The sequence below is a fragment of the Nesoenas mayeri genome (genome assembly GCF_963082525.1).
Source record: "Nesoenas mayeri genome assembly, chromosome: Z".
NCBI lineage: Eukaryota > Metazoa > Chordata > Aves > Columbiformes > Columbidae > Nesoenas > Nesoenas mayeri.
Genome location: NC_137542.1, coordinates 27,396,835 through 27,463,703, shown reverse-complemented (window position 1 = coordinate 27,463,703; position 66,869 = coordinate 27,396,835). Strand labels below are relative to the sequence as shown.

The 66,869-nt window shown below is 41.3% G+C and overlaps 3 protein-coding genes across 3 annotated transcripts; 2 read left to right on the top strand and 1 right to left on the bottom strand.

The window, feature by feature from the left end:
* Nucleotides 1-6,610: 6,610 nt before the first annotated feature.
* HABP4 (hyaluronan binding protein 4) lies at nt 6,611-31,337 on the bottom strand (the record flags this gene model as incomplete). The annotated part of the gene is made up of 7 exons (XM_080362407.1): nt 6,611-6,667; nt 8,381-8,563; nt 10,087-10,255; nt 18,347-18,430; nt 20,446-20,607; nt 21,409-21,556; nt 31,055-31,337. 7 exons carry the CDS (start codon nt 31,335-31,337, stop codon nt 6,611-6,613), a joined length of 1,086 nt encoding a protein of 361 aa, XP_080218533.1.
* Nucleotides 31,338-37,942: 6,605 nt separating this feature from the next.
* On the top strand, nt 37,943-42,064 carry ZNF367 (zinc finger protein 367; the record flags this gene model as incomplete). The annotated part of the gene is made up of 5 exons (XM_080362363.1): nt 37,943-38,287; nt 38,774-38,924; nt 40,624-40,743; nt 41,159-41,297; nt 41,827-42,064. The coding sequence occupies 5 exons, from the start codon at nt 37,943-37,945 to the stop codon at nt 42,062-42,064; spliced, it is 993 nt and encodes a 330-aa protein (XP_080218489.1).
* A 2,957-nt stretch (nt 42,065-45,021) lies between these two features.
* Nucleotides 45,022-64,969, top strand: SLC35D2 (solute carrier family 35 member D2). The gene is made up of 12 exons (XM_080362096.1): nt 45,022-45,236; nt 47,544-47,577; nt 49,175-49,261; nt 52,008-52,075; nt 53,862-53,933; nt 55,813-55,881; nt 56,896-56,998; nt 58,704-58,796; nt 61,226-61,293; nt 62,047-62,125; nt 63,954-64,036; nt 64,630-64,969. The coding sequence occupies exons 1-12, from the start codon at nt 45,097-45,099 to the stop codon at nt 64,739-64,741; spliced, it is 1,008 nt and encodes a 335-aa protein (XP_080218222.1). The 5' UTR covers nt 45,022-45,096; the 3' UTR covers nt 64,742-64,969.
* The last annotated feature ends 1,900 nt before the right edge of the window (nt 64,970-66,869 follow it).

Here is a 66,869-nt window from a genome sequence, read left to right as displayed (position 1 = left end):
TTTCAGGGGTCTCACTTCAGAAAACAATAGCAATCATATTTGAATTGTTAAGATACTGCTACCTGGTACAAACATGGTTAAGATAGAACAATGAGGTTCTACTTGATTGGTTTTCTTCCTCTATGATCATGTAGTACTCATTTTTGGAAACAGGCATAATATTAAATACTATATACTTTGATACATACCATGAAAGTGAAGGCTTCTCAAAAAGTAAAATCTGAATTTTCAGTAACACTTATTTTTGCATAAGAGTTGATGGTGCTCTGGTTTAGTCTTTTTTTTTTTTTTAAATCCAAACACAACAGCAGAAAATGCTGATCAATCACCCTTGCTTTATCCACATTTTAAAAAATGCAGAATTTTCATACCCCAAGCAGAGCATGTTTGACAAGCAAGGAAATGCTTCAAAGAGATGTTTTTATGTGTAGAAAGGCTCATCTTACAACAGATGAACACAGATTTCTCCGAACTTTCATGGATGTTTAAAAAACACATTTTCCTGACAAACTAGTTGCCTGCTGAAGAGTGAATGATGGGTTTTTGCCTGGGAAAGCTTTGGTTTGTGTACGTGATGTCCAGAGAAAAACACAGTTTAGCCCTATCATACCATCAGCAATTTAAGGAGTTCTGGCACTGGGCAGCGGAGGGCAGAGGACTGAAAAATCCTACAGTGGCAAAGGTCAAATACATGGAGAAGTTAGTGCACTGCAAGAATAATATGCTTATAGCACTTCTGAATAACTCTGATTTGACTCTATTTATCCTGCTTTGCATTACAGTTTCTACATAGCCTATGGGGGAAGTAGACTAAAACTGAAGGCTGGTGTTAAATGGGATGCTTCAACCCTAACTCCTTAAGAGTTTGTTGGAGATGTTTACTTTTTCTTGCTTTTATGTTTTTTGGGGGTTGGTTTCACGTGGGTGTGACTGACCAGCATGCCCCTAAAACAGAATAAGGCTGAGGTGGGCAAGGGTGATGTGCTTGTGAAGCTCAGGACACAAGGAAGGTGGCTGTTGTAAAGACAATTACTATATCAACACAAAGGGGACCAGGATGGGGCAGCTTCTGTTTTAGATAACCACCATCCACAGTTGAGCAGATGAACTGGTGGTGTCAATGCTTCTCCCCAGGTTCCTTAGAGAGAGTGGATGTCTCCCTGAGTGGGCCAGACCAGCATTGGGGGAGTTAATATATAGACTGTAAGGCCCAGACAAGTACCAAAACAATTTCTAAGAGAGCAACAGGCTTGAGCTGGCATTGACCTTCCTATTCCTTCCCAGTGACTGGGGACACCCTGTGTGGTGACAGGGAGGATATCACAGAGACCAGTAATGGGATTCATACTGGAACTGTGATGGAACTGCTGTATTTTGCAAAGTGCAACTCACATGTGTTGTGTTTTCAGTGTACTTTATATCATTCTAAATAAGAAATGCCACGTGACATCAACCATCTTCAAGTAAACTGGGTATTAATCATGACACCCTCCATCCATGAGGCATCTCCAAGAACCTGGTCCAAGTGCCAGAGTGTGACAAGGGAGTCTGGGGTACAGTCTCTAAGAAGTCTGTCCTTCAAACAGCTCTGCTCCTGGTCTGTGTCCTCCTTGTCAAACTCAGTCCCAGCCCACAATGCTGCCAGGGAATCCATGGCTACAGCGGTCAGCCCGAGCAGCAGCTGCTCTCTCCCACCCCGCAGGAGGGCAGGCAGCGGCCCTGCTGCACACCAGCACACAGACCACTTCAGTGTCGCAAGCGTCTCCCACTACCAGCTCTCCCAGCTACACCCGTTGCTGCAGACCAGTGAAAGCAGGATAAAGTAGTAAATCCCAAACTCCTTGTGCCCTGCCAGGACAGAGGAAAGCTGACAGGAGATTACCCTTGGCAGCAGCAAGAAAATCCAAAGTGATTGCTGCTGACAGCAGGACGATTTGCACTGTGGAGGCCCATTCTCACCTGTGAGCTTGCTTTTACCTCCATCAGTGCTTTCATGCCATTCTCTAAAGATGACAGGGCAGTTCCTTGGTTTTCTACCCAGTAGAAGGGCTCACCCTCCTATTACCCCTCCTTCAAAGCCAGCTTCTCTCTAGACAAGCTTGTTCTTCTTCTCAAGTTTGAGTTCTGCTATTACCAAATCCATCTTTCATTGTTCTTCCCAAAATGTCATGTTCCTCAGACTGAACCTCTACTCTGTTCTCACAACAGGTGACATTTGTCCTAGTGTCATGCTTCTACGTGCTTTTTGTCCATCTCTTCCACACCAACATCATCACTGTTTTTAAGTGAATTATTATTTAACGTTGGTTTGTTGGGGTTCCTTCCCTTCCTCCCACTGATCAGATCTTTTCCAGCCTATGGTCATCTTTCACTTCAGTGGGAGCTTCATTGAAACGGTTACTCGGTTTTACTTTTCCCTCAATAGCTTCCAAAGTCCGGAGCCTTTGCTACAGACAGGAAAACCTCTGAAAACAGCATTCTATCTATAAGTACCAGAAATACAACCAAACCATTAGCAGGCACAGAATTCCTGGGTTATAGTGTGTCTTTTGTCTTGCCAGAAGAGAATAAATCCGTACCTTGTTGTTGCTACTTTTACCTTTCAGAAATGCTACCCTGCTAATTCAATTATATTATGCAAAACACAGTATCTTTCATTCAAATGGAAACTGCTGTACAAATCTAGACAGAGGAACTACCATTGCTAAAAGCAGAAAGCAGCTTATTGATTCCTGTTAACTAGGTGTAAAATATCATGGCAACAACAAAACACACAATACAGATATTCACACTGGCTACCCAAACAGGGAGAGCAAAAACTTTATTAAGTGCTAGTTTGTCTGAAACATAACACTGCCGTTAAATGTGATGCACTGTCTAAAGCTGCTCTGAAGATGCAGCTCTCTGCAATTTTTGTTGCATCACAGCAAAGGCATTTTTTTTCCAAATAAAGCCCAGCTGAAGATTTAATGGATTTCACATTAAATTCTAAGTAATAGGCCCAAAGTGTTAACAGCTTCTACTTCTTCCAAGGACCAGAGGTTTTCACCCTCCAAACAAACTGTTCAGTACTTCCCCAGCAAGCTACTGAAAAAGCTCTAATTCCATGCCTGTTATTCAGTGACTGAAATGTACTTTCTCTGTAAAGATAACCCTGTTACACATCGAATTTTTGACCCAGTGACAATGAATCAGTGTTACAAACATATACATGCAGTGCTGTAAGTAATGTATATAGATACATATTTTTATGTGGATGTGTATGTATACAGGCACATGTGGCTGAGACAACTCTGAAGGAAAAAAGAATGGCTTGAACATTATGTAAGAATAACTTTAATGACATAGGTGTACTGGGGCTACAGATTTTGGGTCTGGGCCCAAAGGCTGCACATACCCCCAGACTTATTTTCACACAAAAAAGTGTAACCAGAGCTGAAAGCTCATCTCCCATGGGCTCAATTGCTTAATATTCCTATTTATCAACTGAAGTTTTTTTAACAGGGCTTTTTACTTCTGAGTCTTTTTATTATTTAGTATTCTTATGCTAACCCCATAAATTCGTCTCCTCTTTCCATTAAAGGCACTTTCATATTAATATACTCTTACTAATCCTATACCATGGTACTACATATGATTCAAGCGGACCCACACAGCATCAACGCTGTTGTGGAGAGAGGTGAATTCCTTCCTTTGCAAATATACTGTGATTTACACTAATCTAAAACTCAAAGCTGAAATGCAGTAGTTTTTCCTAGGCCACTCACTACATTAATCCTAACAGCAGAGTGACCTTTTAGAAGTGCATTAAGGAGTAAGGCAACTAAGATCTGCAACACAATTTAATATCTTCCTAAGATGCATGCCATGTTTTACTAGTGTTTTTTGTATATATTTACACTGGCTACCACTTGCTCTACATGAAGGAGTAAAGCTAAACCAGCAGTGACTGTTTGCAGCAGACGTGGTTAACAGATGCAACTATTTTGGGACCTTAGATATGACAGATGACTGAGATTTAAAAAGTTCTCTTTTCACAGCTAGGCAAAGGAATCATATCACTGTCACCACCTACAATTAATTCCTTCTCTATACTTAGATACTACCTACTAGAGAAACTCTTAAGCCATACTCAAGTCTCACACAAAAGTTTAACACCTAGCTGCTCTATGACACTTTTGGTTTAATGAGCAGTAACCAGTTACACTAAACCTCAAAGTTTTGGGGGCTTTGGTTGGTTGGTTGTGTTTATTGTCATTGTTATTAAGCAGTCCTAAAATCAGCCTTTAAAAAAAAAAAAAACCAAACAAAACAAAACACAAAAACAAACACACAAAAACCAAACAAACAAAAAACAAAAAACCCCCACACAACATTTTTTTTAACAATCTGCTGACCAAACGCTGATTATTCAGATACACTTTAACAAGTCCTTTAAAGCATTCCCCAGAGAAGCCACTTGTAATTCTGTTTTGAAAAACAGATCAAAGTTAGAAGTGTAAGCAGGAACCAGACTGAAAAATAAAACAATCCTTTCAGCCTTCCCAGAGAACAGTCAAAACTGAACCATCTGCATTTTACCAAATTCAGTCCAGCAGAATAACAAGGTTTCAGATTTTTAGTAGAAAAATGAAGGGTTCCTTTTAAGCATTTAACTGCTAAAGGTGCTGGTAAAAGAGGCGGCTACACCTCAGAAAAGACAATGGAAAACAGAGGTGAGCCTTGCGATGTAGGTCCTCACACCTATACATACACTCACCCCCGCAAAAAACCAAAAATTCAATTCTTCTCTGTCCAAGGGGATAAGGGGAACAGGAAGGGAAGAACAAGACCACCCACAGACAAAATAATTTATGTTCCCATAATGAAATTGTCATTTTTTTGGCAGAAATACTCAGACACCTATTAAAATAGCAGCAGCAATTAAATCTTAAACTGCAGCGATTCCAAGTAGTAGCTTGCTCCAACAAGATGAAAGAGTCATATACATTATTTCATTGAGATCAGTTACTCAAAAAGCAGCAGCATGGGTTCCTCTAACACCTGCACTTTGCTTCTGTACATTCTTTTTTACTACAGGTTGTCAGAGTATCTCTATGCAACTAAAACAAAGTCCCTCTAGAATCCAAAAATCTCTCATTATAGCAAATTGTCATATAAGTAATTCAACAACATAAGTCCTTTGGGCAGCACTACTTCACAGACCATCTGTTTGGAGCACATAGAAAAGAGTCAGTAGCCTTCCTAGGATGATATATCCTACTTGTGTAAAGCCTTACCACTGAGAAAAGAGTTATGTTAAGGTTCTGCATACTCTTGGAGCTTAATCCAAAGCAAAAGTGTTATTTTTTTCTTCAAGTGTCGTAACACTATTCACTTGCAGAGGAGACTGCTTAGAAGTGATATAAAACAAAGTGAGGCAGAGAACAGGAAAAAAAAAGTTCCTATTTATCTGGTTTCTCAGTAAATTGAAAGAATCAGTTCAAGTTGAACAGGCATTTGAAAACTCCTTTGAGGCCAATAGCTACTTTGAAAATGTCCAGTGTAGTTGTCTTCTCATTTCCTTTCCTTATTGCTTCTGGCACCATCTCATTTCTCTCAGATCCACAAAAACGGCTCTGAGTGACCCTAACTTCCTCCCTGTCAAAGGGGAATCTGGCTCAAGTGAGGAAATATGTCAAAACTGCAATGAAAGGACATCCCACCTCATCCCCAGTGTCTCACAAACTTCTTGGTAAGGCACGAAACATTTTAGTCTGTAGTTACTCCTGCTGAAATCAAAGCATAAGGAGTTGAGTTCTGCCTTTAGCTCAAAATTTTTACTTCACCTGCAACATCCCCAAAATAGTTGTAGATTATATCTTGTTACTGAAGCAAGACTTTTAGTCAGTTATCAGTTAAAAGCATCTGTGCTGCCTTAATTTTAAAGATCACTGTTTTGGGTGAGTAAGGTCTGCTGGTTAGTTTCAGGGTTTTTTTGGTTTGAGTGGTGTTTGGGGGAGACGGTGCTTGGGTTGTGTTTTCTTTTTTAATTTGTTTGGCTTTTTCTCCAGACTACATCCAAATAGCAAAGGCTTCAATCTGTGATTCTGACCTGTCAGAATAATGCTTCAAACCCAGACTCATGAGCACTTTCCTTTATTTGCCAAACTCCAAAGAACCGCAACTTGTGACTGTGTGAAATTTACACCCCACTCAAGGAAACAGGGAAAGCAGCTTTCAAATTTATAGTGAAATAAGAGTCCCAATTGCAAACTACAATGTACAGTTTACATTTCACCACGGTGTCATGGAGAACTTAATATAATCTCTATATACACATTCTAAACACCGTACTCTTGAACTTCATTTGAAAACTTGTAGTGAAGTACTGTAGGCCTTCACACAGTTTTCACGAATGGAGGCAGACACAGGAACCTTTGGCAGGATCCCAGCCCACCAGTATCCCCAGAACCCAACTCCACTAGCACAGTGCCACAACCATTCCACACCAAACACCCAAACAGCTTTTCCAGTAGCAACAGACTTTTTTTATCCACACCAGCATAAAACTGGTCTCCTCACAGCTACACTAAAGCTACTTTGAAATACCACCCTTCATCAAGGTTCTTCAAGCTAAGGCTGGAAAATCCTCGGGATCATCAGGATTTGGAGCAACAAGGTGCACCTATAAAGAAAGAAAGAAAGGAAGCTTTGTAAAAATGAATGCATTTCAAAAGCATCTGACAGCTATGTACATGTATTTTACCCTGAAAAGGGGTCTTCTATTCAAGTTAAATGCTTTGTATCCATCACTATCACAGAAACGTGTCCTGGTTTTGTCAAAAACAAGACCAGTTTCTCTTTTAGTGAATTTTCTTTCCAGCTAAGTTCTTTTAAGTAACTGCACTTTTCTGAAGTTGGCTATATGTTTTTGTAAACAGACATAGCAATGGAATGCAAGGTCACTGATAAGAATGCATGTCACGTATTTGCAAGGAGGAATGAACAGAACAGGTGACTAAAACTGATCAACTAAGTATTCCATCCCATCCACATCATACATCATATAAAGGTGGGAGATCATGAGGGTCTTGCTCTCTTTGACTATGGCCAACATCTGGGGAGGACCCTGCCTGCTGTCCCTGTGATCTGAGGCCTACTGACAGACTGAATCCAGTTCCAGCTTGCTGCAGAATCCAACCCAGGACTTCGAGGTGCCTGCTCTGCTGCTGCCGGTGCTGAGCTGCTGGGGAATTTCAAGACTGGTTTTGTATATTTTGTATTATTTTCTCTATTTTATTAATAGTATCAGTAAAACATTTTTAACACTTTTCCAACTTGCAAGTCCTCTCTCTCTTTGCCCTCCTATTGCCTTTCCTTAGTAGGGACGGGAGACTGAGGTGGGGGGAAAGGGGAAGGGTGTTCATAAAACATCTGCTGCGGTTTATTGTCGCCCTGCAATTAAACTGTGACAAAATGCTATGCATTTATCTCAGAAGTTATGACTCCTATAATTTCTTCAGTGTGAATATATTTATAATGCTGATCTACTGCCTGGAAAGGACCTGAGCATCCCAAGTTCTGCAGCCCTGAAATGAAGAGAACAAGTAAAGCAATCTCACCCAAAATACTGGCATTTTTAGAAGCAGCATTACTATCTTTTTACATCCTAAGGCTACTGCATGTATTGGATTGTAGTATAAAACTCTATGCTCCGTTATTATAAAGTGCCTTTTTCATTCAGATGAAACAAAGTAATCAAATAACTTCTGTATCATACAGTAAGTTCACAACCTTGAAGTATTTCACTCATACGAGTAAGGCAGAATTAAACTGAGGCCTTCAGTTAGTATGAAGAAAAAAATGTCATTTTTCAGTGCATTTTTTTTAAGAGAAAAAGGTCAGTGGAAGTTTTCTTAATGGTTGAATTGAAGACCTGTATCATTCTGTAGGATGCTGTTGGATTCTGTCTTAATCTGTAGGATCCCAGATTCACTTACCTCACTCCCAGTAATCAAAATGCCATTACCGTACTACGCTGAAATTTTTGTAAGGGATACAAGCCTTTAGTAATTTTAATTATTTTCAAATTCATATAAAGGCTCATTGCAGAAACAAATCTTTGCTGTATCTTTTCCTCTAGTTACCATCAAAGCAACAAGACCTTTTGAAATTTATGTGTTAAGAGTTGTGAGCCTGAACTGATACCTAATTTTAAGTAACCTGATATGGGTCAAGAACCCAAAATAACCAGACCAACATACTATGAGGCAGGAATTAGAAACAAGCCTGTCACTACAGTAATCAATAATTCCACACAAAAAGAGGTGGGACACACATATAACAACTACAAAAAAAACCTTCCTAAGCGAACAATAAAGACCACAAAAATCATTACCACTACTTCTGGTTGAGGTCCTGTCTCCTCAACAATTCTGCCACGACCACGACCACCTCGTGCTCCTCTTAATCCACGGCCAGGGCGAGGAAGACTCCCAAAATTAATATCCAGCTGAGATGTTATGTCATTCACTGGTCTTCGAAAGATATGAGAATCATCTTCAAAGTTCTCTTTTTGCAGCTAAAAAGAAGATCTGGTTAAAGCCTATAGCTTCCATGTACAGCCTTCTCCCCTCCCCAGTACATATACACACGCATACTTTTATAACAGACTAAGCAGCAGATAAATCAAGATGACATCCAGAGTCGAAGGCAGGCCTTAACTTGCACAGGGTTTTAACAGAGGTGAGGCAATTGCATCTTCCCAGATGCCTGGGATAGTTTTTGTTGGCTCAGAGTCCTGGCAACAAATTCTTCCGTACCAGGTCTGTAACACTGAAGAGCTTTTTCAGAAATAATATAATCTACAATGTTTTCTAAGGGACTAGAGAATCACACAACCTACTTACTTCTGCAATTATCTTCAACTAATTGTCAAAAGGCCATAGCAAAGCACAGTATTTGGCTGCTACCTGATCTGTTAGTCTATTTGTCTGCAGCTGTGAGACTGCTGTTGTTTTAACTCTGTGTATTCCTAGTAGTTAGTGGATGTAAGACTATTTCCCACCATAATTTTAATGTGCACTGTAGTAATGTTAACACATATGTAAACTCATCTCATACAGTGATGAATCACTTACTTTACACAATGTCTAACAAAGAGGTTTGACTTGTCTATGTTATGCAGTTCTTGTACCTCTTATTTTATGTTCATTTTGACAAAGTCTTTTGATACTGCCAGCCAAGAAACTTTACAGGTGAAAAGAACAGCAACTTGCATGCACACTTCACACACTTGCATACTTTCTTTAGAGCTTGTGAAAGATATTCTCCTCATCCCTACCACCATCTCCCTCAGAGACGGAAGATGGGATAATGACAACTGTGAGCACCAAAAGCCAGGCTAAAAAGGATGCAGGCCACTTCAGTATTAGTGTCTCTCCCTGGAAGCACTCAATGTCCTAAACTGATTAAGACTTAAACAGCTGTGAGTTTTGATGTTTATATTATAACTAGACAAAGGATAATATGTGCATTCATACATGCAGAACAAGCTCTCCAGAGTTATTTCTAAGAAGTGGGACTCTAAAACAGGGTGGGGGGGAATCATATATTCTAAGTACACAATAAAAGCGGGGATCCAGCACATGTGAGAAATAGGACAGTTAGTATCCACACTAACAGATACCAAAACCTGAGTTTAATATATATGTACAAGTGTATACCAGCAAGTAAGCTAGATGGGATTCAAAGTTAGGATAAGAAGTGTTCAGTAAACCAAGTCTCTCTAGCAGCATTACCAGAGATCTACACAGGTGGCAGCAACAAGGCTTTATATTGCTAAGACTGAGCCGTAATGTAGAATAACTTAATAGATTGCGTATTTACACACAAAACAGGAGTGATGAGCCGAGAGAAGAAAATGAACAGACAGTAAGTTTAAAGCAAGTTTGGGGGCAGCATATATGTCATTACAGTAACAAAGCTTAGATACAAACTTCTAGTCTGTTTGGGTTATACTAAAACTAGCAGAAAAAGAACAGAGACAGTTTCCTAACTCTGGGCATAAAGCAGAGTTTACAGAATTCCTGAGGCAATGCTTACATCATCACTATATTTTGACTTGTGAATCACCACTGCTTTGGAAGGAACAGTGGATTCTGGCTTCCGGATGTTGAATTCAGGCTTTGGTCGATTCTGTTGCTGAAGAGTTTTCCACTCATCTAACGTCATTTCTTGAACTACTTCTTCCATTGGCTCTCCTTCAGCAACTCTAAAGGTTTATAGTTGTAAAGTAAAAAGCATTAGCTTACAACATGCCAGGATGAACAAGAACACTAATCTCTAAAGTAAGGATACTAAACAAAACATATGGAATGTTTCTCACCAAATTACTATCCTCAGTTTCACTTACTCCCCGCAGTAACTTGATGTCTGAGTTATACATTAATGTAAGTTGGAAAACATACTTATGGCCTGTTTGAAATTAGTCATATGAACAAATGCTGTCTCCAGCCTTCTGTAGTACGTTCTGGTATTTATCCAGTCTCATTGCAAGTTCAGGCACTTTGGATTCTAGACAAAACCAGTCTGTCTTTTGATCTGGCATATTGTCAGGCATAATGTTTAACAGTGAGTCTACTCCTGGAAAATACAGCCATAGTAAGAAAAAAAAAAGCATGCCAAGCAGCACTTTTAAAACATCACAGTTGTATGGTTTTATTGACTCATACTGAAGGATGACAATACAAGACATATTCATGTTTCAGCACAGCCTTCAGTCATCCAAAAGACAAGATGATCACACCATGGGATCTTCTATGTAACTATTAACATTTCATTTGTTACTTTGACAAGATGCTGCTTTGATTTCTTTTGTCAGATGCAGTAGCACACAAGGACACAGTATCACCTGGCAAAACCAGATAAAACCTACTCCAGTTTCAATTTGCCACAAAGTGCAATAATGATCATATTTTCAAGAAAAACATATGGAATACATCAGAATATGCCTTGCATATTTTTGAGCTAGAAGGATATAAGTCCAGGGCTTTATGTCTGTATTCGTAAGACAAGATACGTAAGACAAAACCAAAGATTCTTCACTCTTCTCTGCTTGGCTACTCTGCTGCCACTTTTCTGATGCTGACCAAGACTGACTTGCCCAGGACCAGCAGCTATTAGAGTACACTACAGGTGTACCTTTTCATTAAGAGCAGAATGCTAAGGAAAAGCTGCACTGATTACCACCAGACACTTGAGAAACCATTTCTCTCTTCACCCAAACAAAACCCTTACACACCGCAATAGCGTTCAAAGCTGGTTGAGTATTTCCCTGACATGAAAACTCTTTCATTAGATTCCTTCTGGTGAGAAAACTATAGATTAGTTTTTCCTCACTCAATGGCAGCACCAAGTCTTCTATCAAATGCTGATGATTTTTCCGACATAAACATACAGTTGGTTAGATGCAAGTTGGAAATTTATCATGGAAAGACTCAAATGACAGCCAGTGAACTGTGCTTTTTGGGTTTTTTTAAGTTGTGCAACAACCCTATCAGAACACACATATTTGTTGGGAGTGTTCTGTGCATTCAGAAGTATCCTATATAGGAACAGGCCTGCTTCCTCTTCCAACTTGATATTGCAGAGAATCAATCTATTTCTTGGCAGTCAAAATTGTACAATATTTTCCTGAAGCACCCAGCATGTGACACATAGAAGCAGAATCAAACAGTAAGATAGGCCTTAATTTTGATTTAGGATGAACACAGTTTTAAATGCGCTTTGTAGAAAAAGTAAATTAAAAATATGCAAAAGTCCCGTGCTTTATGCCTACCCTCTGACATGCCTTCATGCCCTGGTATTTTGAAAATTCCCGTTAGAGTAACCAAAAGTTAAAAGTCCGGTAAGCAGCTTGTAGCTCCATACTGATGGCCATAATGCTGAAACTATATTAGAAGGACTGTTAAGAAAAAAATTAACTGGTTTACTGAGTTAAATAAAAAGGATACTGGTGAAAGATGCAGCTACCTCTGGAAAAACACCAACAGATACTGTTCCATGTGTAAGAGCATTAAGAACCAATTGCACCCCAAACTTTTCTGTTTGCTGTCCTCAAGAGTTAGAAGCCAGAAAATTTTTTATCAATTATTTGAAGCTTCAGTTTTGTGAACAGATGTTGGAAAAACAAAACTAGCTGCAAGCACTCTGAGGAAGAAAAAAAGAGGAAGTAAACTAACAAAAAGGGGCTCTATTAAATTGGTTTAATTTCTTCCTAAGCCGCTGTCTCAGGACACAATCAAACTCCTCTCTTCGTAATTTTTCACCCCATTAGGCAGATGCTGTTTCAGTCCTTGGCAAGAGCCTTAGAAAGATACAGAACTGGTTGCAACAGTTACTTGAGAAGTAGGTGTCAATCTTTAAATCTGCAAATGAAAAAAAGCATTTGAGCTGAGTCTTAAGGCCAGGTCTGTGCAGTTATCCACAGTGTGATACATAAGACATTTACTGCATTTCCTGCGGCACAAAGCTTGCAAAAGGAAAGGGCAATAGCACAGGTGTTCAAGAATACTGAAAGAATGACCAGTCATGCGAGATGCTGAACAGACCAAGTAAGTGATTTGAAAACAAACCACCAAAGCAAACATCTCCTGGAAGTCCAGAGGACAAGAAGAAATACGTACTCTCAGGCAAAAAGCATTAGCCACCCAAACACCAGAAGAACCACTAAGGAAGGCAGCTCGAAGGAGGGACCTCAAACCGAGCAAGAGTATTCGAGGTAACCCAGCCAAGCTGAACTTTAAATAAATAGCCTTGTCCCTTCTGCAACAGTGTACTTTTATAAGGAGATACATCAACAGTTTTGTTCCGGGCACATGTCACTGCTACTAGGGCAAAACAAGGTCTCAGCTGAGTAATGTCTTCTACGTAGAAACAGAGATAAAGGCCAGAATACAACTGCAAGACAGCTATGAAATCTAAAATATGTTATCTACACAGGAAGTCTTTAAGGAGATGCTGAGGAGGAAACATACATAATGCTAAAAAAATAATTTTTCATATCCACAATGTTAAAGCAAGACAGTCAGAAGAAAAAGAACATAGTAGTTTCTACTTTCAAAGTAGAAAGACCATCAAGGGTTATTGAAATCTCTATCAGTAGGACATTAAGATCAACTACAGAGGTATGAGAGGTTGCACAGGTATCACAGAATCATAAAATGCTAGGGATTGGAAGGGACCTCAAAAGATCATCTAGTCCAATCCCCCTGCTGGAGCAGGAACACCCAGATGAGGTTATACAGGAATGTGTCCAGGCGGGTTTTGAATGTCTCCAGAGAAGGAGACTCCACAACATCCCTGGGCAGCCTGTTCCAGTGCTCTGGCACCCTCACCATGAAGAAGTTTCTTCTCAAGTTTAAGTGGAACCTCTTGTGTTCCACTTTAAACCCATTACCCCTTGTCCTACCATTGGTCGTCACCGAGAAGAGCCTGGCTCCATCCTCGTGACACTCACCCTTTGTATATTTATAAACACTAATAAGGTCATCCCTCAGTCTCCTCCAAACTAAAGAGACCCAGCTCCCTCAGCCTCTCCTCATCAGGGAGATGCTCCACTCCCTTCATCATCTTTGTTGCCGTGCTCTGGACCCTTTCCAGCAGTTCCCTGTCCTTCTTGAACTGAGGGGCCCAGAACTGGACACAATGTTCCAGGTGTGGTCTCACCAGGGTCGAGTAGAGAGGAAGGAGAACCTCTCTCGACGTACTAACCACCCCCCTTCTAATAAACCCCAGGATGCCATTGGCCCTCTTGGCCACAGGGGCACAGTGCTGGCTCATGGTCATGGTATGGTTAGTGACACCTTGAGTCAGCAAGACCACTTTCAGATCTAAATTTTTATGATCATAAGAAAACATGAGGACATTTCACTAAACAGCAACTTGATCTCTCAAAAAAGCAAACACAGGTATTGCTTTCAAAAGTACACATCTATCAAAAACAACCACATGCCTGTGCTAGAGGAAATTCTGGTGGATTTACACTGCAAAAGTTTGTTTTCTCAATTGGAAAGTACAGGTTGATTTTTAATCCAAAAGATGGTTTCAACTGCTAGGTTATTAGTAGTACAAATTTATTTTGGGATGCCAAGACTCCCAAGGGGAAATACCTCTCATTAGTGAAGCAGAGCAACATGCGCATCACATTTCAGACCGAGACTTGATTGTAGCAGGTTATTTTGTGCATCAAGCCTGCATGAAAGTGCACACTCTGCATTACTTTCTACCTTTTAACCTTACAAATTTTAGTAACTGCTTAGTGCCTATTTTCATTCATCAGGTTAATAAGCTCCTTAGCACACCAACAATCATGCTTACAAAATATTGCTAGACACCTAAGTGTGGCCTCTGGACAGGATAAACTGAATTCACAGTGCAAGTACATACCAGAACACCAAGTGGAAGCCCTCAGTAATGGTTCCTACTGCTTCCATGTTTTCAGCAGATCACCATAACCTTCTAGCTACACCTTGCTTAATGTGCATACCTTTCTTGCAGGAACAGCTCTACAAGAACACATCAATATGCACAAGAAACGCAAACGGAAAAGAATGACATTCAGCTCAGTTTTTTTACTGATCATTTTCACATCAATAAAAATAATGATAGTGGGTCTTTTTCAGATAGCTTGTTGTATTATTCAGCTGTACAACGCAAATTTTTATTCAGCCTTTATAAAGAAACCAATTACATTAATCTTTCCTACTAAACATCATTTACAGGAGCATTAACACCACTTACAGCAAAATTCAAAGTTAAACATGAGAATACCAAGCAAACAACTGTACAGGTTAACTATAGAAGAAAAGCACTCAACCCAATACTTAGAAAGATCTGGTCTGGTCTATGGATAGCTTTAAGTCACTACTCAAAAAAACAGGGAGAGGGGCAAATAGCTCAGCAAACGTGAAGACAAATTTTGAAAGCTTCCTATTAAATGACCAGAAGAATACAAAGCTCCACCAAAAAGGAAGAAAGTCTTGTGTGAATAAATGGAAGAAAACCCCAAATAATAAACACTAACTCTGTAAATACCTTTGATAGGAATTGAATAGACTAGTGTCACACTGGTTAAAAAGAAAAATCTATTAATTTGAATTACCAGTCAACATAAGCGTGTTACATTGTTCAGACTATGAAGACAAGTTCAACAGCAAGCAGCTGTGAGGAAAGCTTATACTGCTGTACTAGCTGTGTATTTTATACTTACTACATGCAGCAAAAAAACCCAGCTACTAGTATGCGGTTTGGGATGCTACTAGGACATATTGTTGGTGCACTCAAAGAAATTTGAAGATATGGAAAGAAATAACGTGATTTATATTATAGAAGTATTAAAGAAACTCTTGTCCTGCAATACTTTGCAAATGGAAGCTCAAGAACAACAACGTCCTGAAGCCAAGCAGCCCACAGAAGTCCATGCAGAGTTGCATTGAAATTAGCCAGTACCACAACAGAAAGCTATACATTATCTCCCCACAGACAGATTACTACCGGTTTCCAGGAATACTTTTCCTCTTCTTTTAAATGGAAACAGTTCAAACAGGAAAGAGAATGGGAGAAGAAACAAACTGAAGCTTTCCATCTCTCCTTACAAGCACACAACTGCAACAAAGCAGTAGAAAAGAAATTGATTCCTTGGAGCTGCCACATTTAAGAGTCAAAATGAGAACAATCCTAACAGTACCTTAAGCAAACACACACCCCTACACCGTCAGTATTGAGGCTGTGGTGAAAGCAGAAAGTAGACTTGCTAGAAGCTTTTGCTGCTTTATGCTACCTGCCAGAAGACAGCAACTCCAGAGAGCATGAGCAACCTAAGCATATGTCACGGTTTAACCAAAGCTAGCAATCATAACCACGACAGCCACTCACTCCTCCCACTCCCCAAATAGGGGGAGAATCAAAAGGGAAGGGAGAAACTCGTGGACTGAGACAAATACAGTTTAATAAAATAGTAATACCAATATACCACTACTACTACTGGTATCTATAAAACTGAAAATATAAAAGATGCTCAACACATTCCTCAAGAGCTCCGTCCATGTCAAGCAGCCGGTGTCAGTAAGAGAGAGCACCCAGGTCCTGAACAGCTGATCCTGGGCAGAGAGGGTGAAAAGGCCACAAAGGCAGAAAGGCCCAGAAGCCACTGCAAAACGGCAGGATGGCAAACCACTGAACTAAAGGAAAGTCCCAAATGGAAATTCACCGAAATGGAGCACAACCAGACGGGTCTCCATCTCCTCAGACATAATAAAAACAACTCTCTTTAAATAGAAAGCACAACACCAATGGCATGGAATACTCTCACTGATCAGCCTGGGTGTTAGTCAAGCTCTGCCCCATCCATGCCCACCTTCCCCGCTGCCTCGCACCTCCAGACAGAGAGCCCAGCAAGGCCTCGATCTCCCAGACAATAAGCCTTTATTCCAACTCAAAGATACCGTAAAGCTACTCTAAGAAAAATATTAGTTCTGTCCCAGCGTGTTATCTTCTTGTTCTCAAGCTAAATCCAAACAATGACCATGCTAGCTATGTAAAAGAATAGTTTCTAACTACATGAAGAAAATTAACTCACTTTTAGTCAAAACAGCACAGCATACAAGGCCTTCAAATAAAACCTAAAGCATGAAAACCAGACCGCACCAGCTTTGCTTTCAATTATTAAAAAAAACAAGAAAAAAAATCCACACTTTTAAGGTCTATGCCATACAACCCTCTCTGATTACCTAGGCTCTATTTGCACAATGCTTTCTCTTCTGTTTTAAAATGAAGTACAGTCCCCAAATTGACACTACCCTCAGAGGTAAGTAGAATAAGGTACATGTAATTCGTGTTTTGCATACAGATTTGTGAGTCTTCAGGGCAATATTTACTGCACCGCAAAGAACACACAATGCAGAATTTTGTGATTGCATGTTACTTGCATTTTTTAATCTTATGGATTTCAGTGGACTATTCCTAAACAAAGCTTTTTTAAAAAAAACTAAAGAGGAGTAAAATCTCCAGAAAGGCCCACAGTCTGACCAAATACCTAGTCATCTCTGAGAAAGAGAAAATAACTAAAGACAACTAGCAGATTCTACCAGATGCCTTTGCCACTAAATATACACTTCTCAAGCCTTACGCTCTAAAAGAAACTGATGTCAGGACACATCTACAAAGAGCTTGAATTAGATCTTGAAACAAGTCAAGGTACCAGTAGTTGATGATAAAAAAAAGCTGAATAACTGCTTTCCTGTTTAGCTAATACAATGCATTCTTGACAGTTTATCCACACTACCCATCTGATTCAAGTTAGTCTAGAAACAGTTTTCTTGAAATCCAGTCACAGTCACTCCATTTCAGAGAGAGATTTCCCCATGTATACTCACCTCTGGCTATATATTGAGAGCTAGTTCAAAACGAAAAGAAATCCAAGAAATCCAAGCTATACCAACTCAATTTCTTACAGGGTTATACAACCTGAACATATAGAATAGGTTTTGTAGTCCCAGGTAGATTTATAGTTAAGAAATTAACCATAGCCACTAATACCTGGACCTGCATCTCTAGGTAAAGAAGACTTCATGGCAACAAAAGAGAAGGCTGACGTACTGAACTGATTGTCTTTCACTCATTAGAAGATATTCACCATATGGTATCTGATTATTCTTTAAAGTCTCTAACTTAGACAAGATTGTCTAGTTACTTTTTCTTAAGTCAGTGTTTATTTCCTGTGAAGTAAGTTCTCACTGGACACTGATAAGAATGAAGGTTAGAAGACAAGAGGCAGTTTCTCCCTCCTTACTTCTAAGGGTCACTGCAAGACCAATTCCAGCAAATTTTTCAAGTTCTGCAGAGGTTCTTCATGAAGAGATGACAACTGCATCATTATTAGCGATTGATGGATACTGACTTAAGAGAATTCTATCTTCGTGTGTTTTAATTGTGTTTGCATGATTGCATAGGCACCTTGAATATTTTTCTCATAAAAACTACCCTGCTTTTTAAAGTTTTCTACAAATTAGCCAAGTTAAATAGGTAACAGACAATATGTAGCTCCTCCTTAAATTATCAGCAGATCTTAGGAATATAAGCATCACTTGGCAAATAAATGCAATCTGTAGTTGCATAAACCAAGCTTTAGTCAGTGATGCATTTTCTTGATTCACAAATATAGACAAAGCTTTTCTATTTTTAAATATGTGCATTAGCATAACTTAACAGTTCATATTTCAAGTGTGCCTCCTATACAAGTAGATCAATAACAGTCAATTGTTTTCTTTGCATTTATAAAGAAAATATTTTAGTCAGACTATACTTGTTCAGAGGCTCTCCTTCAGATGTCCCTGTCTGCTCAGCTGTTTCTGCAGTCTCTTCCAAAGGAGTAGTCTGCTCCATCCCACTAAAACTGTAAAAAAAACAAAGTAAAAACACACAACACAAACAATCCACCAAGTCTTAATGGGTCACATTGGAAAAAAACCTTGCAGATCAATACATTGATTATTTTTTTCCAGAGTTCCTCTGGAGGGGAGAAAGTAGAGGAGAAAAGCTCTAAGATCATAAGCAGAAAATAGATCTACTAAGTGAGTAGTTAAGCAACTAACAAAATAAGAAGTATTAGGAAAATTCAACTTCTATGTACTTTTAATAAAAAAGAGTGAAAAGCGTGCATGAAGACAAAATAACTCAATCATGAATACTAATACCAGTACTTGATTAGTATATCACTGATGTTTAGGTTTGCCTTTTTGTTCCTTTTCAGCTATTAAAACATTACACTTCATACTCCAAGTTTGTATTTTCTGTAACATGAACACTGGTCCACTGTCATTTGAGAGCAATAGCATGCTTTCATTCCACTGGCAGGCACACATATTTAACATTAACACCTTCTAGCTTTGATGCATCATTAAGCATCATTGTTTACGTAACTCCAGTTTAATGTCAGTTCTACCACAGGCACCACATGACAAGAAATCATTGATATCTCATGTTTATATTGTAAGTTCTGATGCTACTGAACTAACAAAAATTAATTAGGGAGAATATAAGGGATCTTAATTTTCTTGTACTTTATGAAGTTCATACAACCTTCCCTGACATCCCACAGAAGCCAGTTTTGTGCTTTTGGTCAGTGACTTTCTGCTGTCAGCTCAGAACTATGTTAATCTAGCTGATCCTTTGCTTTGAAAGCCAAAGTAACTAACCAATCTTTTGGTTTTAGTATTAAATATTACAGAAGAGACAGATATTAGTACAGCCTTTCCAAAGAACTTGGCATATCAAGCCCTCCAAATTAGAAGCCATCAAGGCTGTATTTTTCAACCTTTTAGCCAAATGGCCCAAATCCACGATCTAAGGTTTAAAAATGAAATTTTGTTTTTAAAACAATTTTGTGTTAAGAATATGTACATGATCAAAAATATTTGCTCCAAGCTCAAAGTGCTGCCTTTTCTCTGCTCTTTATCAGCCATCAAATAAAGAGTTCTATATGCATATGAGAACAAAAGCTGCTGGAAAAAAGTGGCATATTGCTGGGTGCAAAGAATGAACAAAAGTCAACATTTTCAGTGAGTTTTTGCAAGTCTGAACAGAGACCTATAAGAGAAATACAGAATTGAACACTCCCATTTTTTTAAATCTAATTAATAAGCCACTACATATTGTTACTGTGCACTTCACTGGCAGAGCCAGCTAAATATTACCTCCAGAGCCACACTGAATTGTATTACAGCTTTGCAATTTTGAAATTATAAATAAAACTTGAGAAAAAGATAGTGGATTTTAAGTCCACTAACAGAGCTTCCATCTTTTAATCAGCATTTAGTAGCAGTGCTATTAAATACCAAAGTTCCACTGACTCACCTACTGAGAAAAATTGTAACATCTCAGTTAAAAGACAAACTGGCCCCAATCAAAAGATTTTGGCAGTCTTAACTGAAGAAATATCGCCATGCCTTTGCTACAAATAAATCTCACCACTATGAAGAAGGTGAGTTCAGAAAAACATAAAACTATGTTCAGTATAACAATTAATAGAAAGCAAGCCTTATAAAGCTCAGAATGAACACACAACTGGCGAACAGAAAATTAAGATCTAAGGTGAGCCATGTAAAATGATGATCTATGGTGGGCACTAGTACATGTTGTATCTTGTGTCATCTTTAACCGTTCTGCAGTTGTGAACTCCACCTCCACCCTTTATCATCTACTTTCATCCCTCTAGAGAAAGAAAGAGGGTTCTGTGAGTTTAAGAGGTTTATTTTTTTCATTGCGACTTGAAACTAAAATCAGTACTAACTTTTTGCCAGGAAACTTGGATATAGAAGGGAACAGAATACTAAGAAACATTACTGCCATTATGACTATTGTTTACTGGTACACCAAGTAAGAAGCAGCATACAGAACACTTACATTTTATCACTCTCACTCTGTCTTTCAGATTCCCATTTTCCTCTTTGGTCAAAGCCATCAAAACTTCTCTGTATTCCACCACCTCTTCCTCTACCTCGCAATCCACCTCTTCCTCTGCCACGGCCTCTTATTGGCCTTTCACAGTCTAATATTTCACTTGGTCTAAAAACAAGAATTCTAGTCAGATTTTGGTTCCCACAAAACAGTTAAAAAAGAGAAAAAAGCATATGGTTGCATTTGTGCAGCTGTGAGAGACATCAGTAAATGATAACACGGTACAATTTTTAGAGTGCGTCTTTACACAACACATGGTACAGTTGTATTAGTTTTGCATTAAAAATGGACATAAACTGAACATAAAACACTATCAGACTGTCACATCTTCAGCAACTTTATTAGAGAATAGCATCACTGCCTAACTCCAGGTTTATACGCAACTGCTTAAAGTTTCAGGGAACTTGTTAAATACCAACCACTGTTCTGTAAAGTAAGAACAGCCACACTCTCAAGTGTTACAAGTTAAAGTGGAATTTTCTAGTACTTATAAAAAAAGCAACATTGCTATGCATTCACCAAGCAATAAATAGTATGACAAAAGTTTATTTTCAGTTTGAACAGTAACACTCACTTAACTTGGAACGTGTACCACATATTCTGCAAAGCTTGGCATGCAAGCTCAGAAATGAACATTTACATTGCAGACTAGGGGTTATGTTTTCAGATCTTTAACTTTTCAGTTTTGCCTTACTCTTCTAACATTTAACAAAACTCCAAATCAATCTGTGAGGAAGCTGAAATTACAGCTAAGCAAACTAAGTCGTCCTGCAACAAGTCTACACACTAATAATGCAATCATGTCTTCCAGTCACGTCTAGATCTATTTTAAGAAGGTTAAGTCGTCCCCTTTCCATCTCTGTGCACATGTTCTGTGAGGCACCTTACTTCTCCCTATATGATACATACCTTTCCACTGCCAATTCCACTTGTCTTTCTGTTTCATAGGAGCGGTATTCCCTGAAAGATGGTCTCCATTCAGTTTTGTCTTGTTTCACATCTGCTCCTCTGTTACTGAATCCTTGCTGTTCTCCCCGCTTAGGTGCTTGCTTCTGGCCTATGTATACACACAAATATAGATTATGAACAGGTTAATAATAAATCAATTGCAGTTGCAAAACTACTGACTGAGTTGATTACAGCTTATAGTCTTCTGCTTCACCGTCTGCAATACCAAGTCCACCAAAATATTAAAAGCACTTAGAGTTAATGTTGTCAGACACTGTTTTAAAGACATCTACTTACTTTCCCTTCTGTATTGATGAACCTGCCTCAAGTAAAAATACTACAGGGGTTGACACAGCTCAGATATTCACAGGAAAAAAAAAAAAAAACACGCTGAAGAAAAATCTCATTTTGCTCACACTAAGTCACCGAAATGGAGAACAAAAATGGTTTCTCTCATGTTCTCTCAAAGATCTTGCTAGTGTACTAGAGGACAAGGCAGAGAAGCTTCAAAGGAAAACATGAATTGCAGGATGGATGCAGAAGCAACAAAGGTGGAAGAAAGAAGAGAACCATTAGAGAGAGGCATTAGTTGCCAGTCATGAGACATCTCTTGCCAGATGAAATGAATTTAGACATCTGAGACTGCACGTCTAAGCTCACAGCTACGGTATCTAACAACCAGAATGGAGTCACCTCCTACTATTACTGTTGTACGGAGGAGAACGTCATTCACCAACACTACAAGTCCCTGAGTCTAAGCAGAAGAAACCCAGGCAGTAAGTACAAAGATTCCAATACCACTAGTTGATGCAAAAATGTCAACATATTCCAACATAAAACACATTAAAGCTTTTGAGGGTTTTGTTTGACCATTGTCAGGATTAAGGAGGAACAGGCTGGGCAGAGTGAATGCAGAGAAATTGTGTATTAGAAGAGAGAATAAACTGAGGTTTTCCACTCAACCTATATACACGTAGCATAACATTCACTATATACTTCCTTTCCCATTTTCCCAAATTCTATGCTCTATTTAGGGCAAAGTTCTCCAGAAGAAAGCAAGCCTTCTGTCTGCTAGGCCCCTACAGTTACACTATTGCCTGAAAAAGGTGTTAGTTTAAGTCCATTAGGCAAGAAACTACAGAAACACTGCTCTGAGACCAACAAAAGCAAGATGTTCTTTCCACAAGAAGCACCTGTGAAACTCTAGGCAAGTTACGGAACTCAGGTTAATAGACAAGTGACTGTCCTGGCTACTGTGCCTCTGTTGCTAGCTCGTAAAAAGAAAAAAACCTATGCTATGTTACAATATTAACAGGTAAAGTAACTAATAGCTCCATAGAAATGCTCATATAAGAGGATCTCTGATCAAAGCTTAGGTGGCAAGCATGAAGTCTGTAACATAATCTTTAAAAAGAAAATGTAAAATAACTATCCTCTTGGTGAATAACATCAAAGGGTGGTAAACAAAATTTTTTGTTATGTAGTTAGGACAGTCCTATCTGTACACAACAGAGACTTTTATTTGTGCTGCAGCAGCAACTCTAGCTTTGGTTTTCTTTACACTACAAACCACTTGATACAATACATTCTAGTAATTGTCTCTTCTCAAGATTTGGAAATGTTCAATCCCTAGAGCTGCAAGCATATTTACATGCCCAAAATCATGATGTGACCTCTGGATAATGGACAACTTTTGAAATCAGTTTGAGTAAGCTTTTCAAACCAGGATGCTTTAATAAAGAGCAAAATTGTAAAGAATACAGAATTGTACATGCTGTTGGGAAATGGGTCTGCTCTACGTACATGTCTACTACGCCACCTACTATACAAGTGTTAATTCCATACTGGGATCGTGCTATGGAAAAAAATGACTACTCATTTCTGACTTCATTTTTACTTATCTTATTTGCATCTGGATGTGCAAGTGCAATAGAAGAGTGCCTTTTTATTTATTTTTGATCCTCTCACTGGCTATCAGCAGAATCAGTTATTCTAAACAGATTAACTTGGCAACAATGCAGCAGTCAGAAACCACTTTTCCTCCATATTTAGTATTAGCCTCAATTTCACTTTTGTATTCAAAGAGGTCCGTAGAACTAGTAAAGCAATGTTAAAAAATGAACATGCACACGTCATTTTAAAATAAGATGGTCTCTGTACACTTAAGTACATTTAAAAGTACTTCAAAACAAGTCTTGCCAAATATGTCAGTGTATTAAACACCACTAGCACTGACCGTGCTCAACAAAGCAGTCAGTTCTACTCTGATTTCTGTCCAAGGCTATCTCATTTTGATTCCAACAGGTGGATATAGCTACTGGAAATGGATTTTAAACATTTCAAAGATTATTTGTGGCACTGGCTACCTGCATAAAAACATTTTAAACTGGTTTGGCAGAGAGGCACCACTGGTAATCCACAGTATGAAGCAACTCACCTCTCTAATAAGCGAAGTCACCCTCAGGGCAGAATCTTGAACTGATTTACAAACAGGTCACCAACACCAGCACATCTTTCAGCCCTACATATAGAGGCAAACTAAATCAAACCTTGGCAGCAAAGATAGCATAAACTATCAGATTCTCATCCTCTACCATATGTTCTTCCCAATGCAGACTCATTGTTAAGTAACTTAAGAGCCTCCTACTCTTGGAGGCAGGGAAGGGGAGGAAATACAAACACACCACACCAAACCATAACAGAAGCAGTCTTGTGTAGCACTGCCATAATAACTTTCAGTTAAAAATAACTGGGCTACACTTTGAACGCTCATTAACTACAAGTATATCTCTTGTCTGCTTGTTTGCATGTATGAATCTGTATGAAGGTTTCCTTCAAAACGACAGAAAAAGCTCTGGCATTTTGTGGATCATCTTCCTGAGGTCTTAAAAACATTGTGCTGAAAACTCAAGATCACTCTTTCCTAGTTACCAAGTTTAACCTCTCTTTCAGGTGTTTTTTTGTAATCTGTATTCAGCTGAAGACGCTGCCCACCATTCCCCACCTCACCTCCACCTCCCCACAGTGGTTACTGCAGCAGCCCCGTCTGTCGGCTGAGTTACCTGTCACTTTACTTTCTAAACTGAGGAATCAGAAAAGAAATCTGATGCCTAAACTGTTTCAACAGACCCAGCTTTTTTTCACAAGCAGCAGCTGAGATATTATTATAAAGACATCTCTAAATATTAAAATTACCAGGTTATAGAATTAGACATTGCTAAAGAAAAAAAAACCCCAGTTTTACAAGCCACTGTTAAAACTCTACATTATACAGACTTAACATACTTAAGTAGTTCTCATTTTTCCCACAATAGTATTTCACTATCAGTTTTGTTTATACTGCAGCATTTAGATAGGAAGACCTTCTAGAAAGTGTTTTGAATATATCACAGAATTCTCAGCTGGGAAAGCAGAAATCATACTTTTAAAACTAGCATTGCCTGGGTTCCCAGACACTGCATATCTATGTGTTAACAGACAGATTTCAAACAATGCAGCAAAACCTAGCTGCCTTTGTAGTGGTATTGCCTAGCTATCACCAAGCTGCTCTACCCATATCACCTGTCCTCAAACAAGTAGGACTTCTGCTTGTCTAGGTTTTGTGGGCTCTTCACTGGCTCTTGCCAAGACAGCATGCTCTCACCTTCTTTTAGTTTTTATTTTTTAAGAGAGAATATGTTGTTTTGTGCAGGAAACTTTGACTTTAGACAAAAACCACAAGGAGCCCAGCTTGCAACTGCAATCAGTGACTACAAGCTAGAGCAGAAATCTTGCTCTGTTCCCCCCATTCCCTCCTGTAATGAGCATGACAGGTGAGAGCGGCCGCTGGCATGCGTGCATATTCACAGGCTGAGGAAGGTTACTGCTGTAAAGAGCACAAAACCCTCGTATTGTGACCCAAAAATTCTGCTGTCAAGGCTACATCATTGTGTTTTATGAATTCCCACAAGCCTGAAACCAATCCATCCAAATGGGCGACACTCAGACCCACTGAGACAGCTCCATCAATACTTCACTTCCACAAATGCAGTCTGGGATGAAGAAGTCCCAAACCAAAACTTATTTCTATTTTGCCCAAGTAGCACATATGGCAATTGGGCAAAGGCAAACTGCGCAACTGATTCAGTTGGGATGAACATTAAAGCAACCATAGTAGCCAGATGAAAGACTTTTATGTCTTGTAGCATGTATTTGAAGAAACAAAAAAGTAACAACAAAATACCTTCCATCTGGCAATCTACCCTTAAAGGTTTTCTGAATCGAAGACTGTAAGCATCGACTTATACTGGACAGATCCAGAGATGGGCTGCCATGTCTTTACACAAACTGCTGTGTGAATAGATACATGCACTGATACATCAGCATCACCTTATAGCAAGAAATGCCACAGGTCAATTACAGTCTCCGTAGAAAAAGCATAATTTCTCCTTATTTCACAAAATCTGCCTGAAATTATATCCCTTTATTTCTGTAAAATAAGAAACAACCAATATTCTTTCCCTTCTCCAAGTCTCAGTTGCAGTTCTATATACACTTCTTTTGTATCCTCAGACACCTCCTCTCAAAACAAAAACCTTAATTCACATTTCTCCCAAGATGTATGCTTTTTCTAGTTTTAGTATCTTTGAGGTGACCAAAGGAACGGACACATTTCAAGATGCGGGAAGATGAGATTCCTTCAAAGGCATAATAATTCAATTTCTAGTCTTGACAGTGCTACCTCAGTAATTGTCAACACTGCTTCTTTTCCAGATGGCAACTGGAAATAGACTTGCTGTTCCACTCGTAGTAGTCCAAATGACTCCAAGATCTCTTTCATGAACTGCAAAGTTTGGATTAGCAAAACCTTTCATGTTGCAGTATAGCTTGCAACACTGCCCCCCACCTCAATTCATGTTCTCAAGCATACACTACTTTACACTTGGTGACAGTGAATTTCCTCTGCCATTTTATAGCTCATTTACAGGATATAATTAGTGTCACTGCCCTGCAGTTCTTTTACTGGGATAAATAAACCTGTACCAGCAAACTTCAGTTACTTACCCCGCTCACAGTTCCTTTAGCACAGACTTCCCACCTACCTACATAGAAAATAAAAAATTTAAACTGTGATTTTTTGTTTGTTTGTTTCAGGCTAACAGCAGTACAGCCACTGGTGCTAAATTCAGATGTCTCTTTCCACATGTTCCAAGAGATCCTTCTTTCCTCTGCTTTCTGCTTAACAGCTAATTTTTAAATGAAAAAAATTGAGCCACAAGAAACAATTTAAGTGGAGTTCAGAGGAATTGAAGTAACTACAAAAAACAAACAGGAATACTGTTCCAGTTGGTCTGGAATGAGGGCAAGTGGAGAAACACTGCACTAATTCAACAATTTCTGTCATTAACTATGGCTGCACACAAAGACACTACTTCATTGACATCTCAGTTACATGGTAACACCTATACATGGACAACTGATCTTCCTTCAAAATAAAGCTGTAACTGGAAATAGTAAAAGACAGTTCACACTCTCAGGGACTAATTTTGCTATATTTCAGAGTACGGCAGATTTAAGACTGCACAACCTTATTTCCTCCCCTTCACATGTGTGTCCCTGCAGGCTGGAGCCAGCTGCAGGGCACTGCTGGGGGCACACTTGGGGTTCAGCACCGATGCCTGGGGCATCCCCAGGGCTTTGCAAAGGAATGAACTTCACCATGACCCTGGGAAGGGATTGCCCACCACTCTGCTGTCTGCCCCACAGGGCATCCCGGCCACTGTGCCCAGCCTGCCTCCCAGCCCCACCGCACTGTAGGCTTCCTTACGAGGAGCAGCTGAGGGAACTGAGGCTGTTTAAGTGGGAGAAGAGGAGGCTAAGGGGAGACCTTATGGCTGTCTGCAACTACCTGAAAGGAGGCTGTAGCATGGAAGGTGGTGGTCTCTTCTCCCAAGTAGAAGAAAAAAAAAGACACAGACTGTATTCTGTGGTATTTTGTTTTCATGTGTGCCAGTACTCAATTACAGCAATGCCTATTGCTGCTTTCCTCTGAACAATCTTTATGACTATACAGCTAAAAGAATAATATCGGAATAAGTTACTCAAAAATAAGAAAATAGTCAGTATAAGGTAAGATTCCCAAGAATCATTCCATGCCAAGTTAACTTAAAACCGTAGCTAAAAACTCAAATGAACATGTAGTATTCAGGAACTACACCTAAATGTTACATGAGTCATCAATATACATGAAAGAAGAAAACCTTTTCGAGGTATTAGCAACAAAGGTTTAGAGATTTCAACAGAACGGAGCTTAATACTGCATGATCAACAAATTTAATTTGCCTGGACTGGTAAAGAATGCAAGCTCTGCAACTGAGCCTTTTGAATAAAGAGCTGGCAAATGCAGTTTGACCACTGTGCTAAGAATGAACTGAGTTAACATTAAGTGGTACAATTATAAGAGCTGTAATACCTACAGACAGCCTTTACCCAAATCCTCAGCATACAGTCTAAGAATCACGAAACAGCACAGTCAGTAAAAGAGGAAAAAATACATCATTAAGGTCAAAATTGTAGGTTTTGTTATGCTATGAAATCTGTTTTCTCCTTAAAAAAAGATTAAAAAATAGTCTCCTAACAGTTGTGTCAATTGATAAGAACTAGTTTGGAGTCTAAAGGTCAAAGTACTGAATTATCTTGCAACAAGCCTCTTAGAAGGCTACCCTATGAGGAAAGACTGAAGGAGATAGGTCTCTTCTCCCTGGAGAAGACTCGGGACCTCATCACAACATTCCAGTACCTGAAGGGCAGCTACAAAGCTGAAGGAGGCTCTTTCTTCACAAGGAGCCATATAGAAAAGACAAGGGGCAACAGGTACAACTTGGATGAGGTTTCATTTCAGTATCAGAAAGAATCATTCACTGGAACAACCCACCCAGGGACATGGTGGAGTCCCCATCACTGGAGGTTTTCAAGATGCAATTGGACAGGGTGATGGATGATCTCTTCTTTGCCGCCTCTTCCAGGAAACATTAGACCAGACAATCCTTCAAGGTCCTTTCCAACCTTAGCTGTTTTGTGATTATTCTATGAATACTAGTGCAATAGAGACCGAATTTGTCATTTCAACCATAATATCAGAATCTGATTCAGTTGTGCGTATGGGTCTAGATGCTGCTTTATGGTGTTTAATTCTTAAATAGTTAAATTAAATTAGAAGGAGTTATGCCCAAAATCGGGGTGGGGGGGTGGAGAAAAAACCCACCACCACCAGAACACTAAGATAGGCTGGACACAAAATGCTTAAGTTTGTTGTTGTTGGGTTTTTTTGCGTGGGTTTTGTTTTTTGTGTCTGTGCTTTGTTTCTTTCTTTCTTTTTTTTTTTTCTTAAATGTAAGTTTAGTCATTAGTTTTATAATTAAGTAATTTTAATCGTTACTATTTATTCCCCCAAGCAGAGCTATACTCTTCTAGCAATCTGTCCATCACTAGCAGCTTTACACCAAACTGAGCCGGTAGGAAGACGCTTCCAAGTGGTTACTCCTTCTTAACCATTAAGCTGATAGCCCTGTGTATCTTTTATTGTATCAAGAATTATTATGGTTTAATCCTGTATAAATACAAATAAAATGCTGACCCCTCTGTTACCAGAAAATATTTTTCCCTAAATCCACCAATTGCTTTATATTTGTCAGCTACCCACAGGTAGGACCAAGTCTCAACTCTCTGGTTTAGCATCCTGAGCACTACACATTTACAGTCCTTACAAGAAGGCCAAGACATAAACGCGCAATGCACACAAAATGCAAGGTAGCCACTTTATTTAAGTGCAGCGTTTCTCAGACCAAGTAACTCTTCTTAAGATAGATGTTAACTCACTTGCACAAAGGCTACTATAAACCAGCAGTCTTTTCTCCATTTTAAATTAGCAGGAAATTAAAACAAGATGCATGTGCCTGATGTCTCCATGCAAGAAACTGGGTTTCTTAATATCAAGGCAGCAGAAAATAGGCAAAGACACTCCACAGGGTCGCTGTGTATTACCACTGAATTACACTCAGAATCTGTATGCTTAAGATATCTATAGACAAGTAGGATGCTGCTCACATGGTTCCACAGTCCTGATAACCACCAGGTCTTGTTCAAGAACTTCTACATCAAGACTTCAGACTCTGCTGATGACTGAACAGGCACCTTCGCTTTCTGTCAATAACCAGAGTACAGTATCCTTTACTAAAGTATTGGTCTTACAGGCAGAGACCTCTGACAAAGTCACATAACAACCACAGAGGAACAGCAAAAGATGAGTTTCATACAACTGTCAAAAGGGATAGTGACAACTTGTTAAGATCACCTTCTACAAAGAGGCTAATTAACTAGTGCATACTTCAAAGATTCTCTGCTCCACAAGGTCAAATAATCACTGTCAGAGCAGTGTAAGACTCTAAGGAATGGAATTGGCAGCACTGGCAACAACTTAATGGAACAATAACCCTGACTGAAAGGCCACACCTTTTTCTAGGGCATTAAAACACTCGGTTCAGTTAAAGTATGTAGGCTTTACTACATGAAGAAGATATCTTAAGAACAGTTATTGTGTTAAGCTTCATGGTATGCTGCAGGAGAACAGGAATTTACAGATCACGAGTGCAAAACTAGACTCTTCTGTGCAGAGGTTCTCAATATTTACAAACTGACAGCCTGCTCTCAAGAGACAATACTGTGTAAGTAACAACAATCATTCTCACAAAAATGCCTCCAAATGGAAGGAGCTATAGCCCAGCAAAGCCTTCAGCTGCAAAGAGGACCGTGCCAGACATTCTGATATAAGAGCCAACTGGCTCCCTATTCCCCCAAGCAAAATTTAGTATCAAAACCTAGCAGCTGACAAACAACCTAGACCATTCCTGAACACCGTGTTAAAGAGTTCACCCAGGAAATCAGGTTTGGGCATCAGCTCAAGCTTAAAGCAAACTAAGCACAGATTTTCGGACACGTTATAACCCTGAAGAAGCTAAAGTACCAGAAAATTCACAGGTACCAAGAAAGCAAGCCTGGGAGCATCAGACACCGACAGAAAACAGCCAGGGTGAGAAGCCACAAGATGCATCGACATGGACGCAAAACCAGCATAAAAACTACAGACGCTGCAGTGGAAGAGTTAACGATCTTCCATTCGCCTCTCGGGATTATTTCCGAAGCGTTCGTTTACTCGTCTGAAGGCCCGTTTCCCTCCCGGAGCCGCCCCAGGGCGCTGAGGGAGCTGGGGCAGCGCGCGTGTGGAGAGCGTGCCCGGCGCGGCCACGCGCAGAGCCGGCCCGGCTGCCACTTGTTTCTCCAGCGGGACTCGCAGGTGGGCACGCAGCCACAGCGACACAAGGACGGGCAGCAAACGGGGCTTCCTCAGACTTGCGCTCACCCTGTACCGGCAAGCGCCTGCCAGCGGCGAGACACACGGCGCTGCGGCCGGGACTGCCCGCAGCGGCACCGCCGGGACCGCACTGCTCAGGGAACCGGCTGCCGCGCCGCTCCCCCTCCCGCGGGCCCGCCAGCCCTGAGCCTCCCCCGGCGCCCGCTGATGCGCCACCGCCCCACACCGAGCCCCGCTAAGGAGGCGCCGCCGGCCTACCGGGCTGCGGCGGTCCGCCGCGCGCGGGAGAGCTCCCGGGCTGCTTGCACTCTTTCTGGGACTCCCTCTTGCCGCCGCCCGCCCTGCCGCTGGGACCGGCTCTCCCGGCGGCCGCCGCCTCGTCGTGCCTCTTGCGCTGCTGCTGGCGGCGCTCGGCCTCGCGGAGGATGTCGAAGGGGTCCGACTCGTCGTCCAGGAGCTGGTAGAAGCGGTTGGCGACGGCGCAACCGAAGCTCTCCTGCATGACGGCCGCCACCGAGCTGCCCACCGTCCCCTTCATCATCGCCGCGGCCGACTGCCCCCCGCGCGCCGCCGGCGCTGCGGAGGCGGCGGCGGCAGGAGCCGAACCAAGGCGCAGCAGCGGAGGAGAGCGGCGCACGAACTGCCTCGCGCCGGCTCAGGCTCCGGCGCCCACTCCGGCTCAGCACCACCCAGCCCGCCGCACCATGGCCGCTGCCCGGCCCTTCGCCGCGCCACGGCAGCCAATCGCGCTGCGGGGCTCCGCGCACCCCCGAAGCCAGCCGGCCGGCCACCCACCCCCAACGCGCGCAATCAATGCGAAATAATGGCTAGAGCGAGCAACCAATTACGACTTTAGGATTCGCCCCCCCGCCCCTGAAGTGCGGCTACGGCCAATTGGCGTGCAGCTCCAGCACACTCACTAGTGGACCACTGACCAATGGGATGTGGCGTTCTGGGCGGCTGAGCTGATTAATTATTCATGATCTATGCATTATTCAACAGCCGCTCCTGCCCTCCACTGGAACCGCAGCAAGTGCAGAGGGGCACAGCGCAGGCACCGCATTTGCCCGTCGGTTCTTGGGACCCAGCGATTGCAGGAGGCTGGGAAACGGCCTCTGTTCGTTTGCAGGTCTGGGTACACTATTCGGTAAAGGCTTGCAGCCGGTGTCATCACATAACTCTGCCAGCACGGGCCTCGTGATTGTAATCTGGGTCCAGTAACGACTGACTTCAATGAAAGCATGCTCAACTGCGAGCTTCAACCGCTGTAAGTGGCTGCCACCCTTGCATAAACTAGTCTGGTATTCCCACAAAGTTTCTGAATTGCCTCTTTCTGGGTCCCTTAGTTCAAGAAGGACAGGGAACTGCTGGAGAGAGTCCAGTGCAGGGCAACAAAGAGGATTAAGGGAGTGGAGCATCTCCCTTTCGAGGAAAGGCTGAGGGAGCTGGGTCTCTTTAGCTTGGAGAAGAGACCGAGGGGTGACCTCATTAATGTTTATAAACATATAAAGGGTGAGTGTCACAAGGATGGGGCCAGGCTCTTCTCAGTGACAACCAATGATAGGAAAAGGTGCAATGGGTGCAAACTGGAACACAAGAGGCTCCACTTAAATTTGAGAAGAAACTTCTTCCCAGTGAGGGTGACAGAACACTGGAACAGGCTGCCCAGGGAGGAATCTCGTACTCTGGAGATATTCATAACCCGCCTGGACACATTCCTGTGTAACCTCACCTAGGTGTTCCTGCTCCAGCAGGAGGATTGGACTAGATGATCTTTCGAGGTCTCTTTCAATCCCTAACATTTTGTGATTCTGCTTAAAACTGCAGTGGTGTTCATGAGACCAGCACACCTCCACAAGCACGTGCAGTAACACTTCCAACAGCTCACAAACAGCCTTTCAGAGGTACATACAGGTTTCACAGTTTAACTTGGAAACCTGCTCTGCCCAGCAAAACCGGTGAATGGAGCTCTCTGGCTCTCACAGAGCCTCCATGCGGCGAAGCTGGAAGTGTGGGCACCGCTGTGATCATAGGACGCATGCTGGTCACAGCCAAGGGGTGCCTGGAGCAAGCTGCAAGTCCTTTTACTATCTCTGAGGTTTATAGATAGGACCAGCAGTGCAAACACTCCTGGAGACACAACACGATTCGTTGACAGGGCACAGGCAACTGTGTACACAAAACATGTTTGTCCCCTCTGCCAGCTACAGCAACCCCAAATACATGCTGTAAAAACCTCAGCCCTTCAGACACAATCACCCAAAGAATGCTGACTGCAGTGGCGATTACTGTGATGAGGCTGTTTTCATCCTAATCGTTCATGGGAAACTAACACTTCCTCTGTTACAGTAACTTCACTGTACATCCCACCTCCCTTTGAAATGAATCTTATCCTTGGTACGGCTCCTCAAAACTAAATCACACTCCCTGTGGTGCTTCAAAAAGGCGAGATTAGGGACAGCGCTGGCAGCAAAACAACCATGTCCTTCCCCCTTCCCTCTCTGAGTACAGAGCAGGTCTGGGCACACCACGGTAAAACAAGACATGGTGCATCCTCTCTACGTGTCACTCCAAGCCCTGAACATGATCCCTGTGCCTCCCCTAGCTTTCACGTAAACTCACTTACACAGGGCATGCTTGCTATATAGAACTAATTTCATTAGACTGTGTCCTTTCCAGCTTCATCCTCATTCAAGACATGACAAACAATTTTGCATCAATGGAAATAATGAGAGCAACTAAGTTAGGGGCTATTACCTGCTCACTAACAGCCTCACAAAATCCTGGTAGTCAAGTCAGATCTCTTCAGAAATATTTCAGCCGTAAGATTAGAAATTTGGTGTTCTGTGGAACCTGTCTTTGCTTTCACAAAGTTCCAAAAAAGACCGAACAGAAGCATAACTTCTCAGAGAGATTCCACAATGACAACCAAAAATAGCACTAGTTATATCTTCTCTTCGTCCATATAATTGTTTTCTAAAATGAACGTAAACCTTTACAAAAAGTTCTTAGTTTTCTGAATGCTTGATCAAAATAAAATTTCTGGGAGATAGATTTCAAATGCCAAATTCATTAGAAGTCTTGCACAGCAGATTAAAGTAATCTGTAATTTCTTCATCTGCAGCTTTTCACTGTGTACGATCACTGTGTGATTGTCAAGGGACATACTTACATAGTTTTAGGTGACTTTTGAAGTAGCATTGCTTCCACCTGATTTCAATTTCTGTTCTGTGACTAAGTGCTGGACAACTCCTATGACATACAAGCCTATTGTACCACACAGACACCTTGTTCTGTGAAATAAAGTGCTGTTAGTTGTGGCTCCACCTCCAGCAGTTAGTGATTTTGTTCTGTGACATCCTCCATCCAGGTTCTCTCCACAAGGGGATTTTTCCCATGCGCAGAACATTGGCCCTACACAAGCTTCTCAATGAGATATAGATGTGGAATATAGCATATTTACCAAAGGAACCCTTACTTAATTTTTTAAAGGGGCAAAGGTGCCTAACTACAAGACACAGAGAATTGTGAACGGAGGCTGATGTTTCTCTGACCTTTACAGCCAAGTATTTAATTACCAGCAAGGGGCACCCTGTTTTTGACCTTTCCTACAGCCACTCCCTCATCCCTGGACATGAATCTCATTTTCTAGTGTGCAAATCTCTCCTGTCTGAGTAGAAACATTCTGAACCCACTGCAGAGCTTAAGGTCCCATTCTGGGGCAGGACACCTGAACAGGCCGAGAGGGTAACACTGCATAACTTAGTGAATCGTGCCATCACGGACATTTTCCAGCAACATGATTCTACTGAACTCAACTGAGTCAAATTAATTTTTAAGCTGAGCAGTAAAGAGCTACGTCACCAAAGATTGAACTACTATTCTTCCACCACCTTCACAGGAAGAGATGGGAACTTATCTTTGTTATGGCCATGCTTATATTACTCTGTTTCCTTCCCTCTGGAACATTCAGTAGCTGGCTTCAAGTGAGCTATTAACAATTTGATTGTCTTAACACATTGATTTAAAACAAAAATTGGAAAATGTAATAATAAACACTTAGATAAAATATTACTATTGCTAAATTATTATATTGTGCTAGTTTGACTGAAATAGTTAATTTTCTTCATGCAGTTAGAAAACTTTTCTTTTACATAGCTAACACGGTCATTGTTTGGATTTTGAGAACAGTAAGGTAACACCTTGGGACAGAATTAATAGTTTTTAATTGGAATAAAGAGAACGTAAGAACTTCCTGATATCTTAGTTGTGGTCCAGGAGCCAAGGTCTTTCTGGACTCTCTCTCTGCAGGTGTGAGGCAGCGGGGAAGGTGGGCATGGATGGGGCAGAGCTTGACTGACACCCAGGCTGATCAGTGAGAATCACAGAATGGTGAGGGTTGGAACGGACCTCTGGACATCATCTAGTCCAACCCAAATATTCCAGGCCATTACCATCATGCTTCTTGTTTAAGGAGAGCTGGGTTTTCCAGCTGAGGAAACAGATACCCATTCAGGTTCTGCTCTGTTTCAGTTGAGTTCTGTTCAGGAGTTACTTTAGTTCAGCGTTTTGACATTTTACAGAGGCCTCTGGGCCTTCCTCTCTCTCCCTGGGATCGGCTGTTCAGGACTCGGGCTCTCTGTCTTCTCGAGACTGGCTGCTCGGCAGGGAAGGATTTAGTAAGAAATTGCATTGAGTATCTTTTCTATTCTATTGCCATCTTATATATATTAGTACTAGTAGTGGCATATTAGTATTGTTCTTTTATTAAACTGGTTTTACTTCAGTCTATGAGTTTCTCCCTTTCCTCTCGATGCTCTCCCCTATTTGGGGGTATGAGGAGTCAGCACATGGCTATCCTGTTTGTGATTGCTAGCTCAGCTTAAACCACAGCATACACAAATCCATATGACAACATACAGTAAAGTTATTTGCAGTGTGATGCTTGCTAACACTCTTAAAAGGCACCAGTCTACAGCACACAAACTCCAGACAGCAACACTGAGTAGGGAAAGAAAAAAACTTGACTGTTTTTACAGCTTCATGGCTTCTCTGTGCCTTTGATACTTGTCACAAAATCTAGCTACTAATGTAAGAAATGTAAGTTGCTTATTTCACAACCTGTAAGTAGTCAGTAAGACAGTCAGGCAAAAGTGGCCCGTTAATGTACTTCTACTAGCTAACTGCAGCATAAAATGCTCACACAAAGAAACATGCTCCTGCTGTAGAACAGTGAGATCTACTGCTTAAAAACCACAGAAAACCAGGATAAAATAAATGAAGTATTGATTTATCTGATAAAACTAAAGCCTTCTTACTTTCAAGTAACTAAATTTTCAAAGGTAAATGAGGTAGTGTTTACTTGGGCATTTAAAAACTGAACATACAACCTATTCATGTTTTCAGCAGCTAAAGCCAGATCAGTGTATCCCACTAAGTTTCCAAACCATTCCTCGCTACCACCAAATCTTTCACAGATCAGCCACTCATGTCTCGCTCACACAGATGAGTTAAAGATGACACAAATCCCAGTTACCTGTGGCCATGGAAGCCTTGCACCCAAGCGAACCCGCAGCCTGACCAGCAGTCTGTGCTAACGGGCTGCAGAACTAGACTGGGTCTCAGTTTCAAAGGATGTAGACTGGAAATCTAGATTTTTAAATACCATTTTAGTCATCGCAGTATAAATACCTAAAGTTATAAAAGGGTCAAACGAAAGACACGCCTCTCTAACACTACTGAGCTAAAAGTTATAATCTGCACGAATTTCTAATCCATGTGCCCGAAAAACCTCCACAAATTCCCGAGTCGCGGCCCCTGGCAGCCGGCGAGGCGGCGACGGCCCGGGAACGCCCCGCAGCCATTTGGCCCATCCCCTGCCCACTTCTTGCGCTGCTGTGCCCAGCGCCGGCTGCTCTACAGTGACGCGCAGCGGTACCGGCCGGGCCCACTGCCCGAGGAGCCGCTGCGGGATCCCCGCCGGGCCGGGTCGCCGCAGGGCCGGACATCCGCGGCCCCGCGCCGCCTGTCACCGCGGGGGACCGCTGCTGGAAGGGGCGTCTCTCCACGCCCACCCTCGCCATCGCCCTGCAACGGCCATAATGGCCACGCCGCCGCCGCTGCCGCCTCCTCCACAGCGCCCTCCCGCCCTACGAGCGCCGCGGCGGCTCCTCACGGGGGAGCCCTCCCCGACAGCCAGTGAGCTCGCTCCCAGCGCTGCCCGTCGCTGAGAACAAAAGCGCGGCGGAGGGAAAGCCCCCACCCCGCCGCGGGAGAGCGAAACCACCGCGGCGGCGGGCAGCGCTGTCTCGCGGGGCGGCCCCTTTAAACCGCGCACACGCCGCGCCCCGAGCCGGGAGCGCCAGGGCCCCCGCGCTGCCGCGGCGATTGGCTGACGGCAGCCCGGCACAAGCGCGCCAAGCCCGCCCGGACGCGCCAGCCCCGCCTCCTCCTCCCCAGGCGCGGCGAGCCAATCAGCGCCTCCTCAGGAGCAGAGCGCCGCGGCGCGGCGGGGCGGCCCGCGCGGCCCGCGAGCCCACTGAGTTTCGAATTGTGCCGGTGAGCCGGGAGCCTGCCCAATAGGAGGACAGCAGCGAAGCCGCGTCCCGCTCGGGCCCCGCCCCAGGAGGTGTGGCAGTTAACGTCCCCGCCTAGCGGTTGGTCGGCTCTGTGACGCTGCCCCGCAGTGGGTGATTGGCTACGCCCAGGCGCGAAATGTAACGCGGGAAAACCTGAGGCTCGGCCTGGGCTGTAGGCGCGGAGGGGTCGCGGCGGCTCCTCCTCGGGCATCGCCGGGACCGGGGCTACCGGAGGGGTCGGCGCCGCTTCGGAAAGGTGCGAGAACGCTGCGGCTGCTTCATCCCGGCCGTTGCTATGGCCGGGGGCTGCCGTTGACTTCGCGGATCCGTTCGGGGGTGGCCGCGGAAGGGGAAGGGAAGGCACTGAGACCCCGCCGGGAGCCGCCGTCCCCGGCGATGAGCGGCTGAGGCAGGCCCGAGCGGAGACAGGTGGCGGCGGTTTGCAGTACCTCCGTGCCGCTCCACATCCCCCATCCCGAGACGCGGGCTCGAACAAGAGGCTAAGCCGCCGCGGAGCGCCCCCGCGCCCTCACTCCCTTCACAGCGCCGGTGCCCGCGGGGGTCGGCGATGGCAGAGCGGCTGCCACCGGGCCTTCCGCTGATTTTTTGTCAGGACTCCCCAAAGCGCGTCCTGGTTTCCGTTATCAAAACCACCCCAATCAAACCCTCCTCGCGGGGGGGCGGCGAGGAGCCATCGGCCGCCCCGCCCATCCCCACCAGCCCCGGCTTCAGCGACTTCATGGTCTACCCCTGGCGCTGGGGCGAGAATGCCCACAACGTGACCCTCAGCCCCGGCAGCACCACCGCCCCCTCGGCCCTCCCGCCGGCCCGCGGAGGAGCGGGCAGAACCCAGGCTGGGGATGAGGAGGAGGCGGCGAGCCCGGACAGTGGCGGCAGGGACCGGCACCTGAAGGTGAGCGCGGCGGCGGCGCGGGGCCGGGGTGGGGCGGGCGGTGGAATTAAAGGGTGACTGCGCGCCTCGCGCCCCTCCCCCGCCCGGAGATTTAAAGTGAAGTCACTTCCGCCAGCGGTGCGCGCGCCCCGGTGCCGTCCGTCGTGCGGGGGGAGCGGCGGGGAGGGAGCCGCCCGCAGGCGGAGCGGCAGCGGCGCTCCTGCCCCTCCGCCCTCAATTTAAAAGTAGCGCGGGGCTGGGAAGCTCTACTCTGTTTTATTTCCTCCCCATTTCACTGAGCGCACTCCGGAGCGTGACGGCTCCCCGCCTGCAGCCGGCGGCCGTAGCCCCGCTGTCGGGGATGGGCTCGGTCGCTGGCGCTGTCACGGCACCGGGCCTCGGCTGCACCCGTGACTCAGGAGTCACTTTGGGGAGAGTTGTGGGGTTTGGCTGAAGTGCAGCGACACGAGCGTGCGGGGTTTCAGCTCCGCGGTTATTTCCACGCAGGATGGGATACGGCGTGGCCGGCCGAGAGCAGACACCGTCCGTGACCTGATCAGCGAAGGAGAGCACTCTTCCAGTAGGATACGCTGCAATATCTGCAACAGGGTCTTTCCACGAGAGAAATCACTGCAGGCCCACAAACGAACTCACACCGGTGAGTAAAGGGAAGGTGTGAATCGCTGGTCTTAGCTGCTTAGGAATTAAAAAAAAAAAGTAAACTCCCAATAAATTCAACCTGTGACTATTTTATTGTAGGTGCTATGTTAAATCATACTTTTCTTCCAAGACTTGTTAGTGCAATCAAAGTCTTCGTAAACTGTGTTTGTCATGGGATAGTGTAGCAGCAATTTGGGCTATAGTGGCAGGTTGTGTAAATACTTTCTGTTGCTGTCACTGGCTTACTGTGTAGGAGGGAGAACTTTTCCTGACTACGGTGCTCTGTACATGGTAGCACTTCTGACTGTGTCTCGTCTGTCATTTGTTTCCTTCTCGCTGATGTATTTTTCCCACAGCAGTTGAAGTTTAGCTGTAAGAGGAAACATTAACTCAAAAACTGGCTGGTAACTTGGCGAGTGTAACACTCTGGAAGTGTAGCTTAAATGTTGAGAAAAGAGTTCACAAGCTTAAAATCACTATTGAGTTATCTTTCCCACCACCTAGAATCATTTTCTGGGGTGCAGGTGGTCACACCAGTTTACTGAACTGTATGTAGAAGGCAACTCACAGTTAAGTTTAAATGTAGGATCAACTCAATACCCAGCTGAGGTTGAACTGGACATGCTGGTTTTTTAAACCAAGTAAATGCTTTTATTTTTTTTCTCCATGTTCCAGCAGAACTCTGTTTGCAATAATGTGTGAACTAATGTAGCTCACAATGCCAACACAACCACCAACACTTTCCCCTGACACACACAAATGCCCTCTCCACCCAAACAAAGGCCCAGGAAAACCTTGGCTCCCATGGTGTTTTACTCTGACTCAGGTTACGGAGACTAATCTAGATAGTTACCTAGTGTTCTTTGGTCAAATGATGTTTTTGTTTCGCTTGGTTGTATTAGGTGTTGAGCTTGTGTGAACTACTTAACTGAGCAGAGCTTACCCTGGTGTTCCTCCTCTGACTTAGTAAGTCAGCATCCCCCTCATTTTGTCGTCCTTCCCAAGGAGTGGTGACACAGGAGCGGTGCCATGGCGTGCCTTTGCACAGCTGCACGCTGTCAGATCCTCTTGAGAGAGGAGGCACCTGCCATCTCTGTTCTTGCTGCTTTTTGTATGGGGAAGCCTTCCTTGATGTCTGACCAAAGAAAACTTTCTTGGCTTACGTCTGGAATATGTTTCTTTTGCTACTTCCATTTATCCATTACAAATTTTCTCTAATAGTCTTCCCTAATGAGGTATTTGTATACAACTTCATATGTTACTATGCTGTTGACCTCAGTTATTGTACCGTAGTTCAGGTTATGTTAAGGATAAAATTTTATCTGGTTACAACTTGAGTTACATTGCTTCTCCATTTCCTCATTTAACTGTATATTTCTTGCTCTATTGATGCCTAGTTTCATGGGACAAAGCTTATGTAGTGCTGTGCAAGATGTTTAAATCAGAAAATACGATTTTTTTTTTTTTTTTCCTCTAGAAATAATTGTATAATTCTGTAGTATTGAACAGGTACTTCAAAGCAAAGATCTGTCTGCGGTAAAAGTGGATCTCTGCTACTTGGTACACAAGGGCTTTTGGAGTGCCTGAGTGGGTAAAGAGAGTCTACTTGTTTAAGTCTCAAGTCAGGGACACTGCTGGATGTTATGATTTTTCTGTTATATTCAGCTTTCACAAATCTGCCTGTTATTATTTTTAAGGTGAAAGGCCTTACTTGTGTGACTATCCAGACTGTGGGAAAGCCTTTGTTCAGAGTGGGCAGCTCAAAACTCACCAGCGTCTCCACACAGGGGAGAAACCTTTCGTCTGCTCAGAGAATGGTGAGCCACCACAGAACAATTTGCAGCTTTCAGAACTAGGTTCAGTCTAGTACTGGAAACGTATGCATGTTCACATGGCAAAGACCCATAGAAGCTTTAAATTTTAATTTTGGAGGAGCTTCTAGAGAAGGGAGAAGCCACACAGAATCTGCATAACCATGCAAATGTTTAGATAAAGATTGCTTAAAATACATAAGTGGGTTATCAGTAATTCTGTCAGTTGATACTAATGTATAAAATGATGTGGCATGCTATGGACCTTGCAACCAAGGCTTGCTGTTTTCAACCAGATCTCAGATTTTGTGAGTGGGGAAGGTTGGATTGAGCAGCATCTTTGTCCCGCAGACGTTATATTTACTGGTTGGTTGACTGCTTTCTGTAATATGTTCTTCATTGTCACATTGTGTTTTCTAAGGCTGTTTGAGCAGATTCACGCATGCAAACCGCCATTGCCCCAAACATCCATATGCCCGACTGAAGAGGGAAGAGTTCACAGACAAGCTGAACAAGAAGCAGACAGCTGACAATAAAGCTGTGGCTGAGTGGCTAGCAAAGTAAGTTCTCTCATGGTGTCATCCCTCTCTAAATACTTGTAAGGGTGATCTGAGAAAGCATTCTGTCCTTAGGGGGAAAAAAAAACCCCAACAAACCAAACCATGTGTTTCTCCAGTACCATTCAATGCCTTTCTTTCAAGAAGTGCAAACTCCTGGTCTAGATGAAGTTCCTCATGAGACTTTTGTTTTATTTGTTCTCTGCTTAAATGCTTCTCTTTGCTTGATCATCATCTGCTAATACATTGTTAGCTAGCGCTGCAGTCGTGCAGAATTTGCATCTGTATGAGGGGCAACAATTGTGTCTGTCTAGGGAGAAACGCCTGCTGAGAACACTGTGTAGAGATGTCACAGATGTTCACTTAAAATACTGAATAAAGGAGGTTTCTTACCGCTTAAATACTGCTATATAAGGGCTGAAAGCTAAAGCCAAATGCACTGCTTAGTCGGATGCAAGCTAGTACTTTGGGTTGCTGCTGTGTGAGTCAGTTGCATATATTTTAAAAGCATTCCCCATGTTTGATTTGGTAGATACTGGGAGAGTAGAGAACAGCGTGCTCCTGCTTTGAAAACTAAAACAATACAGAAAACGGATCAGGAACAGCAGGACCCAATGGAATACCTTCAATCCGATGAAGAGGATGATGAAGAGAAGAACAGTGCTCATTCAGCTGCTCGCCGCCGCCTCCAGGAACAGCGTGAACGCATGCACGGTGCACTGGCTCTCATCGAGCTTGCAAACCTTGCTGTGGCGCCGCTTCGACAGTAGATATAAACAGAGTCTGCCTATACAAAATGTACTTCCTGGTGGTACTTAAACCAGTTAGATCATGGGCATAAGCTAAGCACCTTATTTGCTTATCATAGGCTGCTATTCTGTAGAATTTATGAAGAATGTTGTTGCCCCATAACATGGGGTGAGAGAATTGCACTTTTTGTAAGGTAAAAGACGGATGTAAAGTTTCTAAGTATTTGTAAATATAGGACTGCATAATGCAGGGTTGACAAAGTTATGTGTTGTGGGAAGCTAGATTTTGCAAGGTTAATTCATTTATTTGAAGCAGTTTTCAGAGGAAGCACTTTCTGAACAAAGTGTTCGCGATTAGTAGAATGGTACATGTGGCCAAAGAAGGCTGACAAAAGTATTTATCTGACTATTTAAGCAAATTTATATTAAGTTGTAGGTCTGAAGATGTTAGGCAGCATTGAAACAGTGTGTTTCTGATGTCAGTGTATCTTTACCTAGTAACACTGAAGTGGAAGGCAAAGTTTAGTTAAACACAACTTGTAGATAGGAAGAAACTGCTTCATATAGGAAAAAAAAGATTGTTCAGGATCTTCGCTGTGACTGCTCAAGGTATGAGGCTTGACTTTGCTGTTTTACGTTTTCTGATTTGATTTCAGCAGAGAATCTCTTGGTAGCACTTGTTATTCCTAACGTGACGTTAGGAGCTTTTGCACATTGTTTGGTTAATCTGAAAATGATTAGTCTTGCAAAGTCTAGACATAGGAAAACAATTGGTGATATTTTTTCCAGATATTTTTGGACCCTGTAGTGATTTGGCACTTGATTTTGTTAATAAAGGCGGTATTTACAGGGTGGTATTGATTCGTAGTAAACTATTCTAGATCTCCTATTAGCAAACACTAAGTTTTAAAGTATTGCTTTTATATGATTATTAGCAAATAGAAGCCTCTGTACTTTCTGTGCATAAAGCCACCTTACTGCTTTACTTCAGGATAACATGCCAATTTTGTGTTCACTAACTGTAGTACAGCTATCAATTAAACACTGCAGAAAAGTATTCACTATACAACTAGAAAATAGGCTTCCAAAGATAGCGTCTTAACATGTGTGATTTCATATATTTCCCAAATAAATGAAGTTACAGAATGCTGCCTAGTACTCAGATGCTCATATAAAATGTTTAGGAGGATATGTTGTCACTTTGTTATATACTTTCAAATGGTATTGACTCATGGTGATCTTTTTCGGTAATGTGCTTTGAAGGCAGCCAGAGTCCTAATATGCTAACGAAACCTTATTTTAAAATCGGACTTCATGATGTGTGTTTTGGTTTGTGTTGTTTTTGGTTTTATTTTTATATTTTTAAGCTACTGCTTTAGGGGATATTAATAATTCATATTTACTGACCTACTTGCTTTAACTCATTCCTTGTATTGAAGGTCAGGAAATTCGGGTGAGAAGGGAAGCCACTTTCCCTCTCACTTAAACAAGAGGAAGAAGTAATTTTATCAATCGCTTGGTATAGACTGACCAGGGCATTCAGCTGTTCCAGAAAAGCAGCGTGATTTTACACCAGAAACTACAGCTATTGGATTATGTTCTCTGATAATCTGTTGGTTGGAAATCTCATTAATCCAGTTTGTTTAAATCATGATTGATGCACTTACCTAAATAGTAACTGAGTAATAAAAAAAAAAAAACAAACATTTTCATTGAATGTAAATAATTCTGTACCACTTACACGGTTTATCTTTTCCTTACAGCTCCTAAACTGACATGGAGCTTATTTGTTCCTGTTTAGGCTTAAAAACAGCCTAAACTTCCAGGTTTATGAAACACTCCAGTTGTTCTCGGCTTCTTAATCTAGGTAAAACTGGTAATTAGTGTGAAGTTTGGAGTTTCTCAAATAAGTTACATATTTTTGACTGTATGCATATAGTCTGATCCCAAAATGAGCCCTGAGCATAAATCTCTTATGCTTCTGAGTCATAACTCAGAATTGCTCCTGAGTAATATTTCACAGGGCACAAGATAGAGTAATTACCAGCCAGTTGCAGAGTGGAGTCAACTTAATTTGGATTTTTTTTTTTTAATACTTTTTTTTTTTCCTAGTCGGCTGTAATGCTTTGGGCAACTGGCAGAATATTTGTGCAAGTATGACAAGCACACTGAATTTTACTTTGCTGTAGACAAAAATCAGACAGCTGAAGCAGTTTTGTGTTGTAAGAAGTTTTGAATAAAATACCAAGTTAAAAAAATAATGACTGATTTTTTTGTTCTTTAAAGAAGTGATTACATACAGAGGATCTTGAAGTGTTCAGTGCTTTGAAAGATTAAGTTGTAGTTTGGCATGACTTAACAGCAGGAGAGTGGATGTGCTGCAATTTAATACATGCTTTGAATAAAATCTTGGTTTAAATTTTGAAGTTTAGTGTGTGCTGCTTGGTAACTGCTAAATATTTAAGCCCTTGTTTCTGACACCCGACTTACCTTAGAGCATGAAGGTGTTTATTTCTCTTGTGTGTTGAAAAATGACATAAGTTAAATACCCAAAGGAAGTTTTTAAAGCTTTTGTTTGTTTTTTATGGTTTCACAAACCCGTGAGTGTGTGAAGCCCGGTCCTGAGCGGAGCGGCTGGGCCTGTGGCAGCCCCTGCCCGCGGCTGGTTCGGGGCCGTCCCTTCCCGGAGGGGAGCGCCGGTAGACGCTCAACTCTTTCTCATAGGGCTGCACTAAAAACGAAGCCAGCCGGTGCCGGATGGCGGCGTAAGGTACCGGAGGGCCTCGGGGCCTGCTCTGCCGGCGCGGCGCCCCAGGTCCCGGAGGCGGCAGCCCGCCGCACTGAGATCGCTCTTACCCCGAGGTCCTTCCCCTCGGGCCGGGCCCGAACCGCCACGGCCCGGCTCCGCGCAGCGCCAGGGGGCGCCCTGCGGCCGCCGCCGTTCGGGGCCGAGCCGGGCCGGGCCGGGCCGGGGAGGAGCGGCGGCCCGTCCGGTCGTACTCGTGCAGGCCGAGGTGGGGCCCTGCCCGCTGCCGCCGCAGCTCCGCGCCGCCATGAGCGCTGGGCAGGCCGCGGGGGAGGCGGCGGGCGCTGCCGCGCACTCGGCGCTGCCCAGGGTGCTCTCCGCCCTCTTCTACGGGACGTGCTCCTTCCTCATCGTGCTGGTCAACAAGGCCGTGCTCAGCGCCTACAGGTGAGGGCCGCAGGTTGCGGAGGAGGAGCCGCCGGGCAGCGGTGGGGCCTGTCCCGGCCCAGCCGTCCCTCGGGCCGGCGAGCGGAGGTTGTACCGCCCTCCCGAAGCGGAGCGGGGCCGCACCGCCTGTCGGGGAAGCGCCGGCGTAACCCCGGGTTGTTGGGGCAGCTCGGGTGCCGGGGCTGTCCACCTGGCACACCGGGACAGCCCCTGGAGCCGCGGAGATGGTGAACGTGCCGAGGCCGGGGCGGTTTCTCCAGTTTCACGCCCGTTTATGCCCAGCAGGTCCCACTCGCGCCTCACCGCGGTGCGGCACGACGGGCTTTCCCTGCCAGGCCATTCGATATCCCTGGTGTCAAAACTGGTGTTTTGCTCGTCACACTGGTTCAGACCCTTCAGGGAAGCAGTGTTTCTCCTAACTGTTCCCACCAAACCATCTTCTTACCTTCCTGAGAGCGCCTTTATTTTCTGAGGTAGCCAAAAACGAAACATGAGCCCTTAGAAAGTCTCTTAAAAGTCTCTTAATCATGAAGACACCACCTCTGCAACTTCATGGGGCATCTCATGTGGAATCATTGTGCTGTAGCTGTGATCTCACCATTAATATTCTTTACTTCCAAGGTTTGCTCTGGTTATGCTGTTCTAGCTCATTATGAACTAGAAACACTAAAGTGAAAAAACGCAACAAAACAAAAGAAAAAAAGAAACACTTGCTGTTGTTTTCTCATGTTCAATGCTGTTTAAACAAGTAGCACCTGTATATAACATCTCCCAGAAATGATACATGAGACAAGTTGAGATTTTATTTTATAGTTGTTTTCATCCTGTTAATAAAATCTGCAGCTCCCTATAAGTCACTGGCATACATCTAGTGCATCCGTGAAAGATACTCAAGGACAGCAGGCACATCAGTAAGCCTGAATTTTGTATAAAGAGCTTACAGCATTACTGGGTATGTTTAGGGCTTTACAAATCAAAAATGCCTGGAGAAATCTGTGTAGTACAGACAAGTGAAGCCTCCATATTGTACAAACCAAAACACAGTTTAAGCATCACATGATTATAAATGGGAGTCATGTTTCTTTCGCTTTTCCCTCCCCCTGCCCCCCTCACCCCCAAAAACCAAACCAACTCTTGTTTCCCAGAATCATTTTGCTACCAGATGCTCCTAACTCATTTTCTTTGTTATGACTCCAGTGTCCTTATGGCCTTTCTGCTGCAATTTAGAGCATTTATTTTGCTAACACTGTGTTCCCGTCCCAGGGCGGCTCATTTGAGCACGTTTCTCAGCAGCCAAATAGTAGTATAGCGGTTCCTGGTGGCTTCTGTGATAAACAGCCACAACCTCAACTAGTCTTTATAATGGAAAGTTACAAAGCTTGTTGAGAGTGTGGACCTCGCTTAGGCATTTGTTAGTGCAGTTGTGCACAGAGAATGAAATGGCTTTTATTTAGATTGCCTGGATGCAGGTTTGTGCATAACTGTTCCTGACAGTGCAGTCCAGAAAAATGCTGCGTGACTCCTTGGAGGCAACAAGAGCTCTGACCTTCAGGGTGCTCCTTGATACCTGAGGCTTTTGAGCAGAGAGGCTCCAGACACTGCTGGTTGTGGCATAAAGCAGCCATCCACTCTAAATAACTTCTTTGCTTATATTTCAATATACTTACAGAGAATTTGCAGTTACTGCCACATGTTTCTCGGTTTTAACTTGATGTAGATTTAGGGGGAAAATTGAGATGCTCAGCTTCTTCAGGTGTTGTGCTAAAGTTTCTGTTCTCTTAGTATTCAAGTATTCATGCTTTCAGCTAAATTTGACAGAACAGGTATGGTAGAAATTTAGCAGACAATAGATGTTTCTACAACATTTACCTAGGTACTTTATTTTCACAAAAAAGTGTTGCTAGTGTGTTTGGGCCATGTAGATAAGCTTCCAAGTTAGGGCAAGTGCAAGAGATTTAACTTCTATACCCTCTGAGGATGTATAGTCTATATGTGAGACCACTTAAAAAAATTATGTAGCGTTATAGTTCTCTCTGTTACCTTCACTTACAAAGATACCCAAAACAATTAGCACTTTAGAACTGATCAACTGTGCATATGCTATATTATTTGTATGCAGCTTGTGTTTTGCTGCAGAAATAAAATCTTAGGACTCCAGAAAGTGCAGCAGTTCCTGAGCCTGTTTGAAAGACAGGCCAGTCATCCGCATGTCCAGTTCTTGACTTTAGTTCTAATTTTAAACTAATATTTTTCTTTTTTTTTTTCTTTTAATTTTCGCAATATTCAATATCTGTTTGTGCTTTTCAGCTTCCCATCACCAATGTTTCTTGGAATCGGACAGGTATGTTCACATTAAATAAATAATGTAGTAAAGCATACTAAATGCACTCATTATTTTGTAAGTTAAACTAAAGTTAGCATAGAGGTATATTTTAGGAGGGAGATCTCTGTTATACTGCATTGCTTGTCTTCTAGATTAGATACACTGTAAGGAAAAGTGATTTATTTTAGTAAGGTCAAGGAAATTTCAACAGAAGTCAAAACTGTTTCATGGGAGGAGTCATATAAAGGGCTGAAAATAGAATTTATTTCCCCTTACAGACTTCAGTAATTAAGAGATCTGGCCTTCAAAACTTTCAAGATTTGTTCTAGCAAGTGCATAGGTCGTGTGAGAATCCTTGAGCATTTGTGGATTACATGCAGAGACATTGCCTCTCTTTTTAGATAAGCGGTGTTTATACTCAAAAATCTCTCCCCCCTTTCCCAGCAGTTTTCCAGTAGGACTACGACACAACTTTGGTTCTTTGTTGCCATATTTGCCTGTGGGCAATTTACACTACTGCAGCAGAAATGTATTTTATTGTTATTGCTAATAGGCACCATGGTAAAACCAAAGTTCAAATGTTTGTGTACATGGTTCATGAAGAAGAATGTGTGATTTTTCAGAGGGATGACTGGGAAAGATGGAGCCTCGAGGCAAATGTTTGGGTAAATTCATTTAAAATAGAGGATTTTTTTTCTGCCAAAGTTACAAGCTAACGCGGGTAGTGAGGAAGAGATGGAAAGAGGTTACCACAAGTCAGACTTCTCTGCCATTTCGTGCTGAAGAGTCTCAAATCTCTTGTAAAGTCTTTGCTGTGTGAGAGAGAAGGAGAGTCACATATCCAGACTGCTCAAGGAACTACACATCATGTTTCAGTGGAAGTCAAAGACTAGAAAATGTGGCAATAATTCATGTTAAGGGTAATGACATGGCTTTATTTGCAAAGCATAAGACTCAATGGCATTTCCATTTTTTTGTTGACCCTTCCAGGATTTACCTGAGCACTTTGTAAAGTGCATGTAATATCGTATAATGCTTCAGTCTGCAGACATGATTCCACCTCATCTTCTATGTAGACAATTACTGTATTTTTATATAAGGAAAATTTTAACTTTTTTCCTTCCTGGGGCCAACATTAACTTTTATTACGTATGACTGCTCAGATATTTTTCATTTGGTCTGTATCTTTGTTATTTCTTCCTTGTGTTGTCAATGGACTGATGAATGCACAATCCTCATGTCACATTACCAAAAAAGCTGTGGGAGTGATTGCACAGATTAAACAACACTCTGCATGGAAATACCATGATTATTCTGGTACCATGTCCTGTTCTATTTTCTCAGCTCCTTCTCAGCACTCATTGTTTCACTGGGTGCCACTAATTTTCTCAAACTAGTAAAACATGTGTCTATATTGTACTTTTAAATAAGTAGCAAACAAAATTGATAAGAATAAAGTTATTCCAGTTTATTCATTGCGTGATGTGTTGTTCTTCAAAGAAATGTGTAATACATAGCATTTATTAAATGCACATGAAGATTTTGTCTTTGAAGCAGTTTTTTCATACGTACAGTTTTGCTCTTAGATTACTTCTTGTTTTTTCTTTTTGTTTAGATGGCAGCCACCGTACTTATCTTGTATGTGTCAAAATTAAATAAGATTGTTCACTTCCCCGATTTTGACAAAAGTATACCTGTGAAGGTAAGGGTTACGTAGGTCCTGATATTGATAGGAAAATGTTACCTCTTATAGTGGCAGTCTTTCTTACGGAGACTAGATACAAAACAGCAAAAATTTTGCATTTTTTTGTCAAATGTGATTATCTTTGTTTCATTTAGTATGGGATTTGATCATTTCAGTTTCACTGCAATATTCTGGCCTTTTGTTGCAGAGAAATCTGGCAGAATGTTATTACACAGTACATGGGAAAGGGTGCTGTACCTTCATACAGCTGGATGATCTCTTTCAGATTCCTGGTGTTTTTCTGGATGTGTACAGCTCCTTCGGGGATCAATGGGAGATATGTGTTTAAGAAAGGATTGTGATCACAGCATGAAGGGAGAAAGGCTGCTTAGGAGTTTGAATGGACATGTGGTAAAATAACAGAAAGAGAGTATGTGATAGAAAAAAACCCAAACCCAGTTTACTCCAAATGTAAGATTTATGTTCCTTAGGAGGGGCTAAAATAATGCCTGCTGTAAACACTGTAGGTAGGGGCTAGCTGCATCATGCAGACCGTAAGTCTATATGGTCTCGCAGGACAGAGAAAATAGGACAGGATCTGTATCTTGGACTGGGAACTAGCACCTGAAATGACTGCAGCACTGATCCTTTTAGATTTCTGCATCTATGCACAGGGTTGCTGGAGCTTCACTTTGGTGTGTGAGTCTGTGTATTTATGTCTTGTTGCAGGGTGTTGGTCAGTGTTTGCTCAGGAATATAGAGCGAGCTTCCAGCTCTGCTGCAGGGCTCAGATATCACAGCTTTTCAGGCCACCATCTTCGTTGCAGAATCTTCTTACTGTCAATCTGAGGTTTACTATGAAGATCTCACAGCCTTTGGTGAATACTGTGTATTCCTAATGCATGTTGAAATCACTGGCATTTAGAAATTCTGTAGGAATATCTGTACCATTGATTATAAGAAGAACAATCCTAATGTTTTCCCAAATGTGAATGAAGAGGGTTTCACAGTGGGTAGGTTTGAGTTCCCCGTATAAACAACTTGCTGAGACCTTGAGAAGTTTCTTCCCTCTGTCTCCTCCAGTCCAGCTACTCTCCTTCTCTGTTGTTGCCTTCACCTTAACATCAGTACAAGGGCATTAAAAAGATACTCTTTTTTTTTCCTAATAATGTCTATCCTTTGGAAGGTGCTTCTGGGTATGCTGGAGCAGTCAGCACTGCAGCATCCAGGACTTGCGTATTGCTTGTAGTGCTGGATTTGACTAGTCACAGTGAATCAGCTGGATTGCACATTGTTGATTTATTTTTAAAGCATCCTTTGACCGACACTTTATCCTTTTGACAGCTCTTGCTTTCATTGACAGTAGGATTATAGTTGCTTTTCACTCCTGGACTGGTTTAGGTCCTTGGTACTTTCAGCTGTAGTTTTAAAGTAGCAAAATGCTTATTTTAATGACAAAGCTTTGGAGTTCTTGACCCTTTTTGAGTCATTGTTTCACAGATCTCTGATGTTGTGCTGGATGTTGTAATTTTGTCTTTACAATAGACAAATTTCAGAGGAAAGAGAATGTTTTGTCAGCTTTGTTTCCATCCTGTGAAGTAAACCAGTTTGTTGGGGTTTTTTTCTAAATAAAAATATGCAGAAGAGAATGTGTTTTACAGAATTTTTTGCAAACTTATGTTGACAGGGTGAATATTGTTACTTACAGTCCTGTTTACTTTTACTACTACTTTCACTTAAAAGTTAACCTTAGTTAACTTCTGTACTCTCTCCTCTTTGCTGTAAAAGGAAGGCAGAATTTGTAGCATAGATAAAAAGCAGCTGACATCTCCATATGCTTTTCCAGCACACAATGCTTTGAGAGGGCATCGCCTCCAACAAACACAGTGTCTCCTGCAGCATGTGTAGGCACAGCAGCAGCTGCCGCATTTGCTGGGACAGAGGATCTGTTTTGTCTTCCTGCCATTTCAGCTCCGCTTGGCTGATGGTGACTGGGACTAGATGTACACACCACCTTTGTCCCCATTGATTACTGTGGCTGTTTTTAATCTTCTGCAACTTTTCTGTAGTGGGAGGAGAACGGCTTTGAGCTGCAACTGAATGTCACGTAGGGACCCCTGACTTCTTGTACCTTTTCTTAAGGCTCTGAAGTTCTGTTATTGTTTCTCTGTGTTGTGCTAGGGCCCATATGTTACTGTGCAAGTCAGTCTTGCTATGCCAGAAGCTGGAAATAGTGAAGTTTAATTTACCCCTCAGTACTTATCTTTTTTTCTAGTGTCATGTGTAGCATAATTTGTTTGGTAGATCTAAAATTTTGTATCTTCCAGGCCTACTAATAGATATGGAGTACCTAGAGAAGCACAGCATACTTAAGAGTTTATTCATTCTTTTATTCAGGCTATTCTCTTGCTTGTTTAGCTATTAACATTACTTTTATACCTAAAATTAAAATGTCAGAATGGGTATTAATCTGAGGATTACAGTAATTAAAATAACACTGATTAACATTTACTGTAAATGGAGCCTGAGTCTCAGACGCACTAGATTGCTGCTCTTCTAATGAAATCAGTGAAGCTGTGGTTATGAATGGTGACATGAATGAAAGCTGCAGATCAGTTTGCAGCAGTTACATTTTTTTCCTTAAAAACCCTCTTTCTTGCTAAAGGTATGTCTGATATTATAGTTATCAAATTCTGTCGTGTAAAGTTTCTCCACAATGCTTCAAAACATAATAATCCGACTTGCACTTTTAATTTTATCACAGTTGTTTCCTCTGCCTCTGATTTACGTTGGAAACCACATAAGTGGATTATCAAGTACCAGCAAACTCAGGTACAGTAAATGGAATTTATAAGTAGACTGTTCGGGTTTTACCCTTTTATGGGGGTAAAAAGTAAACACTGAAGAAAAAGCATTTTGTGGAGACTGAAATGCACATGATGTCTGATTGTCTGTCTAAACCCCCTGATATTTTTTTGAAATTCTTACCGAAATGTTTGATCTGTCTACAAGTTGTATACTTATTTTAAGGGGGGCATAGCTGGGCCTGTACTGACAGAAAATCGCGATGCTCTTCTGTGACAATGAAAGTGCTTTCACTTTCCCCACACACCCAAGCATCCAGCTTTTCCTGTGTGTCTTAACCAGAGAGTTTGAGGGCTGTAAGAAAGATGTTTTTAAAGGAGGAAGAATAAGGAAAAAAAATGTGCCACCGTGGCCATGCAGCTTATTTAGGACACACAAAGAGATGGAGAAACTGCTGTGTAGTGGTGGGGATGGTGGCAGCACTACCATTGCGGTGGTTTCTTGTATGTTATTACAGACTCCTGAGGATTTGGTAGTAAGCTAAACTGAAGCAGAGAATTTTGCAGCTTTTCAGCATTTCAGTAACTTTGATACAGACACTAGGAGAGAAAATGTATTAGTTTTAATTCTTTTATATTTCTTTTTATTTATAGAATTAATTTTCTCTGACTAGCAACATATCAGGCGCCTGATTGTGCAACTCTTTGTTGTGTGCATTCAGAAGTTGCTCCACTGCAGTGACTGTGCAGCCATTGTGAATATGGAAGTAGTTTCAGTCCTGTAAAAGTTTTATCCATGGGTTCTTCTTTCCAATTTCCCTAACTGTAATTTTAAAATAAAGTTTAGTAGGTCATTTTAAACACAAGTGCACCATCTCCTCCTCCTATGGCTGACATACCTCTTCAGGTTTACTTTTCATAACTGATTTTTCTTGCAGAAAAGGAAGAACGGCTACCATGTTTCTACCATTAAATTTTGTTACATTGCATTTTGTTACATTATGTGGCATTTGTTTATATTATGGCATTTTCCACCATGTTTGGGTTCTCAGTAAGGTTTAGATAGTCCTATGCATACCTTCAAAATTTCTATTTTAAAGTGATTAAGCTCTGTATTAGGATTTGTGACACTTGTTAATGCAGTTGCTAATAGTTATCTTAAACAGACAATTAATTGGTCAATATGGCTTTGCTGTCAGATTTCCTAAGTGTCAGACAGAAGTTTTTCTCAAATTAATTAAAAAGTTTTCCAACTGCATCGCTTTGCATAGACCAACAATATGTTGTTAAAAAGTATCCGCTGGTAGTTGCAGCTGGTCCCAACTTTCATGTTTCTTTTATGTTATCTTTTTTTTTCTTGTGGATTTAATTTGCTTTTCTGGAAGTGCAGTTTGTTTAATAAGCATATTTCCTTTGTATTTTATTTCTGTTATATGTTTTGAGATACAGGCCTCTAAGTTTACAACAGAAATCATTTTACTTACCATGCCCATGAATTCCACAGAAGAATTATTTGATGGGGGCTCTGCTAGATAGAAAATAGCTTTTGTATTCCATTTCACTCTTTAGAAGGTAGCCAGTTGCATTGTTTTACAAACTGGCAAATCATGTTATTTTTCAATGATTTGGTTATCTAATCAGCATCTAGTTCCAGACTGACTTTTTTTAATGTATGCTAAGTGGCTGGGATTTTGTTTTGGTTGGTTATTGCTGGATACTGGTTTCATCTTCTGGTTAGTAAAATTAGATAAGAATTAGAACATAAAAATACTGTTAATCTGATGCTGTGCTTGGATTTTTTTTTTTTTTGACAGTTTGCCGATGTTTACAGTGCTCAGGAAGTTTACCATTCCACTTACTTTACTGCTGGAAATCATCATACTTGGGTGATTCTTTTTTTTTTTTTTTCATTTAAGATACCTTTATTTTAGATCATATCAAATTGATTTAGATCATGTCAAATTGTGGCATCTCACCAGAATATTGAATTAATGCTTTTTACTGACAAATAGAAAAGAGCAAGTAAAGTGGTTTCATGTAGCTTTTTTTGAAGACATTGATGCATGCACTCGAGTGAATTGAGGGAAAAAAAATCAGCTTGCTCTTACTTACACAGCTCATTCTCTTGACTGTTGCACAGGAATCAGGTAAGCAGAGCACAACTTAGACACTTCTTTTAGCGGTTGTGGTTTGTGTCACGTCTCGGAGGCCCCTCAGCTACAAAGTGCTTCAAACAGACAGATCCTAAGTCTAAAAACATACCAGTTTAACGAAGCAAAATGGTATCTGTCAGTGTGCTGTTAGATCAGAAATGCACCTCAGTTATAGATGCCTCTGTTATTTTTAATGGGAAATTAAGAAGTGTATGCTATTGCAGCTTGGGATCACTAGTTTCAGTTGTAATGACTTGAAGAACCAGAATATAAATAGGTCATACTTTGTCGCTATCATGGTTCTACCCAGATATCTTGCTTGGATAAGGTGAGGTCACAAGGGGAAAAGCAGCTTGCTGAAGCTGAACCCAGGCAACATGAGAGTGATGGTCAGGGGAAAAGCTTCTTGAAGAGCCTTAAAGGAGACTGTCATCTCCTTTTGGCTAAAGCAGCAGTTGATCAATGTGAGTCATATTTGGGGATGCTCCAGGATTCTTTTCTAGTTGTAAATTCTCACAGGGAAAGCAGAACTTGCTGTCTTCTCCTGTTAGCCTGAGAATTCCCACAAGCAAGTGAGGAAAATGTGAGTCTGTGAGGTTGTCATCTGTTCTTAGCTGGACTAAGCAATGTGGTGTACTAGTGCAAGCAGCACCCTAACCTAAGGGAAGATTAAAAGCAGAATGTTGTATTCCTGTATGCTGCCACAGTGACAGTGTATTTCCTAAGGGCTGAAGATGAAAAGACTCCAGAGAGTCTATGCTGGCCTACCTCAGGATTTGAAAAGCAGTCAATGTGCGAGTCATTATGATCAAAGCCTATCATATCGGGAGACTGCACACAGCTTTGTTGCTGGGACAGCGGTCCACAGCTGTGCTCCTTTGACATGCAGGATTTCTCCAAGAGCAATGTACATTTTGTTCTGATGGATCTTTTCTCACAGGCCAGCTCAGAGCTGGGGGCTAGCCTGAGAGAATGACTAGGGCAACGCCTGTAAGGCATGTTGCGGTATGGAGCAAAAAGAAGTTTTTAAGACATTTCTAAATAAAGTAATACAGGTTTGAGAAGCAGACTAGTTTTACTCTGTGGCAGTGCTTATGTAGACATAGCAAAGATAACGGAAGCTTTCATGCTTCCCCTTCAAGTACAAGGTTTCATTTTGACTTCAAAATAAGTATCTATTTGGAAAATAGCCCAGATAGTTTGTTGTACAGCATCTTTCCCAATAAAGGTGAGATGAAAAACTGCATGAGAGATATGTAGTGGTTTTCCTTTATTGGATTGCTTGAAGACACTGAAATATGTCCATTATGAGTACTAATACACAGTAAATTACAGTTTGTTCCAGTACTGTTTCTTCAATTACCTGTAATCTTTACTTTTAAAATTATCTAGTAGCAGAGTGCTCATAGTGCTTTTTCAATTTCTGTTCTCAGGGCCAAGATCTGACAGTGTGGCACAGGGTCAATCACATGTCTTCCTTAAGGGTATCAAGACTGTGTCCTCATGTTAAATATTCTGTGATTACTAACTGTTTTGAAACGTTTCAGGCAGACAGCCATTTAATCTCTTCTTCAAATAATGAAAGTATGAACTGTCTAATTTTTGTTTACAGGAAACGATATCCACTGAGTATTATAGTCAGCGTATTTGCCATCGTTCTTGGGGCTTTTATAGCAGCTGGGTAAGGTTTTAATTTGTTATATGAAGTCATGTTATAAGAGGAGGGACAGCAGGATATTTCTTTATTTGTTAAGTGCCACGTAAACCTAGGTTGAGAACGGTTACTCTGGATCAAGTTGATGTGGAAGATCTCTCTACTGACATCATTGGGAGGTGCAGGAACACAAAGGGAAAAATTTAACTCCAGCTGAAAGTATTTTGGTGCTTCTTCCCTTTGCCACCCTCCCCAGTTTGCCATGTTTGCAGGATCACAAATAAAGCAAGTTAAAACTCTATGGAGAATGGTGCTTTTAATCAGTGTGTTTTAATAATCTTACAAAAACATATTCTTGTTCTGGATAGAAAGGCTGGTCTTTTGGTTGTCAAATATTGTTTTGTATTAGGCAGTATCTATTTTTTTTTAATCACTGTGAACAAATTCTAGTGTGAGGCTAAGTTTACAAAGCACTTGTATACTACTCTCTATTTTCATTCTGTTTGAATATTCCTTTTCTTAACTGGAAATATAATGTTATTTTTTGTTTCTTGGCTTTCCTGTGTACAAAGGTAAATAATTTCCATGTGATGTGGCTCGGATAGAGCCATGTCCTGTTACAAGAATTACCCTATATCTATGAGGTCACAAGTCAAAACAGAAAGGATGACAATATGTCTGACCTGACTGTAAAAACAAGTAGTCAGACTTTATTCCCTAGCTACTTTGTGTGTTAACAGGAATAGATGAGTATATTCAGTAATAATTGGACAGGTTGTCAGGATTGAGACAGATGGAATTTTTCACAGAATGAAAACTGATAATTTCCTGCCACTTCTGAAGTGACTCATTTGTGATGGTCCAGTGGCTGGAGAAATGTAAAGTACCTTGACTTACAAAGAAGGCTTAAAGCAAAACCTGTGACTTGCTGGAGTTGTCAGGATTTGCATTTCCTCATTTATGATACTTTTTCAGGTAAACAAGGTAGTGCAATTAATCATATACTGTTTTCTTATTTACAATATAATATTTCTTTCCCAGGTCTGATCTGTCTTTTAATCTGGAGGGCTACACCTTTGTATTGCTAAATGATATCTTCACAGCAGCAAATGGAGTTTACATAAAGCAGAAAATGGATCCAAAGGTAACTGTGAGGTGATTAGTTTGAACTTAACATGGTGACAATACGGTAACAGTGAGTTACTTATTATATGACTTCATGCACATAAAGTTATGAACTAACATATAGGTTCATTTGCTTTCAAATTTCAGCTGATATATGCATCCATAATACAGAACAGCTTGGGAAAAACTTATTAGTATCTCAGGCCAGGCTTAGATGAACAGTGTATTTTTTCTCCCAAGTCTTTTACACAAAGTTTGTAGTGGCTTTGAAACATTGCTTTGGGAAAAAAAAAAAAAAAAAAAAAAAAAAATCCAAACCAAAAGCAAGTTGTTTATCTGTAAACTATATATATATATATATCATATATATTTGTTCTTTGACTAGGAACACACTTTAAGTGAGGTTTATGTAAAATAAACTGCTGGGTAGGAACAGAGCTCAGAATCACACAGAATCACAGAATCACAGAATCAACTGGGTTGGAAAAGACCTCAGAGATCATCGAGTCCAGCCCTTGGTCTAACTCTAGTCCGTTTACTAGATCATGGCACTAAGTGCCATGTCCAACCTCACTTTAAAAAACTCCAGGGACGGCAAGTCCACCACCTCCCTGGGTAGGCCGTTCCAATGCCTGACCACTCTCTCTGTAAAGAATTTCTTCTTAATATCCAGCCTAAATTTCCTCTGGCAGAGTTTAAGCCCATGCCCCCTTGTCCTATTGCTGACTGCCTGGGAGAAGAGACCAATCCCCACCTGGCTATAACTTCCCTTCAGGTAGTTATAGAGAGTGATGAGGTCACCTCTAAGCCTCCTCTTCTCCAGACTAAACAAGCCCAGCTCCCTCAGCCTCTCCCCTGTCCAGTTTGAGTGAATAACCATAACAACTGATACCTTTTTGGCTATGTAAGATTAAGTGCCATGAAAATCTATCAAGCCATAGCAAAGGCCAGTCTTGGAGATGCTGGGTAGAGGTTTTGTCACTGACTTTGGTGGAAATACGTATTTTTTAATAATCTCAGGAATCACATCTAATCCAGACTCTGTAGTTTTTTATGAGCAGCACTTAAGAGCCTCAATTTTTTCTGCAAAATATGGAGTTTCATTTTAAAGCAAGAGATAAGATGGAGAGATTTGCCCAGTAGCATGGCTGAATCTGGAGGAAGGGAAGGCTGCTTTTTCATTTCCCAAATCTTCTGCTTTTGTGTCAAGCAAATTAACCAACAGGATATGTGGCATCCCTCAAATTGCTTGAAGTTACATCAGTTACCAGTGATAGAGATGTTGCATTTAGGAGCCAAGCTTCATTAATTTGCCTGTTATGCTGGCCCCAGGGAGCCACCCTGCCCTATGCTTTCGTGGTTGATTTGTCATAGGTGGAATAGGTAATCCCCTGTCCAGGCAGAGACTTACGTGGAGTCTAACATAAAGCAGTTCCGGACCATTTCCTTGAGGAAGTTTCTGACTAGCTAGTGTTGTATAGAAACTTTTGAAGGTAGAGCAGAGCAGTAATATTCTGCTGAGCATACGGACAAGGTGACTGATGTGGAAACTCACCTCATAACTGAACAGTGAATCCAACAGTTACAAGCTTGTATTTTAAATCGGGGTGTATCATGTTTTGTTTGCTCATTGACAATAGTGTCAGAAGGATTGCCAGAGTAATATTTAGTGTTTTGCTCCCAAATGGCTTGTAATTCTAAACACCATGTTTCATTTTTCACAGGAGTTGGGAAAATATGGTGTCCTTTTCTATAATGCTTGTTTCATGGTGGTACCAACAGTTATTATTAGCTTTTCTACTGGAGACTTTCAGCAGGTAAGAAGCAGTATTGCCTTTCTCAGACTGATAACCATATTTTGTTCATATTTTTCATGGGGGGGTGTGGATTAGTTTTTTTTGCTTGTTTTTAGAGAGGTAATCCTACTTCCGTGCTATTGATTAGTATTTGAAATGTGTGGATTGGACTTTTCCCTTCACAGGCTAAAACCTGTAATTATTCACCTTAAAGAGAAGCTGGATTTGTGTGATAGCCCTTATATGAATCTTTTTTTTAAGAATTAATGTGTGACTGAGGACTCACAGCTGGAGCAATTGGGAACCCAGCTGCACTGTGTGACTTGAGACATGCTCTAAAACGAGATTGCAAATACAGAAACCAGAATATTTCCAGTCTTCCTCTCATTGTGATGCACAGAACAGATTTCTGTTTAGTCTCAGTCTGGTTTTGTAACCTACATTTTACATTCTCATAGAACAACAGCTTGACTCTCTATAGCTAATCATAATATGGGGTAGTACCCTAGGCAGTATGTCCTGGCACGCAAAGTATCAGACCAGGCGGTTTGTATTGCTTTTCTGGCTCTCTCACAGACTTGCTGAGTTGCCTTTTTCTTACCAATAAAATGAGTCTAGAGACTCGTATTCCTTTCTGGAAATGTTTAAGATTTGCCACTGAAAATTGTTGCAGAGCTTGGGAGTATCATAAATCATTTCAATGTTCTTTGTTTTATGTTGTGTCCTGGACTCACATAGTTCTGTCATTGTGTTCTTACAACTCTGCTTTAAGGGCAAAAATTGTCATTCCCTGAAAAATGGTGGATTTAGATCTTCTCTGAGTATGAAATCTCTCCTGTGACGTCAATCTAGCTTGACCTTTTGCTAGTTTAGGAAAATACAGCTGATGCCCTTGTTGGCAAATTTAGTGGGAGCCAAGTTTGTATGGCTGTAAGATTTCAGCTGCTTTCCCAAAGGCAGGGCTGGAGGCATTTTGGGAGAAACGGTCAGGGAAGTTTGCCTTGTTGTTAGGTTTATTCCATGGCAAAAATAAGGAGTGCATTGTGCCCACATGTTGATTTGGCACAAACAATTTAATGCTCAATTACCTGAAAAGAATACATAAACAACAGAGAAATTGCATAGTGCCTGTTGTGCATAAGTAATGGCTTGGTCACTTAGTATTAAAAGTCCTATTAAATGATGTGGATAACTAGCATCAATGTGATGCATAGAGATTAAATCACAGGATAAAAAAGGAAAAAATGGAAGAATACTAATGAAAATCCAACAAATCGTTGCAGATAACACCTGTGTGTAGCCAATTTCAAGGCCGCAAAAGTTGGCTTGCTTTTAGCCTAGAAGAGCTTTTAGCCTAGCAGAGCTTTTTGCCTTGATCTATCACAGACTTTTTGCCAGGCAAAATATCAGCACGATGCCTATGTGCTAGGGAGATTGCTTCTGCTCCTTTAGCTAGTTCTGGAGTGGTAGCTACCACATCTTGCAGATGTAGATCTTGTCATGACTGCAGTTTATGAGTGTCCCACTTCTTCTTCAACCAGCTGGCTGACAGAGGACAGGAAAGCGTGATGCAGTGGCAGAGACAGGAGGCCCCAGAAGGTCTCCCTGAAATGCTTTGCAGTTTGTTGTTGCACACCAGCACAATTATAGCAGGGCAGGGCTGCCTCTAATCTATTACCTCAGGTGGTGGAGGCTCAGGTAGCCACCGCTCAGCATGGACTAACAGCCTTGATCCTGTTCCTCAGGGATGTGTTCAGCATTTGCTGGGTTTTGTGCTGATACAGGTGACTTTAATCTGGTTAAAATGAAGCATATCTTAGAGTTACTAGAGATGGAAAATAATCTTTGACATGTTTCTTTGTGACTGTTGTGTGGCACTGTGTGTTTGCTGCATGTCACTAAGGAGCAGACTTCAAAGTGATGATTTAGCCTTTTCATTGATCTTCATTGATAAGAGGCCTTAGTAATGTTTATTTAATGTACTTTGGAGCTCAAAAATGCAGACTTGGACCTTAAAAGCTGTTCATGAATGAATCTATGGTATGAAATAGATTTCAAGGAGTTTATTTATTTATTTGTCTGTCTTATATAAACACTATCTATTACACAATATTAATCACGGTGTTGGTATCTGTACTAATAAATATAAACCCACAATTCATCTGTGTTGTATTTGTGTTTTTTGCTTGCAGTATGCATTTTTATATCTGCACTGCTGTATATGTTACAAGAATGTGCCTGTGTATCATGGGTGCTGTCGTCTTGTTGTCTCTGAAGTTAAATGCATAAAAATATTTTCAGTAGTAATATAATGTTTTGTAATTATAATACAAATCAAATATATTTTGTGATTTCACACATTTTCATATTAACTACATTTTGTATGTGTTTACAGCTGATTATATGGCACATCATTCTTGTTCTCTCTTTTTTTTTTTTTATTTTACTAGGCAACACATTTCCAGCACTGGACAAATTTTTTATTTGTCTTTCAGTTTATTCTTTCCTGCTTTTTGGGGTAAGAACACAGAGCAATCAAGTAAGACATTTTAATGGCAGTGTTTCAAATCGCAAATGTCAAATGTAAGACTTGCTGATAAGTTATGTTAAAATTCAAAGAAAATATATTTTCCTTTGAGGCTTCTGTCTATCTTTTAATTATTTCTAATAGTATAAATAACTGTTTCAGTACTGTTGATGTTGTTGACCTCACACATACAGTGGTCAACAACATGACATTAGCTTTTTGCTTTCTGTACTCAGTGTCTCTCTGCTGACTGTCTCTTCTGATTATCTAATTTACTCTATGCAGTTAATAGAATGTAAGCCCTTCAGTATAGGAACTGTTTCAATGAGTTTTTTCCTTAAAGTACCTGGAAAAGTATGGGAGACTCAAAAATAATGGAACAGTGCTTTGTTCCTGTTGGAACAACAGAGTCAAAGGAAGAATAGAAAAATTAGTTGGATCCTGTTCTTCTCTTCCACGTGGCACCTACTAAGGGGTCCAACTGACTTCAGTACTGACATTTAAGAAGCTCAGAGGCTAGAGATGACCCTACTACAGCTCAAGCCACACATTTTAACATGTGTCTTGAGCACTCTCTATATGCATATCCTTAACTTAAAATTCAGATCCACAGAATATTTCTTTTAGGGTTTGGACCAGGTGGGACTGGCAAAATACTGATCCAGAAAATGTTGAACATTTCAGAGTGTTGCTAAACTTCTGAGCTCCCCGGGAGGAATTTATAAAATTTTCTCCTTTATTTAGGTTTCTCTTGATGTATTCTACTGTCCTATGCAGTCATTACAATTCTGCGCTCACAACGACAGTAGTTGGTGCCATCAAGGTGAGTTATGGAACAGAAGAGAGAGATAAGAATGTTCAAATAGACAGGGAAGAGCATTGACTTAGCAGCGATCCTGATTATACTTTCAGCTAGAAACTCAAAATGAGTGCTAATACCAATCAAGTGCTTGTGCCAAACAGGGTCACACTACAGAGTGACCCTATTTTCTTCCATTGAAGCTCAGGTGTGCTCTAGAAAGCAACGTGAGTATTGATTTATTTTTATATTCACCACAAGAGAAGCTTCAACCACTATAAAAGATGTACATTTTGTCATGTTTTGTCAGGTACTGTCACCTGCTTCTGTTCTTTACGAGGTTACTGTGAGGTTTTCAAGGTGGCCTGTTGCATGTCCATTGCAAACTGATACAGACTAACCTGCTTTCACTTTGGGCTGAACTAATTTCCATTGCTTGATGATTAATGGGGAACTCCTAGATACAGAATAATGGCTATGCTGTAGTGGGGACTGTATTGCTTTATGGTTAACTGCTTCAGCCTCTGTGTGAGAACTATATTCTAGCTGAATGGACTACTTAATTTTGGTTTGTATATGGTCAGTCAAAACCAAAACATGCGTGTCATAAAAACTGAACTTGGTGTCCTCACAGTCTGTTTTCTCTAACCCAGTTTAATTTAAAACCACTGCAGCTTCCTTTGTGTTGATGAGGCCAGCATATCTGAGCTGGGAACATCACTGACTGCCCAAGTACCTTTTTGTAGGGCAGTTTGGAAAGAAGTGTGGAGCTGTAAGATGTAAGAGTTTTAGCAAAATATAAAACTTGTACCAGGTTATGGTTATTGGCCAAACAGCTATCAGAATCCAAGCTGATTTAGACACAGGAGTAACAGTCCTCAGAGTGCTCCCTTGCATAGATGACTGAGGAAAACAATGCTCCAACATAACAAAATGCACTAAGAGAAGATGGCACTTCTCTTTCTATGGTTTTCTTTTGAAAGCTGGCAAGATTAATCTAGTTGTTTTCATTTTGTGGCCCTGAAAGCATGCTTTTAGATTTTATATGTCTGCACTGAATCATTAAGACAGAGCAATGCTGTTTCTCTTTTCTGAGCAATAATAGTCTTTGAGACATTTTGAACAGCTTTAAAGTTGAGAAGCACTTTATGATGCAGTAGTCCCCAGTAGAAACTGGTAGAAATGATGTCATTATCCAGGCTAGCTGCTAAAACATTTGAAACCAAGAAAGTGTTGGTAAAATGATCATACAGTTCTCTAGCTTTCCTTCTGTCTGTAGGGGACAATTTTCTGAGAACTGGATGGGGGTGGGGTGAGAGGTAGAACCTTTAACTTTAAACTGTGCCTACCTTGAACTTCGAAGCAAAGTGCTTTCAATGCACGTTTAGTTGTCAAAATAAGGAGGTAACCATTTTAAAGCAATAATAAAGAGCTTTTATTGTAACTTCAAAGCATGCTTTTTATGCTTGAGAACCAAACCCCTGCTTTTAAGAAATGGGATTTGAAATGAGCCTTCCAAAGATGAAGTACATTTTCAGTACGTTGCTATAGCTGCATTTTAACTAATATCAAATAGCTAATTTTATTTTTTATTTTCTTTCTTATTCTTTTCCCCAGAAAGTCACTCTCAGTGCATTGCATGCATTTAGAAGGCATATTGATTTTATTATTTTATTTTACTGTTAGATGACCCATAAGGGGTCATCCCGTGAAACTCATTTAAATGCTGATTTTAGAGCAGCCAGCAGCAGAGTATACCTAATTCCTTAGGAAAGTAAATTAAGTTATATCATTTATATTATTTGAGATGGAAACTGACTTGAATAAATGCATGGCTTTTGTTTCCTTTCAGAATATATCCATTGCTTACATTGGAATGTTGATTGGTGGAGATTACATATTCTCCGTGTTAAACTTCATAGGACTAAATATTTGGTGAGTGGAACTTGAATAGCTTTTATTTGTTAAGGCTGAAAATTTCTCAGTGAGATATAGTTTTATCTTTTGTTTGATTTGGCCAACTTACATGATGCAGTTTTGAAACTACTAGCTTGAGGAAGAAGTGCTTCAGTATGTAAAGTTCATTACAGTTAGTTATGTCTTTTCATGTTTGTTTTCAGATATTGAATCTTACTGTGGTAGGATCTTAACTCTGGAAACACGCCTGCAGTTTTACTACGTGGGATTGTGTTCATTCTTTTTCTTTATGAGCCGTAGTTCTGTGCTGTGAGGCTACCAAGTAAAAGCCAAGTAGTGTGGGAAGTGAGAACATTGACTGAATGAGTTGTGCCCATTGAATATGATTTATAACTTGTGAGTTGTTACTTTTTGTGCTTTGATGAACTGTTACATCTGTATGAATCTGTTGGAGCAAGTTATGATCTTTGTCTGCTCAGAGTGAGTTTCTGAGATGGCACTCTGTGCTAGCTGGCATTCTTTAGTCCACTGAAAGTAAAGGTACGTACATATAAAATAGTATGGGCAGCATTTGGTATCTCTGACACCTCTGTTTATTCTCTTTTCTTTAGTATGGCAGGAGGATTGAGATACTCGTTTTTAACCTTAAGAGGAAACAGCAAGCCTGCGCAACCTGGGGATGAAGAGAATGCACTTCCTGAGTCAGTTAGCCAAAATGCCTGACTTGAAAGAGACTGAAGATAGAACTTCGATTAGCGTTGCTGAGAACTTAAATAAGTATATGCTGGAACATATTTGGAACGAGAAAAAAATCTACCTCAGCTGCCACAGGTGTACACACAATTCATTGGTTCAGAGATATTCTTGCACACCATGTTTTTTACATGTGGACAAGTTTAATTTTAGCCTTTTCTTTCACTATAAGCAAATTTATAGGAAGAAATGCCATGAGCACATCTCAAGTTTTAAATTTTATTTGTTTACCTGTACTTCGGTGCTATTTGTACTCAACAAGATCCATGAGTTCTGTTTCAGTGTGTGCCAGTACTCTCTGAGGCAGAGCTCCCAGTAAAGATGCTGAGGCTTGATTCACTGTTGCCTTATGCCATATGCAATCTTTGATATCAGTGAAGAGATGAAAGATGCTGGTGATTCAGAATGATTTCACATACGCATTTGCTCTTGTTTAAAGTGACTGTGGAACGTAAAGAGCGAAGAGAAGATGTGTCCCAAGATTGTTACCTGTGTGTTGACTAAAGAATTCAGGATATGGCCAGCTGTGTTCACTATGCATTTTGTAGACATTATCTCTCAATCTTTTCCTTATCCTCAATAACATCATGATGTTCTGCTGCAGTTGTCACTGTTGGCTATAAGTGAACCGTGGTAACTTTTCTGCAGGATCAAGGAGAGAAGGAAGTTGAGAGAGGATTTTTTAGTATTTAAAAATATATTTTTTGTTTGTGTGAGCCAGTATCAAACAGATAATGAGGATAGATAACAAAGGTAAATATATTTTTGTTTAGGTACATTAATCTTTTTATATCACAGTCCCCTTCTCTGATGTTTTGTCTATAGTTACCGTTTAATGCTGCAGAGAATTAATACTACTATGTACGAACTACAAGAAGGGAAACTGATTGATATATGGAAGACTAACTGGTGCTTAAGTGAGGAGAAAGGACCAGTGTCCTGCTGTATCTTATACATGCAGTGAAAGCTTATCTGATACTAGTTCATGCTTAAAATTCAGAGCAAGCAATTATAACAAGCTCAGACCAGAATGTGATGGTCTGGGTTGTCATTGGGGATAATAATGGCACCACTCTGTATCTTTATTTCCTTTTCTGAAAATACAGTTGATAATGCTTGATAATGTTCTCAGTAATGTTCTTGATAATGTTCTCAATTCCCTGCAAGCATGAGCAAAGATTTTTTAAAAAATAATCAAAATAAGATTTTGGAAGACCTTGACAGGGAACCAGGATGATCCCTGCATGATCCCTGCTTAAATTAAAATACAGCTAAAGCTGAAAAGCATTTATCTGTACGTAACACCTGAATGACCAGACTGGATTAGATCTAAGAAACGTGTGCGTAGCTCACGCCAGAAGCTTCAGGGAATGACTGGGCTGCCCACTGCCTCCGTGGATTTGAATGGCAAGAGAACCAGTGGCTGCAGATACTAGAAGTGGAATTTCAGGGCACAGTCAAAGTGGAAACTGAAGTCTGAGCTATCCAGTTTCTCACAGCTGGCCAAGAAATGGGAGTTTCATTTTCTGCCTGTTGAAGAGCTGAAGAGGTTGCTGCAAATACTTTAGAGAGATCATCTGTTTTTAAATAGTTCCTTTATACTTAAAAAGCCTTCAATATTTTTAGTGTATTCTTGTATAGGACTGCTTTTTCTCCAGATCATCTCTACCTCCAGAATCCTAATTACTGAACCTCAACTCTCTGACATAGGACAAGATATTGGAAGGTTTTCATTAATTACTAAAAGATTATGAGAGCCATTTGATTGCAATACTGATCGACACACAATGGCATCTGCTATATAAAATGTAGTTCCCAAAAAGGAACAGCTACTGTATGAATTTAATTCATTAATATTTTGCTATACCTTTTATAAATAAAGAGAGACAGATCACAGATTTAACAAGTTTTTTTGGGTTTTTTTTGTGTGGGTGGACACCTAAAATGCTTTCAAGCACACATGGATGGCACGAATATTTGCTTTCGATTCAATCATCTGCTATACTATATTTTAAGTAGTTATATTAATTGATTCTATGCTGTAGTGGAAGTGTTTTTATATGATTTGTTTTTCAGGTCACGTTTTTTGAGGTCCTTC

Bases quoted from the DNA above. Each gene is read 5' to 3' on its own strand.
- SLC35D2 (XM_080362096.1), top strand. From the start codon at position 45,097: ATGAGCGCTGGGCAGGCCGCGGGGGAGGCGGCGGGCGCTGCCGCGCAC. The intron at 52,076-53,861 runs GTACAGTAAATG...TTTTTTTGACAG, and splicing joins TCAAGTACCAGCAAACTCAG to TTTGCCGATGTTTACAGTGC. The intron at 62,126-63,953 runs GTGAGTTATGGA...GTTTCCTTTCAG, and splicing joins CAGTAGTTGGTGCCATCAAG to AATATATCCATTGCTTACAT.